Genomic DNA, 72,089 nt, shown 5'->3' with positions numbered 1-72,089 from the left:
GTGCTCTGTAGGTAACAAAAGACTGCCTCAGCTAATTTTCATACTCTCCTGGTGGAGCAAAAGGACAGCAGATCATTTATATAATTTCTAGTTGGAAAACTTCGTTTAAAAGTCTGATTTTGTGGTTGAGTGACTGGAAAACAGTCATTAATAATTTTGAAGCTACTGGAGACAAGTACCGTAAATTTGATTTTCAGATATTATGGATCTTTGGTAATAAAATTTAAAAATAAATAATAAAGCATCTCCTCCAGATTATTTAAACTGCAAAGGCAAATGTACCTGCTATATATTAACACTGTCAGCCACCTAGGCATTACAGTGGATTTTTAATGTGTTTCATCAAAACACTTAAAGGCACTTTTTAAAATATATGACCCACTAAATAAAAAAACATAGGACGTAATCTTCAAGGCACACTGATTAATGCAAAATTGACTTGAACAAATGCAGCTTATGGCCATAGTCCAGGAGGCTCTCTTGGTGCTAAAGAGTTTCATACAATAGTTTTCCATTTTCAAAATCACATCAATTTTTACTTACAACGCTTTGAAAACAGGTACAGCAACATTCAATCAACTGCCCAGCAATAATTTTAAATCCCTTACTATTAAATCGTAAAAGTTTGAGTCATGGGAAGAGGACAATGCTGTAGAGAGCTGATTTCCTGACTGTCATCACCCCCAGAGCTGTCAGCTGCTGTGCAGTATTGCCTGTGCAGAGATGAAGTGGGCCAAATTATTCATTGCGAATAAGTTATGTGATGAATTTGTCTCTTTTTTTTTTTTTTCCCCCCTGTTCATGGACCAATACTGATTTCTCTAGATATCTTCTTGACACATAGTCCCGAGATATTTATGCAAGCAAAACTCAGAGTAGCATTTGTGCATGAAATACCTATAGTGGCAACTGGTGCTAAATAAGTATATAACAGTAATCAAATCATATGAGATGCTCTTTGCCTTGCCTATGCCACACCAGTTTGAGGAAAATATCTGTAATTCTTTCCTGTTATTATTTCCTGTATTAATCTTTGAATGTCTGCAATTAGTAGCAGACACCTGACTGCCAGGTATAATGCAAACGGATATAAACACTGACTTTCTACCTACAGCAAAGATTTAAATTGCAAAGAGCTTAGCCAGCATACTAATGTTGGGAAAATATAGATAAATATTTCCTGAAAAAGCCTTCATGTAATAAGACAGTCACAATGTATGCATTCTGTGGTCAGTCCTGGGGCTTTGGCCTCAGCAGTGAAATCAGCAGCACTCCTGCAGGCTGCGGTGTGAGGCAAGGTGGAGCTCAGCCTGGAGCAACCATCGGATGCTTCTGGTTTCCACTTGGGAAGGAAAAATCAATTCAAATGGGAAACTATGGCATTTGCTCTGTGTGTTGGCTGGAGCCTGACAGAAGCACCTTGTAATGATATTGGTGCAAGTGCTTTCACAGAAGGGATGTTTCTCTTCTTGCAAAGCCAGCAAGAAGATAATTCAATGTATGCACTACTCATGATGCTCTTTCCAGAGGTCTTGAAAATGCCAGAACAATTTGAAGTGCAATTTTTCTCCCCACCCAAACTCATGTTCTTCCTCTCCTTTGGAGTAAAAAGAGGCCTTATGAAGACATCCCTCTCACAGCTTCTAAGAGGTCATGGCTGCCTGGTGACCTGCTGGTGGAAATCAGAGATAGGCAACATGGAGGTGTTGTTTGAGGCACCTCACCCACAAGTGGATCAAAAAGCATTAAAGCTCTCATGAAAGCATTCACCACATACAAAGAAAAGAAAAACAGGAAATGAAAAGAGAAGCAGAGAGAATAAAAGTTCAGACAAAGTTTTCAGGGTTCCAGCATCAATATTCTTTTTATAAGACAAAAAAGTTTGAGTTATTTTTTATGACAAGAAAAGCCTGTTTTATTGACTGATGAAAGCTTTATGATAGCTCTATGATCTGGTCTATAATTTCTAAATTGTTCCTGAACTTCTCCCTCCAGAGAGTCTCTGATGGCAGCCAGGGGAACTTGCAGTCTCAGAGTCTGACAATGTCACAGCCACCGCCACTCCTCTGAAAGAGGGAAAAAGGGGTACGAGCACAGCCATGTCTTGCTTGTTCAACCTGTACCGAACACACTAGGAAAAGACGTGGGCAGCACGATGTTCAGCAGGGCCTTTGCCAAACAGGAATGATCTTCTGCTCTTGGTAAGTGGAATTGTTGTGATGCTGCTGTAGATCTTGATCTTCCAGCAATCTGTTTCCCATGCAAGGAAACTAGCTCATGTTTTCCATATGTTACCCACGTGAGGAAAGATGGACATGCTGGAGACAGAGTGGGTGAACCCTTCTAAGATGAGGTTTGCAATGGGGCTTAGAAATGGCTAACACTTTCCATGATCAAAGCAACGTATATGCAGTTGGGGCTAATCAGAGCCATTATCTTGTGAAATACAGGCTGTGGCCATTTAAGCAATTTCCAGAATGAAACTGGCTACTTCAGAACTGATGGAAGGACATATGCAAACAGCATGTATGCTGGGAGTGTAGCAGCCTACAGGGTTCCCATGTCTGAGGACCAAGAAAGCTTTAAAACCTAAACTATAAGACTATAATGAAAGACTTGCCCTCACTGGGTCAGGCCTTTCAAAAAACATGCAGTAAGGACATTTTCTACTTCACAGTGATTCACAGCTGCCTCTGGGGGCCACTGCAATAAACTGAAAGAACCGTCTCACACATCACAGCCCAAGTAGTGGGTGGGAAACAGGGGTCATCCCATCAAAACCCCCTTCTCAGCTGTGCTGGATCACAAGAGCTGAATGCTGGAGTTGATGCAAGAGCTACAAAGCTCCTCTTTGCACAAAATGTGTGGTTTAGATCTCCCCACCACCGTGATATACGAATGGTTCCAAAGAAATGACACGGAGACTCCTACATGGCTTCAGCAAAATGTGTAGGGGGGAAGAGAAGATAGAGATGATATATCTTTCTACATTTTCCACTAATAAGTCTCCAGTCTATGGGAAATCATCAGGATGGTTTTGTGCACATGTAGTGTGAGAATGAACATATCTTTCCTCACAATGAAAAGCTATTGCTTTTTGGTGTTGGCACAGTAATAGTTAGATGAATCTTCCAATTTACCCAGTGCTGTAAGTTTTTTTTTTGTTTCTGGTGATTTCTGAGGTCTTCTGGGCTTTGCACTTGTGAAAAACTGGTAATGTTATGCATAGTCTGCCCATTATTTTATACAGGGAGGTTAATGAGTGCATGCAACATGATAACTAAGGCAGAGGACCTCTGTGGGCTTTTGCCAGCCCAAACACCAGTCAATCCAGACCAAATAAAGTTGCTCTGTAGCATCTTGAACTATATGATGCACTTATAAAAAAAAAAGACACATCTCCTTACAGAAAGGAGTTTACAAAGAGTGTGAGATTTCTGGGAGTCGTCAGGGGCCGCTGGGGCATGGCTGGTGCCAGGGTGCTGAAGCGCACGCCAGCATGGATGAGAACTGAAAACTTCAGGGTAATGAGGTGTTTGGCCCTGAGGTGTGAGGAACTGCTGAGGGATACTGCTTGTCTTGTCCATCTCCACTGAGCAGGACAGCGGCAGGTTCGTGCTGCCAAAAAAGATCAGGGCTGCCTTTTTGCCTCCCTGCTGTGCACGCACAGCACCAGCCTCTGCACACTGCTTTTGGCTCCTCCGAGCTCAGTGAAGGGAGCATTCTTCAGCTAGCCAAGGGATTGGTTTTTTCCCAAGGTCTTTATTACCTTTCACCCTATAAACCAGTTTTCATTTCAATGTAGGACTATAGGCATGGATTAAAGACTTTTTTGGTGTGGTTTGATAAGTGCACGGGATGGTTTTTAAGCTCAAGACAGCGGTCTTGAAGCTCTCTCCAAACTTGGCTTGGGCTGCTGCTGAGACACCCTTATGTTCATTATTTCAATGGGGAAAAATGAGCTGGAAGTAGCTAAACTTATATAATGTTTTTCTTTCCTTCCCCTGCCCCCATTCCCTCCAAACCTTACATTCTTTTGTGTTGTTCAAGTTCCCCAGTGCTTTATATGAGGATTCAGAAGTCTGGTTCTCTGGAAACAATTGTTATGTCAGCTGACATTAACACAGCAAGCACTTTAACTATTTTTCCAACATATCCATCAAATGCAATGGCCAAAACATTAATTCTCATTACGCTTCAACAAAGTTTCTCATTTTCCTCTAATTCTGTCACCAGACTGCCTCCATGCAAGACTGCTTTACAAATATATCAAGTCATTTAACTAAAAGGACTTTGGGAAGCTTTTTTTTTAGTGACTTTGTGCCCATATGTTTGTGAATGTTCTAGGCCATTTATGACATAAATTTGAGCCCCTCCTGTCCTAAGTTAACAAAACCCATGTATATTTTAAATCAGCCAAAAAATGTTAAATTATATATTGCCATTATTAGCTTGGAAACTAGGCATAACCCTCTAGGATCATCAGAAAATACACAGAGAAAAATAGAGACAAACTCAGTTGCTGAAACCTGGATCAAGACTTTCTTGCTGCCTACAAGCATAGAGTCATCTGGGCTATCCCTGAATATTCATCAGCCAGTTTCAGAAGTCAATTCTTAATTTTTGCTCATTGGAAAAAGCAAGACATTGTTCAAGGACATTGAACAAGGACATTGTTCAAGAAAGTACAAAGGAAAAATAGATGGAGTATTACTAATTAATAATTAGTCATTATTAAACAGCTATGTATCATTTAATACTGAAGATGAGCCTGTCTAATGTTTGAGAGCTCTGATGTTCAGAGGACTGACAGTGTTGTAACTGGGCTGGTCTAAGGCCATAATGCATATGAAAACTTATCCACTAATAAATAATGAATGTCCGCTATAAGATATCACAGTTTCACAGTGGGCAGAGGCTAAAAAAATACCAATAATATCTCAGCTATTATTATAACAATTGATAAATGTTCCCATTTTAGAACTATAATGCAGTAAGTGTGTTAAGCAGAGTCTATGCTTACTTTTTAAATGAAGCATGCAGCCCCATCCAACTCACCAAACTGTGTTTTTACCTTCAAATATCACCCAAAAAAATGTGTGTAAGGACTACAGTTGAAGGAAGTAAGATGCTGATCATTCCCCTAGAGAGAATAATCACGCCAGATTAACTCCCATGTCATTTCTGGGTGCGCTGAAGATTTATAAAATAAAATCCCACCAACATTAACAGAGGTTAGTATAGGTAATTGACCTTGTAAATCAAGAATAGAATAGACCCTATAATGTATAATATCTTGAGGTATTTATCACTTTGCTGAGGCAGACAGGATTTGAGCATGTAAATCGTTATAATGGTAACAGTAATTCTACGTCCCCGAGCCGGCGTGGTGGTGAGAGTGCCCCCGTGGCTGCAGGGAGGGTTTTTCTCTGCACCACCTCTCCCAGCCCCAGCTCAGGGCTGGGAAGCACTTTCCTGTGATCCATAGAGACCAGCACAAATAGGACAAAGCGGTATGCCAGATTGCATCGCCTTTTTAGTTACTTCTGCAAGTGCGCATCTAATTTTCTATGCCTTTTGATCTGCTCACTATTTTCTCTAGATTTCTTCCCAGCTCTGCAGGATTTTCTTTCCTAAGGAGAAGGTATATTTATGTTATTCTCAGTTCAATCCCATATCATGACAAAAAAATGACATAAACCATGGCTGAATATATATTCAGAAAATTTCAAAACATTTGAAGTGGGATAAAATAAATAATCCTGAGGCAAATGACATGTTAAAGTCTCCAATTCTGCTAATATATTCCAGAAATGCACAATGACTTTAAGAATACATTGCAACCTTCAGATAATTGTTAATGCACATAAGTGTTTTGCAGGAAAAAAGACATTTTTTGTTATCTGCAAAAAGCCCTCTTGAGTAAGAGTCTGTATCTCCAGGTATTTCTTTTAAAGGGGAACAGTTTAATAAAAATAACAAAGCTAGAAACCAAGAACATTAACTTTCACTTTGCCTAGCTACATGCTAGTACTCTTGCTGTAATTATAACACAGAGGTCATTCCAAAGGAATTACCAGCCTTCAAATGATATGAGACAATTATTCTCCAGGGAGTCAGACAAATTTGTAAGACAAATACAGTTGAAATTTCAGACATCAATCTCTTTTTTACCATAGCATGGGAACAAGGGAGCTGTGAAATGTAATTTTACCCTAAGGCCCAACAAACGATCACATTAAAATGATTTAAAAAAAAGACTTTACATCTATTATATCTTAGAAGTGAATGTAGCGTTAGATTTTTCTGAGGCTTCCTGTGAATAATACGATTTAATAGGATCTGTTAAAAACCCTTTACAGATGCAGATGTTGTTTGCTAGCCTATAGGCAGGCCAGCTGGGCAGTCACTAACGGCAGCCCCATGCATCACGGCGCGGGCGTTCTGTGCCGTGCCGGGGAGCAGCGCGGTGCTGGGAGCTGGCTCCCGCTCCCTGTGCAACCTCCCGGCTGCATGGGCTTGGGTCAGACCCTGCTGCACCACCTCCCAGCTGCCGCGTACCTCTTCTTGTGGTAGTTCTGTACAGGAGGGGGTTTCCTGAAGTGGCGGTGTTTAATGTGCCCCAGTATTCCCCACACAGGAGGAAGTAGAGCCCGTTCCACGCGCACCTGTGGCAAGAAGCTGTGCTGCACAGGAGTCTTGTTTCCCTCATCCTGACAACCGTGACTGAAAAGTTCAGGGGAAAAAATCTTCCACCCATCTCAAAAGCACCCTAAAGGGCTTTCAGTGATCACCCCTGGGCGACTGTGAACCACAAGGGCACCTGTTAATGGTGTGCCTCGCCTGAGGGTGTAGGAGAGGTAATAAAACTCCAAAAGGTGGTAGCTGTGGTTGCACTGCTTTCTACGCTTCGATCCATCAGCTTTATGTCGCCTCCCATCAGCTTGGTTTAACAACAAACCTGCACGGCTTGAGCCCATCCAGCAGAGAAATTTACCACTGGTAAGACCCATCCCAAAAATTGTTTCTCCGCTTGCATGGGACTCATGTGGCCAGGCACACCACTAACCATATTTGTGTGCGGAAAGCAGCAAACCCTCCTGCTCCTACTTGCATGGAGTGACTCAACCTATCTTCTGCATTTACACAGTGCCGGTCATGCCAGCATTGATTTGAGTGGACTACTTACATGCGCTGACCAGGATTTAGCCCAGTGTGTATGCTGTAATCAAAGTGGTGAAGAGGAAAATGGATAAAAGGAACTGCTCTTTGGCTAAGGTTTGATTTACAGAAACCTATAACAGTCTCATTCTTCAGATAAGTGCATTTCTCCAACTGCTATTACTCAAGAAAACAGGCTGCTTCTTAGAAATCTTTACAGCCGACATATTGCAATGTGACCTTGCACAACTTGGCAATGCAACTCTGCATGTTTTTATTGTATTTAAATAGTACCATTACTTTTATTCATATGTGGAAATTAAACTTTATCTTCAGCGTCATTCTTGCATTGCACATGCGTTGTGTCAATGTGTGCTCGTGTAAGTGCAGGGTTTCTACGGAGCAGAAGAGAGAAGGGGTGTGTGAGTGTGTGAGGAGGGTGTGTACGTTTGTGCATGTACTTGCATCTGTTTTTTCCACAGATGGATCCCTGTCCCTGTGACACCTACTGTCAACAGCTGCCTGAATGATCTCATTAGGTATAACCTCTGCAAATATTTAGGCTTACCTACTGACTTCCATTGATTGTACAAGAATGCTTCCCAAATGGAAGCTGACAAATTAATGAGAAATGCAAACACATCCTTGTTTAAATGAGTGCAAAGCAAAGCAGCACCTGTCTGATAGATGAGGATGATTGACTGTGGAGAGCTGTGCTGAGCTTCTTTGGTATTTTGGGTGGGGAAAGTGGTCAAAAGATCATGTTTCCATTTACCAGACCAAATAATCTCATTCTACCCCCACAGCAGTTTTCTAAGGTACAGTAACTTTCCCAAGAGATATAATGAATTGTTAGGAAAAAATAGAAAACTGGCATGATGAGTGACAGGCATCTCAAAGTTGCCATGTGATATCTCACCAGCAAACACTTTGTCCACCTTATTGTGGGAACACTTCAAGTGCCCCAGCAAGTTCCCAGAAGTATAAAAAGTTATGAGTCCCTGATGCTCCATAGTTTCCTAAGTTAGCTTTAAACTAACACGCTGTCGTATTATTAGACAGGCAAAAATTAAGGGAGTAACACAAGCCAGTAAAAAAACAGAATGCATATACATATTTTGTACATACATATATCTTTTATTTGACTTAAATTACACTTACCCCATGATACAGGTGGAAAATCTTTCATCATTTGCCTCTTGTCTGCACTTTATTTTTAGGGCACAGGAAGTCCCATTTGCAGAATTTGATGCCAGTACACTCAGCAGCCTCGAGGGCTGGGAGCAAAGTGGTGGCCTTTCAGCTGAGAGAAGGACAAAATGAAAAGCGAATGTCACTGTATGGCAATGACAAAACACATGGAGGCAACCGATGGAGGTGTCATGTGAGGTCCAGAGATGATGAAACAAAATAGTGTTAACTAGACCAAATGAAAGTCCCATCCTACCAGGTTCTCTTGCCCATGGCAAATAAATCGTAAGGAGAGGAGAGGAGAGGAGAGGAGAGGAGAGGAGAGGAGAGGAGAGGAGAGGAGAGGAGAGGAGAGGAGAGGAGAGGAGAGGAGAGGAAAGGAAAGGAAAGGAAAGGAAAGGAAAGGAAAGGAAAGGAAAGAGAAAAGAAAAGAAAAGAAAAAGAAAAGAAAAGAAAAGAAAAGAGAAAAGAAAAGAAAAGAAAAGAAAAGAAAAGAAAAGAAAAGAAAAGAAAAGAAAAGAAAAGAAAAGAAAAGAAAAGAAAAGAAAAGAAAAGAAAAGAAAAGAAAAGAAAAGAAAAGAAAAGAAAAGAAAAGAAAAGGAAAGAAAAGAAAAGGAAAGGAAAGGAAAGGAAAGGAAAGGAAAGAAAAGAAAAGAAAAGAAAAGAAAAGAAAAGAAAAGAAAAGAAAAGAAAAGAAAAGAAAAAAAAGAAAAAAGAAAAGAAAAGAAAAGAAAAGAAAAGAAAAGAAAAGAAAAGAAAAGAAAAGAAAAGAAAAGAAAAGAAAAGAAAAGAAAAGAAAAGAAAAGAAAAGAAAAGAAAAGAAAAGAAAAGAAAAGAAAAGAAAAGAAAAGAAAAGAAAAGAAAAGAAAAGAAAAGAAAAGAAAAGCAGTATGTCATGCCTCTTCACTGCCCTGATTAGGATGGCTAGCTTCCTACAAATATGGAGGAATTCTTTGATCCTTACTCTTTCCATCATTATCTGATTTAGGAGAATCTTAAAGTATGCATCTATCACTTTTGTTGCATGTAATCCTATTTATTTATGACCATTGTGCACACTCAATTTTTTCCATCACCTTTCACTTTATTCACATGAAATAGTCATTTGCCATGAGACTGATTGGGATGAGGTGTGGTGCGAGGAATTACCTAAAAGTTCTGGAAATATCCGTCTTACAAGTTGGAACCACATATGTCCATAAGGTCTCCAGAATTCAATAGAAAGTAAAGCAGTTTAAAGGAACTGATTTTATTTCTTTTTCTGATAGAAAAAGAGGAAAAACTGCAAAGAGCCATTGAAAGACTGTTTTTACTGTAAATCAGTACAAACAGATTCAAGGACTGCTGTACTTGGATCAAGAGTGTATCTAACCCATAGTCAACCCAACAGTTTAATTTTCAAAACTTGGCTTCTGGTATTGGAAGCATGAGATCAAGCCAAGATACATCACCAATAAAAGGCTGGAGCTCAAAGCCAGTGTTGAATTACAGAGCCCAGAAGGTTTACGGAAGTGTTTAGCGAAAATTGTTTGCAAATGGGTTTAGAAAAATTTTCTGCGTCTTGCTGGCTGCTTCAGGATCTGGCCCTGTCTGAAAAGCTGAAGAGCTCTCCTCCCGTCATCCTGGCAGAGATATAGAGGATTTGCATGTGGGCAGGCAGGATGCTTAATGACCACACCAATGTCCTCAAATTAAGCTTGGGAATCTTTCTGGAAGATATGCCTGAGCCAAGGCAAGTGTTCTCCAGCCAAAAGGCTACTGGGCCCCATCCAGGCATAGCTGGATGAAATGTAAAGCCCTCTGATACACAAAAATGAGGTTGCATGATCTAATGGTCCCTTCTGGACTCAGATATTCCACCCAAACTGGCGTATTTAGTGCTTTTTTTTCTGTTTATCAGATGCATTGTTAAGTGGAATGGTTCTACAAGGAATAGGAGTAAACTATGAACACAGGATTTTGCCCTTAGGAAAGCAGATTTGTATTTGATTTCTCAGCTTTGTTCTTGTATCTGATATCCATTTAAAAGAATTTCATGGGGCCTGCAGGAATTGTGCTAATCAATGGGCAGTAAATTTATTATTTTAAACAGCTCTGTTGTCCCCATACCCAGTGCAGTCATCACTTACATCAGGACTTGCACAGGAGTGGTTTTGGCACTACCTCTGTTTCAGGAAAGCCCTGGAAGTAGGTTGCTATTGTTAAATGTATAGTCCCAGTTCATTTCAGAGCAGAAAAGAAATACAGATACCCAGCAGGATAAACAGCTCCTCGAGGTCACAGGGAAGCATACTTGCATCTCACTGGGATGCACTTATTTCTCTCACTCAGGAGTACAGGCACGTGCTTTTTAGTGAAACTAATTATATTTGGCTTGTAAGAGCATCTGCTGATTCATGATTGCTGCTTTCTGGTTTGGTTTTTTGGTTGGGTGCTTTGGTTTTGTTTTGTTTTTTTTTTTTTTTTTTCTTTCCCCACTTGGAATCTTTCTGAGATTTCCTGCTTCTCTTTACACTCACTGAGCTCATGCATTCAGTTTAAAGAGGGGGAAACATACTTTTCAAAACCTACTCCTCCCCTCTAATGAAAGCCCCAAGTTTGGTGCTGTATCTAACATTTGTAAGAGCACGTTCACCATGCCTTGAAGATACAAACCCTATTAACTGTGAATGAGGTACCTTCTGCCAAAAGTCCCTAGGGAATCTCTCAGAAGTGCTGACATAGCTCAGATCAAGGGTTTTCTATGAGAATTTCTTAAAATAGCTCTGGGGAATATCTGAAATAATTCAGCTGGGTCCCTTTAGCAGTGAGAGCTGTTGTATCAGGAGGTATTACTGTGTATGGCATTTGTTCTGCTAGGCTTATTTAGACCCATTTGTTTCTCAACGTGATGTCTCTAGGACCCAGATTAATAGAGGAGGATCTTGCTGTACTGGCAACAATGCAATTAGATTTCTAGGTTTTTTCCTATTGAAAGACTGAACATTGCACTGATAAAAGGCAGCTGCTGGTCCCAGCCGTGCAAAACGAAGTCCTACATGTATCCTTGGACATATACAGGGAGATGTGCTGCAAACACCCTGCCAGTATGAGTTACTAGTGTCTTATCCCATTCTTTCCTCATTTTTTTTTCCTGAAATTCTCCTCATGGCACCAAACCAGCAAGGAGACTCTAAGGTGCAGATATTTGTACTTCTTAAACCAGACAAAGTGCTACCTAGGCTAGTAGCAGTGAAAAAACAGCCTGACATCTATCATCAGCCCGGCCTGCATTACTTTGAGGGATGTAAACCAGTGAACATTTTGTTTCATGCCCAACTTGGTGTGCAAAACAGGTTCTGTAAATGATACGGTTTTCACCCAGGGTGTCACCAAAGTATCTTCGGCTTTTTCACTGACCACAGTCTAAAGAGGCCTCCTAGAAACTCAGACAAGTATCTAGGGGGATGAGATGTCAGCACTTGAGCTATAGATTTCTGCTGCTGTCCGAGAAAAAGTCATTTAACCACTCGACCTCCACTTCTCTGTCATAAAAAGCTTACCCTCCTCTGACCCTGGGAAGGATGCAAAAATACAGCAGAGAGGAACTGTGCACTATCAGCACAAAGCAACAGTAGTGGGTTTCGAAAACCAAACATCAGCTGGAGCCGTGTTGCTAAATGCCTCCCAGTGATCGCCGTGTGGCAGCAGTGGTCTCGCCGCATCCCTCACCTCACCTGTGTGATGCTCAGCATCGCTTTGGCAGCAGGGTCAGCCCTTGCTCTGAGTTTTTAAGGAGAAGATGCAAAGAAGTCAAAACTAATCACATCCCTCCCCAGCAAATAGATCCTCACTGAAGAGGAAAAACCCAAGGCAAGAGCACCTTTCCACATGAATAATCAACGCTGAGTCATGCTGGGCAATCTCTTAAAGCCAAAACCTTTTAGCCTAACGAAGAATAAATGAGACTGTCCCAGCAACACTCCATATGTTTAAAGCCAGCTGTGCACTTAACTGCTTTCCTAAATAACGGGTCTTAAAGAAGCTGATAGTGGTTGAAAGATCCACTCGCTGATCACAACCATGTTCCGCTAATGCAGTATTTCTTCTCTCCTTGAAAAAAGGCATGCCTGATATTACATGAAAGTTAGGTTTTAACTTCAGTGATGGGCTGATCAGCTGCCCACTGTTTTATCCTGAAAAACACATTGCATGCTTACCTGCAGTACTGTTCTCTCTAATTGATTCTTTCCTAGAGGTATTTCCCACTCCTCCAACTCCTTCCTCTCCTCTGATTAATAATCGTAGCATGATCTCATCAGGCCTCGACAAGTATTGATGGGCCGCAGTATCATGAGGCTAATAAAGTGTGTTACCCAGTATTTTCTGGTGACACATAAAAACTCCCTTATGAAAGACGCAGGAGACAGAATATAATATAAATGCCTTTCTAGTAACAGCAGAGTACTGCGGGTCCCGTGGCGCCAGGCGCGAGTGCATTATTTAATGGAGCTCTGCGGGGCAGCAGCGCCCGAGCCCGTGGAGGGGGGAGGCAGGGGAGGGGGTGAGGGGGGCCCCGGGGCCGGCGACCCTGCTGTGCTGTGGCCGTGGCAGAGGGGATGGGGTCAGGCAGGACCTGGAGCACTTTGTGGGAAAACAAAAGCCACAGGCACCCTCCCCGGGTGCTGCCCCAGCACCTGAACAAAGACCTCCGAGATCAGCAGACCTCTGCGACTCGGTGCGCACTGCTTCCACTTCTGTTGCTGTTTTCTTTTCTCTGTTACCTCCACATTGCCTTGTTAATATGAGAACATTCTTGGAATACAAAATCCAACATTCGCTGTGTAAGTCCGTTCCTTTAAAAAGAATGGGTGGAAACACACATCAGGTATGTTGCTCAACTAACCTTCCTCTTATTTACAATTATTCCCTGAGTGTGTATCCAACATTAAACAATGAGGGTAAAAAAAGCTAAATTATTTTCCCCTCTCTGCCACATCACGACACAAGTGTCAAGCCCAGCAAAGCCACATGCTATGGGCACAGCCACATCAGTTCAAGGCCGAAAGCAAAGCCATGGTCCCAGCTCCCCAGTTCTCTGCTGATCGCGCTGGACCCTCCAGCTGCACCAGGGCTGGTGGATGCTGGTCCCCGCACCGGGGCAGGGTGACGGGGCAGCCCCCCCAAAGCTGGACGAGCACCCAGCTCCTCTGCAGGTGCTCTGTTTGCACCAGCCACCCTGGGGGTGATGTGATTTGGGTGATGTGCTCATGGAGCCCCGGGGAAAGATGGGCTGAGCTGCCCTCTCCGGACCCCCCTTTGGGAGGAGCTTGCAGCTCCCCCTGGCAGGTAACCCCGAGCCTCTCCCCTCCCTTCATGTGCCAGTGAACTGGTGGCTCCTTATTTTTAAAAAATGCGGATCCTGAAATTCCCGTTGCTGAGTGGAAGGCAGAGGAGTTTAACAACTCAGGGGCTTGCTGGGGCAACTCTTGTAATGGAAGAAAAGAGAGAAAAAACAAAATCAAAAAAAGAGGTGCAGCAACAAAGAAAATCCCTTTTCTATCTATCAATCCCTCTTTCCCCAGCCTCTGTGAATGCCTCACCTCCTGCACAGTCTCTGAATATAAACTTTGCTCAGCACACTCAGGGTAATCTTTTCACATCATAAAACTTATAATCCTCCTAAAGTGGTTTCCTAGGGTTTGAGGTATGATGCACTTATCAAATAACTGAAACAAATAAATCAGCTTATTTAGGCTGTGGTCAGTGTGTGTGTAGCTCTGTGTACCGAGGGAGGAAGCCAGCGCCATACCAGCATTTGTATACATTAGCAACAAAGCTGTCTGTGACAAGCTGTCCTCTGCACAACTAAATATTTAGTTGCGTATCATAAGTAACTTCTTAAGCGATTAAAGCAAGAGAGTGCTCTCTGTCCGCACTGGCGCGGGGAGCCGGGGCGTCGGGGTGAGCAGCGTGGCAGGCTGAGGAGGAGAGCCCTCAGCGTGGCGGTGAGGATGCGGGAAGGGAGGATGCCCACGGTAGCCTCCAAGCACCCGCGCTGCAGGGCCCCGGCACGCAGTGGTGCAGCTCCATCGCTTGTGGACAGCCCCGGCTCCGGGCGGGGGTGTGCAGCTTCGGGCACAGTCTGCTGTCACCCATCTCTGCCTAGAAACTGGCTCTGACCAGGGTCCACGTGGCTTTCTTGCATATTTGTACAGAGTTCAAGTTTTCAAATATTTGTTGCTGGCTTTTATTGGTGTTAGAGCAAGGTTTATTTTTAGCCGGGCCTGTATTTATGGATTGCCACGGCTGCATATTTTTTGCATGTGCAAAATTAAACTAATAAAGCAATTTCATATTTAAGACTTATAGAATATATTCTTCCCATTTACTGTAAACACATTGTTAATAAACTCAAAGCTCATTAGCTTGTAAAAATTAACTTTAAGCACCCCCAAGTAGAAAAGCTATCCTAAACTTGCTCCCTCTATGTTTTAACGTATGTACAATAAACGTTTTCTTCAGTGTTCATGCACTATCACAACAGCATTCACCTAAAATTTTGGGGTTGTTGGAATATAGATAAGTGCTTAACAGAATATCTTGAATTTGATATTTTACCTAGGGAAAACGAGAAGGAAACCAGCCTGCATTAGGGACATAGGCCCAGTTTTTGGAAGAGGGGGTCCCTCCTCCTCGTGCAGCCTCCTGTCCCTTCCCCCCCAGGCTCCTGCTGCCTGGCTTTTGCTGTTCAGAAGGTATTTCAGCTTTCCCTTTCTCTGAGGGGGAAACTCCAGAGGCAATATCTGGACTATTTTTGAGAATATTGATGTCGTTTCTGCTTCAGTATGTGCTATATGCAGCCAAAGGGCACAGCAGGACCAGGCCGTTGCCCTGTGGGGATGAACTGCACCTGGGAAAAAGGTTGGAGGGGTCTGATGGTGGCGGCAGCCAGGGAGCAGGGATGGGGCTCCCCTGCATCCCCCGGTGCCCTGTGCATCATCCTGGCTCCAAACCGCCCCCGGAGGGCAGCTCCTTCCCATCCCAGCGCTCCTTTGGGTGCCAAGGATGCTCCAGCTGAGCCTGGGGCCATCCTGGGTTCCCCGGGGTGCATTTTGCAAGGGCCGGTGTGGGGTTTGGGCAGCAGCTCCCATGGGGAGGGCAGAAACCCAGCCCTCCCTGTTCCTTATAGAGGTGCCCAGAGGCCAGACTGACAAAATGGTTTCAGATACCAAAAAAAAAAAAAAAAAAAAAAAAAAAAAAAAAAAAAAAAAAAAGCCAAGAGTTTGCTCTGGTGTCGATGGCGTGGAGAAACATTTAAGAGCTTGTTTCTATGAAATGTTTCTTGGAGATTTTGTTACTTGCCCTCAGGAGAGCAGCATGAGGAAGACAGTAGGCACCATCATCTTCTTTTCTAGAACATACTGGGCTAATAAGAAAATTAAAGCTCAAATATTCACCAGAAAGTAATTTCAGCCTGTCATGGAAATAATCTACATTTATAAGTTATCTAAAGTAAAGTGAGCTGTACTAGCCTCCAGCAGCTCTGAAACCATTATGAATTATTGAATAAGTCATCTTTTTTATTGTTATTGACATAATAAATATATTTGCTTGAAAACACTCAGAGCTGCATAGGCATAGAAGTATTTATGATCCTGTGCTCTTTACAGTACTGTTTTACAGGGCACTGTCAACTGCGGAGGGGCAACAGAAAGAGAAAGAAGGTTTCACCTCTGATGTTCTTGTCAGCAGATACAGTGCTTCGGTCAGCCCCACCTCTACAGGCCCTTGTCTTCCCAGGCCACGAAATAAAATTTAAAAAAAAAAATCAAGGTGCAAATGGTGTGGCTGGATTTACTGTTTTTTTAATGGTTAATTCTTGAACAACTAACAAATCTGCGTTCCTGCAAACTGAAATAATACTGGTTTTGGTAACACAGAGCAGCTTAGGCTTTAAGTTGCCACCAGATCAGCTCTGGAAGTTGTAAAAAACTAGAGAGTTTGGGACCTAAATGCACTGTCAAAATGATGGGAAATTTATGAGGCAGCATTGAAAAATCTTTGCATGTGGCAGCTGGGGAGAGGGATGGAGCCTGCAGCCGCAGCAGAAGCTGCCACTGCCAAAGACACTTTCCCAAGTGTTGGGTGGGATCTCCCATGTCACAGCACGCGTTCCCACCAAGGAAGATCTGTCCCAATACCTTGAAACACCAGGTAAAAATTACTGCGGTGGGAATTGCCATATGCAAGAGCGTGCCCACACACAATGAAAGCTGAATCAGTCCTGGCTGGGCACATTCACAATTGGGACTTCATGGCTAAAATGATAGGTGCTTGGACAGACATCTTCTGGGTGACTTCAGGGTCTCCTCTGGACACTCTAGGGTCCAAAGTACTTGGGGGGAAAAAACTCCTGCAGTAAAAGCTGCATTATATTTTTTGTCTGTCTCCTTATGCAATACATATATCATCAGTGGCTCTTCCATTTCCCGTAATTAAAAAAATTAGCAGTTACTAGGTACGAATTCACAGGAGTGCTTGCTCTAAGCGAGAAAAACCAGCAGCATATTTCAAAGAGCGCTTCTCCCTGGAATGCAAGCCCAGAGAAAGATTTAGCCTGTTTTTTTAATTTAAGTCTGGTGGAGCAACATGTCATACCTTGGACATTGACGACAAATCAGCCTTTATTCAAGTGTGAAAATTAAGGCATAAATTGCTGGCTGCTTAGCTCTCAAAACAATGTCATGTTACAAGAAATGTGATATTTTGAAGAGAAACAGGAAAAAATTTATCAAAGTTTTTGTTATTATTGCATTATCCTCCCGCTTGATCTACTAGCTATAGATACTTGGTGTCTGCTTAAGTGCTTTCCATTCTTCCCATAAGCAAATTCTGGTTGAAGACTATATATCATTTTACTCTTGATCACTGCTAGTCTCAGTACCTCATTACAACAGACCACTTTTTGAAACTGAGCTATAGCCCAGATAAATGATTGTATAAAGTTTTAAATAAACATACAACATTTATGTTATGTTCTTTCACAGGGATGATTTATAGTCATTTTCTTCTTCCAGTCCTGAGCTCTGGACATAAAAGACACTGAGCTCTCTGCTGTTTATCCAAGCTAAATCCTCTGTTTGTTCTGCATAAGCGTTCTTGATTCTTTAATATATTGCAGGCTTTAGCTTCAGGTTTATTCCCTCTGGGATGGTGGAATTAGATACATTAACTGACAAAGATAAGGTACGGACATTGTAGCTTAATAGCCATTAAAATAGATACTGCGATAACAAAAATGGAGCTAGAAAAGGGAGTCGAGCTTGTGATATTTTAAAAATATGTATTTATGAGACTTAGATGAATAAATGCAAGATTTCAGAAATCTCCGTAAGGAAACCCCCAAATGATGGTGGGATTTTGTTTGGTTGATTTTTGTTTCGTAAGGGTAAGAGAACCAGAAATGGAAGATATTGCAAACCAGGTTACACACTGTCTCTCGTGCCCCCAAAGACAATTTTGTTTCTTCTTATTAAAATGACATTACGTAATCTGGATGCTGAGCCACTGAAATACTGCTCTGTGCTACAGAAGAAAATTGAGAGAGTGCTAAAGCAAGTCTCTGCCTTAAGAAAACCTGGGTGGATTCCGTTAACCATGTTCCTTCTTTCATCAGCGTATTTAAATATGTTCAAACCACATAGGGGTAGTCTGTTCGCTTCATACTAGTATTCTTCATCATAGCCCTTGTTCCTCTGTTAAAAAAGCACGCAACGCTAAATGCCTGTTTTTTCTTTTGTGAGCTTAAATAGAACAAATTTTGAGCTAAGCCTACTACAAGCTGCTTTGTAGTTTGACTCAGTATTCATTCTTAAACTTTTCCATAAAAACTGCGTTAGCATTTAAAGACCAAATGCTTGACACAGAAGAATTATAGTCTTTAATGTGACATACCCTAAATCATCTCTTACCACAGTATAAAAGTTAAGCTAAGATTTTAGAGGCCCTAAATGGACTTTCATTTTTTTCTAAGTCAGGATTAACTGGTGTATAAGTAACAGACTGGGTGCTTTCACTGCCAAAAATTATCTAACTAAAAGTTTGAATCTGGCAGTATAAACCACAGCCCTGCCCGTACTCATACAGGCTTGTTATTTTGCGGTACACAAGTCGGTATGTTGTCCGTGCTCTGTAACAGATTGCATTCCATAAAACATGAAATGCGTTTTTATCTGAAACTTGAGTGGTAAAATAAGCAGCAAGCAAAATAAAGACATGGGCAGTCATTTATTTATTTTATTTTTTATTCTACAAGCATTTATTTTAGCTAAGATACTTTCCTTTTATAGTGGTGGGATATTTCCAGGAGTGATGGTACAGATGGTGGTGAATGACTTATTCAATGAGCATGAAAGAAAGGACAAAAAGAAAACTCAAAAAACCCCTCAGCTCTTTGTGGAAGACTGCTTGAGCATCCATAAAAACTATCTTTAAAAAAAAAAAAGAGAAACTTATTTTCTGTAGATGCTGCCTTTAAAAAAGAATCATCTGATCAAGATTGCTTTCAAGATTATATATATTAAATCACATGTAATTTCTCTACATATTTAATTACCAAATATTTTCTTATTTTTCACTGTAAACAAACCACCCCAATTTATTTGTTTGCTGGTGAAATCTGCTATTCTCTTCATCATGTGTAGATGTGATAACAGGAAAAAGAAAAAAAAAAAGAGGAGGGGCAAGAGTCTACTCTGACAAAAAAACTGGGAATTTGTTGCTATACAGGGAGCAGTCTGGGTTTAGGTTCTGTGAGTGGCAGCAGTAGTCTTGTCTTTTCCTTGTGATGGCAAGTGCAGTGGAGCAAAGTTGCTGCTTCCTCCTCCTCCTGCTGCTCTCTGTGGCCTGGTGGCCCCTGAGGTTTTGTGCTGAGCTCCAGAGCTGGGTGAAGAATTTGTGACCACCTCGTGGGCACAGCCATGTTTGGCATGAGGGAGCGGGCAGCCATCCTGGCATCAGCCAATTGCTTTCACAGCATTTGAGAGTTATTTTGCTAAGAGTTGGCCTCCCCCTACCTTCAAGACTCATTTCCAACAGTATCTGTCACATTTGTTAGGATAATAAGGATTTGCTTTTATTAGTATTTCAATATTAATAAGTCATTAAATGATTTTCCTATAAAAGTTTTCACTAAACCCCTTGCAATTACTTATTTGCTCAATAGATGGGATATGGCAAACAATGCTTGACCTTTTCTTTTCCAAACAGTTGTAACAACCAAGCATTAACTAGCTATTCATCAAAGCATCAGAACAATGAGTAATCACCTTCATCTTACCAACAGAGACAAAGGTAAACATTACTGCTCCACACCACATACAGTCCTGTTCTGAGCAGGCCCGAAACTCCAGATATTTTGCCTTTTTTCTGCCCTTGCCAAGTGATTTTATTTAATTCATCTCTTAACACTAAGATTAACCTAACCTTTCTTGTAAGACTGCAGTCTTGACCTCACTTAATTTCCCTAGAAATTAGAGTTATACATAAGGATTTAAGTATTTTTGCTTTTTTTCGTAAAGTTTTTGGATGAATTGGTAATTAGCCAGAAGAATGAAAGAACATCCTGATCTATCCACTAAAAAAAAAGCAAAGTAAATAGCTTGAACTCATTTGCTGAAGAAGCACCCCAGTAGAAGCCAGTAACTACCCCTTTTAGGGCACTAAGATGACCGTATGCAGCACAGATAGTCTGAGTTTAAAGCAGTTTGTGAACCACTTACACAGAAAAGCTTTTCCCACATTATTCTCATTTTGCTGATAGGAAGTGGAGGCCCAGAGCCCTGTTCAAGATCACTCAACACCCCTGTAACCAAGATGGGCAGAGAAACCACAGACTTTGTGCCCGACCCTCAGCCTACCAGTGGGACTTCCTTCACAAGTGATTCAGGAGAGATTTTGCTGTGTTGCACCAAGTCCTGCAACACAAGCTTTTGGTCAGGATGCCAAAGCATTGCTTTTCCCTTACACTGTGTTACGGAGATAATGACATCTAAGATGTCCTCTTGCTAAGCCCACCTATTTCTACTCAGGCTATTACAAGCCACCTGCATTGACGAGTATATAGGTAAATGAAATAGGAATCAGTAGCATAAAAATGTTTATTCTCAGGTAAAACTTTATTTAAAACAGTAAAGACCACTTTAATGATTTTCTGTATATATGCAATAAGAATATACAGTCATGGAGTAAAAAAAAAAAATCCATCTTTTCTGCAGGATGGGACAGTTAAAACTCACTGTAGAGGCACATAAGAATGTTGTTGAGGTGTGCAAGTTTTTTCACGAATAGCAGTGCCCTCTCATGGAGATATATATACGGAGATCTATCTACCAATTCTTTGTGGTAGTGGTGTGGTCTTGCTTTTTGACATTCTCCCTATTATTTTAATTTATTTTAGGTTATTAGCCCCACTTCTTCAGTGGAATAATTGGGTTATCAGAAAAGTCAGGATAAATCCATAAGCTAGAGTATTTAAAACATCATATGCCTCACGTTCAGGAAAAGTGCAGTAAAAACATTACTGCTATACAAGCATCAAAAATGTTACATAGTCCAAACAACATACCCTCCACATGACCTGAATGGTTCCTGAAGAAGCAGATAGGCTCTGTGGTTACACCAAACACACACTGATACTCACAAAAACATACCCACAGTATTGGCTTAAAGTGCTAGCTATAAGAACAAACCATGAAGTTGTCTTATTTATTTGGATAAGAAGCATCATGTCAACTTCGCACCTGGTATGAATGGGACTCAACCTTCAGGCCCGTGTGTCTGATTATAAAGCAAGTAACAGCTCACGGTGCCTTTCAGCCCTGATCTGGATGACCTATTGTATTACAATATAAATTTTGTTGCCAAAAATAGCCTTCTGAGACAAACATACTGATGGTCTGGTGTCCTATACACCCAACATCTCAGCACAGGATCAATAAAATTATTTTCTGTATCTCCAGAGGTGAAAAACAAAACAAACCAAACAAATCCCCCTCACTTATGCTAAGCTATTAAGCAAATAGAAAAATGTTGAAGTCTTACTATTACCACTTAATTCTACAAAACATTTATTAGCTTGATTGCCCGTTCAACTCAAAACCCAGTGATTTAATTCTGCTTCCCTATTTACATTTGTATTTGTAAAACAACACTTATGATAGTCATAGCAAATCATAGATCTCTGACAACAATTTTCACAGATTTTTTTTCATAATACAGTTAAAGCTGAGCAATGTACAATTACTGTACAAATAGTATTAGGCTGTGTACTGTTCTGCTAGACTCCATCTGCCCCACTAAACCCACTCTAAATTTTGATGCCATATTGTCAACACAGTTATGTCTCAGTAACTGCATCAAAACTTTTTTGGTCCAACACTCATTAACACTACACTTCCATAATCATCTACTTTCTATGTACATTGTTCGAACAGAACTTTTTATAGTAATACATAAATTGTTTAAAATGCTGTCAAACCATTACAAGTATTTCACTTGAAAAAAAAAAAGTACTGGACTACAAAGTAGTGGGTGTCACTTTTCCAGAAGCATTATTAATGGGGACTATTTTAGTCTTCAGTGATGGGGAACGGCAGGCTGTAGTGTTTCTTCAAGTTAAGAATAGAAAATAACTGTACTTGCAAGAATTCAATTACTTTGCATTAAAGCCACCATGGGGTTACTGTACATTTATACATCAGAAAGTCAGTAAATTATTTTTCTATAAATTAGTCTCTCAAAGTTCACTTTTTTTTTCTTTCTGTTCTGAATGCCAAACTCCTGACTGCTTCTCCACCACAGAGACTTCATATCTGGATAGCCGACATCTGTAAAAACATTTCTAATGAAAACACTACTAATACAACCCCCTGGAGAAACAAATGAAATGAGATCTAAGTATGCAGCCGCCTTTCTACAGTTGGTCTTGAACAATAGCAGGGCTAGTGCTTCCTATCCAAGACTTGACACAGGTCATGATCATTTAGGCACAGTAGTAGCAAAATAAATAATTGCATAAATATGTAATAACTGGTATAAATACTTCAGTAGCACTTAGAAGATATGATAAAGGACTTCCGTCTTTAGTTGTGCATTAAGGTTTATCTCGGTGAATGGAAGGGAGAAGCATTTAAACTGCAGTGAAGGGGAACTATGGATTGAATACTTGAAAGCTCAGTGCCAGACATAACATTGCTTCTCTTCAGCAACAGCAGTTTTGAAAGTGTATCAGCGTTAAAAGTGCTGGATAACTGCTAAAGTATTATGGTTATAGCTTCACCCCAAAAAACAATAGAGTAGAAAGATCGATAATGTAACTATATATTTAAATAATCCCAATACAAAGCAAAACAGTACTGTCTTATTTTTAAAATAGTCTTATTTTTGTCATAATGCATTCCACTGCTTACGATTTTAGAGACAATTTTTCTGATAAACAATCTAACAATTAACAGGGGAAAGAAGGTCCATTTCTTTGTAACGGTTCTCAAAATCTTAGCTAACGCTCCATGTCAAGGTGTATAAACATATTACATCCAGATTTGCTACCTTCCTAAACAATTTGAGGCAACTCTTTGGTAGTCAAGATCGCTAATAGCAAGTCCCCCACCACCGCAATAATAATTAGCACATACAGAGACAGGAGAAGATCCTGTGGCTGAAGATTATCACAAAAAAGAACAGTGTTTCTAAACACCCTCATTTTTAGATGGGCTAATGCTTTCATTTAAAAGACTGGATTGTACAAATACAGGATATAATCTAAGCTTCCTAATTCAAAGCCAAATGCAATTTCTGGGCCTGAATCATAAGGCAGATGAAAGCTGGAATTCATGTGGCCATAGAATAGCCCCCACCTCTAGTCCCTGCCACCACTTACTAATTTATATGGGCATTTGGGTTCACAGAAACATATTGGTAAGAGTACTTGTTTTTTTAAATAATTCCATCAACTTCCCTGGTGAAATCTGAGTGCACTAAAAATCAATAGCACAGCTTCGCCAGAATGGCAGGAGGGCCTAGCTGTTGCTCCTCTTCCCACCCCCTTCTCTACGGTGTACAGAACCAGGACTGAACCCCTAAACATGGGTTTAATTTCCAGCAGTCTTTTTATGCTGGGTGAGTTAAAATAAGCTTGTTATCTCATGCATCTGTTTCAAATGGCATGTCTTTTGCCATGAAGAGATATTAAGATAAAAAATTTAAGAGATTTTTGATTAAAAAAATGGTATTTGGTCTTTCCACTGAATAGCTACAACCTTTAAGATGGTTTTGAGGCAATAAAAAGGCAAATGGAACCCAACAAAAACATTTTTTAATAAGAGTAATATTGAGTTAGTATCTGCTCTTAAAAAAAAAATCTATATTTGTTGTAGATATCTAGAGTACTTCAGACTGAAGCACACAGACAAATTGTGCTGGAAAAAACTAAAATTGAAATATTAAAGTATCATTCATTTTCTCATTCTAATACAATGAACACAAAGGGTTATGACTATATAACAAAACAAAAATGCTAAATAAGTTTTTTTAATAATCATGAAATTCATGCTTCTCACCTTGTAAAGTAGTGATCAAATAATAAAATGGACCTGATTAGCTTATCATGCTTATTTTTTTTTTTTAAAAAGTGTTCTACTTGTTTTACTCAATACTTTGATTTACTAGAAAGACGACTCACCCAAGTAGGTTTTTTTTTAAACCCCACAGTAACATGACTGTCACTTTCTTTAGAAGCCATGGAAGAGATTCAATTAGAAATTAAAAAGTGAAATTAACTTTCAAAGTGAACTTGTCAATTTTATGCATTCAAGTACTAAAGACTGCCATATTACCAGAAATAGTAAACAACTTTTTTTGTTAAAATATATAGTCAAAAAGTAAACACAAAATCCTTAATATTTACTTAAAATTTTATTTATTAAAGTAACATATCTGAAAAGTCATAGAATACCAGTTCAAAAAAAATCCATCAGTTCACTAAATTTTTGTACCACATTCTTTATGATCTTTAAGTCTAAGGCACCCTCCAGTGTTTGAAGAAGAAACTACTCTTCTAGCAAGTGAGCACGCATGTGAAGAAAAACTGCATGAGCAAGTCTTCCTGTCAAGACAGAAGCTCCCTGATTCACTTACAATAATTGTATATGATCATGCATCAATGACATGACAAAGCCATGATGTTAAAAAAATTGTAAAATTACTTTTAATGGATTTTTATTGGATTTATGAAGGTGTTATCTGCTTTGCTAATGAAGAGGGATCTCTTTAAGCACACTAATTTGAAAAATATAGTAGAGCGTGCAAAGTATTATGAAAGCATTTCTTACAAAGTCTGGTATTGATAAGTGACAATTCCTCACAGAATATGATCTCTGTTTATACAGCTTGTTTAAAACTTTTCTAAGCAGCCTAAACTAATAGTAGGAAAAACAATGCACTTAGAGGCAAAGCCAGATACAATATAATATAAAAAAATTATAATTAATACCATACAAAACAGGAAGGCCACATGTATACAGCCATATCCATGGCAACTCACTGATTTTATTAAAAAAAAGGAAACATTTGTGCCTACAGGACAGTCAAAAATGCCTAAAGGCCTATTGAAAGGACAGCGATGTACATTGATGTTAGCAGCTAGATCCAGACATGAATGATTTTAAGATTACTGAAATAGAATGAAGGCTGGAAACCAAAACTTTTTCAGCTGTCATTATGCATAAACTGACATTTGTTGTGGATTTGTCTTCTGGCATTTAACACCTTGAGACTTGCACCTTGTTCATACCTCCACCAACAAAACCTTACATACAATTTAAGTGGTAATGAGATAACATGCTTTGAAATATATGTTAAGTAACTGCAAAATGTTTAGGTCTTGATTAAGGAAAAGATCTTTACTTAGCAAAGCTCTTGTTTTATGTATACATTCAGAATTTAAAGTGTGTAATTTCACTGAATTAGTGCTTCAAGTATCTTTCCTATTTGGGGATGGATGTATGAATGCATGTATATTTCTGAACTATGTCTCTGCCCTCCTGTGTTCACCCTTAGAGGCCTTATGTGCAAAACTGCTACAGGAACAACGGGATTTTCATCCTGTACAGTCAGGCTAATTACTTAATTGATTCAGTTTCATAAGGTTTGAGAGTTCTCCAACGCCCACTCAAAATCTTGTCTCTTATTTACTACAGAACTTAGTTAACTCCAGTTTGAAAAGCAAAAATTGATTACCTTGTGATTTAGTAAAAGAGTGACATTTGGTCAGTGCTGACCTTCAGAATTAGAGTTCTGTCAGGGAAAATTGCTGATGTCACTTTTCCCTACCATAACTAAAGACATCTTTTTTAAAAATAGAAATTATGGTAATAATGACCAAAGAATCTTAGAATGAATATTAAAAATATTACAAATAAACCTAGCCAGAGTGATGCAAAAAGAGGTAGTAAACATTTCAGAAGATAAATATATTTACATATATATACATGAGTATAAAAACATTAAAAATGGCTATCACATCCATAAAACTTAGAACTGTGCTTAACCTCACATTCCAAATATTTACACTGATTTCAAGAGCTAACAATAGGGTGCGAAATTAAGCATGACCTTAACATATTTTGCAAAGTAGTACAGGTTTATAAAAATCACTCACTGTTCAAATTTTGGCTCTTTTAAACAAGTGTTTTCATTTAGTGATGTTCCTTTTTGCAATAGCTTCTCTGATTTGACGATCAAGTTCACTTACAATATGGTCTTCATGATTATATACACCTGTTCTCAACAGGGTATCCCTCTCTTCTATCAGACGAGAGAGATAATCATCCATGTTCTCATTTAATTTTCTAGAATGAAGACTATCCACTCTACCAGAAGAATTATCTCTAACATCTTGCAACTGCTTTCTTTCTTCTTCTTGTTGCTTTAGCCTGATGTTGATAAAATGGAAAGAATCAGAGGATAAGCCATATTAAAAACTGGTCTGATTATTTTCATATTAAGTCTTTAAGTTATTTATCTACTGAAGTAGTTAGCAAAATAAAGAAATCTATAAAAGGCAGCAAATTATCCTCTCTCTATGGAAAATAACTATAAGTAAAAGAAATGTTAATATAATACTTAAATTCTAACAATACCTTTTCTATATGCAAATGTAACTATAACACTTGCTACCAAGGCTCCTATTTTGATAATGCAAACAGCACTCAAATTAAAAGGGTTCAACATACAGAACTACTGCAGTTAGTTTTTGGAGGACATTAGATAGATTTAAAATTTTAATGTATTCAAAATATGAACAGAACATGCCTCTATTTTCTTAATGTAGCAGTTATCCTTGAAACTGAAGGTTTAAAACAGAAAAAAGCCTGGTGCTGTACAACTATGACCATAGTAGGTACCCAACAGGGTACAGTGGCCTTAAACATAGATTTTATATATGGCAGTACTGTTGTATTTTATAAATGTGCAATTTTTACCTAAAGTTCTTTCACTGGACTGAGAGCCAATTATAATCTTGATTTAAATGAACCTTCTATTTTGAGGCAGATGGCAAGAAAAGAGAGGGGAGGGAAAAAGTAAGAGGAATCTTATGAATGCTTTTATACCTGTTAAGTTCATTTCTGATATCCTCCAGCTCCTGTCGGTCTGTTTTCCCCAGCTCTTTTTCTTCTGCTGCCAAATAGCGCAACCTCATGTGCTCCAACTCTTGTTGCTGCTTTTTAAGGTGAGCCATTGCATTTTCTTGTTCACGCTGATGTGGGAAGGGGTAAAGACATAACTCAGCTGACTACGTGATTACATGTAAAAGTGCTAATTATAGTGACATGAGCAAAACTTCAGGAATGAAGTCATGACAATTAAGTCTCCAGAACTATTAGAAATGCAGGAGTTAAACAGAACATATTAGCTTGTTGGTATCTGTAATGCACGAAGACGAGTGACCATCACAATTGCAATAAACCTGTCCAAGTTGCATCAGCTGAAGTCCAGTCACAGATATCCTCCCATTAACAAAATAGCAAAAATGTTACAAACCCTTGTACCAACTCTGGCTTCAGCTGGTAAACATCAGACTTGCACTTGTGGAACCGCTCAAGACACTGAGATTTATTGCTTCACTACATGGTATTTTAAATTATAACTTTTTCTGAGAAATAAAAACCAGAAAAATGCTAAATAGCTGCAGGATGCTTCCATCATCAGCCCCATAGTGCCTAGTGTCAAAGCTTCAAGAACTACTTTTTGAAATTGCAATTTATGGTTAAAAAGTAATTATTGAAAACAAAACTCTGGTGAGGTTTCCTTTTATGTTTGCCAAGCTGTATGCAGAGCCTTAGACAACCTCCTCTATGGATTTAATCCAATTAATCTATCCATTCTAAAAGTCTACTTGGCTCTTTTTTTTTTTTTTTAAGCTCTATATAGACACTGTAACTAGAGTTTGAGTCCACTACCACTCTTGTGACATTAAAGTGTCTTAATGAGAAGTGTGGCCCTTTCTCCACTTGTTTTCCTCCCAGTCATTTTCCATTTGACCTTGTGCGCTAACAGTCAGTCTCACACTCTGAATGAGACAGAAGATGTAAGGTAAAATGGTAGGCAGGAGGTCACACAAACATCCTGGATCTAGATGCATTGTGAAGTGCAAGGTTACCTTTGTAATTTTGACATTACTTTCATTTGAAATATTTGAATGTTAATACAATCAGGTTTATATTTATGATGGGGTAAAAAAAGAATTTGATGTGTGAACTTATTCATTATACAGTAAACCTAATAATATTTGAAAAAGTCCAGTCAGGCAGTTTCCTGAACCTCCGTTCCCAGTATCTTAAGCACTCCTTATGATGATCAGTAAGTGATAAGAAAATCTGAATTTCACAAGGAATTGACATAAACAAAGACTCTAATTGTATTGTGAACAGGCAATACAATAGAGAAGTCCTTGACAATAAATTATAGCATGTATGTAAACCCCAAATAGTTTATTTTTGTACTAAACCCAATACACCAGCCAGGCAAATTACATGTTAGAACTGCAGTGAGACTGGCCAAAAAGCCTGAAGAACAACTTGTTAAAGGGATACATACTAATAATAAAACCAGAAGCAGGAATCCTGCCAAAGAGTCTACAGGTGATAGATGATTGAAGTATAAAAAAGAACTCAGGGAAGATAAGGTCATAGTCTGTCCTTCCCCAACAAGAGTTCATTGCAGAAGAACATTTCCACGTGAGAAGCACCTTTTTTATGCAGGACAGGTTTGAAGAACAGTCTCAGACTGAAGTAGAATAGGTTTTAGAAGAGGAATCTGCAAATACATATAGCAAATATTAACAAGTCACTACAGCCAGCTGATATTTATCCAAGTTTTCAAGAGTTCTAAGGAAATTCAAACACAAAGTCATAAGACTAACTGGAGGTGTAATTTGTCACTAAAATTGGTGTTGACACCATAGGAATAAATATTTTCCCATTTTTTATTTTATTCTTTCTTTAAACAGAGGCCTTAGGAATATCCAGGAACTACTAGCAGGACTTAAGTCCACAGTGGCCAAATTGGTTGAAACCATAACAAAACCCAAAACTAACAGGATGTATGGGTACACCAGGAAGAATGAATCCAGCTTTTGTAGAAAAGTCACACTTCCAACTAGTCTTAAAAAACCCAGAACCAACCAAACAACAAGAACACCACACCAAAGAAACCACTTACAACTAAACACAAAACTAAGCTGTCATAGAGAAAGCCCTCTCAGGGTTTAGAAGACCAGAGAAACAATAGCAACTGATTGTTTCCACAATAGCAATAAAGTAACACTGGACTCCACAACAATCTACTCTGGTTTCCTCATTTTTCAGTGTATCAGTCTGGAACAAACAGTTTGCTGCCGATACAAAATTATTCAGTGGGGAAAAAGTGGATGTGAAAGAGTGGGATATTATGGGGACAAAAAATATGAATTAGTTTGAAAAGGAAACAGATAAATTAAGAATACATTCACTGATGTCTGTTAAACATGACAGCCTGAATGAAACCTCTGGCTCATGATGTGCTTTACTAAATCACTGGGGGCAGCTGGCAGATATTCAAAGACATCCAAGCTGGGTTTCCAGATCTTGTGCATCTACTGCTGGCCTCTGTATGGAAGAGGTAGATATTTCACATCAACTGGCCAGTTTGGTTTTTTCCACTCAATGAAAAGCACTGGCTGAAAGTCGAAACTAGGTACGTTCCAACTAGAGACATGATTCAAGTTATTAAAACAGTGGAAATTAATCACTTAAGCAATACATTAAACATGTTAGGAGCTTCTTAATCACCAAATGTTTTGAATTGAGATAGATATTTGTATTTTAAAAAAAATATTACAGATCAAGTATTACTGTTGAAGTATTTAAAAAAAAGAAGAAACAGAAGGTGGATTCGGTTGTTGGTTTTTTTAAATAAAGTCCCAGCAAATATCACAATGGTATTATCTGGTTTCCAGATATCTGGACATTCAACAGCATCCAGACAGTAAAATCGAATTTCAAGTATACAATGGGCTACAAGGAGGAGTGGAATTATCTGAACTATTTTGATAGTTGGAGTTATCTTGAGTTGTTTGCTTTGCTAAATGCAGGTAGTAAGATGAAATGCTGAGCATAATCTAGTCTCAAATAGGTTGGTATAAAACCAGTACAACTTAAGTTATAGTAAAAGTAAATAAGTGGACAGCAAATCTCATTATCTTAATTACCCAAAATCTAGACGTATGAGGACAGGCTAATATTTACTTCTTTTTGAGACCATCACTATTCTTGGTGGTCTCATTAGATCTCCTAAGTTAAATCCTTTTCAAAATGAAGCAAGTTAAAATATTGCTGTGTTTCAGAAAAAAAAACAAACCACAGTTGAGATGAATACCTTAAGGCAAAACATGAGACCTAAAATTTTTAGTATGTTAAATCTCCTTTGTAAAGTTCTATTTAGCCTCAGGAGAGGAGTGGTTGCCCTGTACATGTAGAACAAGTCTAGAAATTTCTGCTTATCTTGACAGGTAAAGGATCCAGTAAAACAGTCTGCTGACTAGCTACTTTTCTTGATTAGACAAGCCTACAGAAACTTGCTATACATATCCCTGTAGCAGATACAGTACAGCCTGCATATCCAAGTTCTGGTTTTCGAATTAGTCTACTACAACCTGGTTTTCCTTTGACATTATTGAACAGTGGTAAGAGTCTCAGAGGCTATACAATAAATTATATATGAATGCATTTACAAGCAAACTGCTTCATCTGTAGGGAAAAAAACCCCTCATTACTGTGGAGGATGAGGCTGACATCTTCCTCTTAGATGACATCAAAAATCTGAATCTTTTACAGAAAAGAGAACTTCCAACTACCATTATCTCCTTCTCTAACCTTTTTACCTATGCTGATTTGTAAATATGATTAGCTTCAGTCCAATGCATTGCTGCAGATGGCAAGGAAAGGATTAACTCTGGAATAAAAAGATTCTCCATGCTCTGGAGTACTGTTTATTCATGCTCCAATTGTCCCATTCTAAACTAGGACTATGGTCATGGGAAGCTGGGGTATTAATGTAAGTCTGTCAAATTTGTGTATCTCAGTAATTCTATGAGAGATTTTTTTTGAAGGTATGTTGGGTAAACACCATCTGAAAACTAAATACTGGAAAACTAATGCAAAACAAAGGAGCACTTATTACAAGCACAGCAAGACTTTAACACGCCTGCAGAAAATGATATCCCTGCCTACTAATGAAACAGGTTATGAGTCACATAATACACACAAATCATCAAGTAGCTGTGACTACACTGAATAGAACTCTCCTAATCGAGTCCTTCAGTTTGTGGAGTATATTACTCAGATCTATAAGGAAAAGATTTTGAAAGTGTTCTTACAGCTGCAGCTTCAGACAAAACGTAACTGTGTGCTTGCTGTAAGAAGCATGTGGAAGTCTAAGTTTCATGACAAGTTGATATGTTACTCTTTGAGGCAGTAAAGTTCAATGATCCAGAGGTTTCTGCTATTCAGCAACAAGCTAACAATGGCAAACTGATAGCAAAAAAGGCATTTAAAAAAAAACCTCAAAGAAAAAGTACACATTAGAAGTACATATACCAAAAGTTAATAGAACAAAGTCTGAAGCTCAATTGAGCTAAGACGACAACAGAATATTCCTAATGCTTTCCTATTGATCAGAAGGGATCTCATTTAATACCTTGGTCCTTTATGCCCTCACTGAACTAGTTAGTTTCAGAACAGTAAGTTTTTTTTTCATCAAGAAAAATCTTTAGTGACATTTAATAAAACCAAGAAAAGGACAGAAGAGAGAATGATGCAAAAGCCAAGGAGAGATGTAGGAAAAGCAAGGCTTTCCTGAAGAATCCTTCACTCAGTTTCTGTTCCTTTTGATGTTTTTCTCTGGGAAAAATGTCTACTAAAAATAAAAAAAATAAAATAAATCAGTGTCACTGCTCAGCATGCTTGTTGCTCAGGGTAATATGCTTAGATTCATAGAGAAGTAAGTTTGAATATAGAGTGTGCTAAATTCTCCTTTTCTCTATAAAGGAGAAAAACTCTTATCAGTACATTTTGTCTCCAAGTTGATTTTGGGTAGGACTTCTTTTCAGATAAATGTGATTAGAAATTTAATTTGATTACTAATATGATTGTGATGTAAACATAACTAATATTTGGCATTTCCTTGTTTGGGAGGGGTGAGGGAAAAGATAAGATTAATCTTAGTGCTGTAACAGTGAAAGTCAAGAATTTCTGTAGCATGCCATGACCCTGAATGGTGACATTTAAGCACAGTAATATTAAATTAAAAAAAATTAAAATCAGTATTTTCTGTGGCAAGATTTTGCTAGCATTCAGGGTAAGACAGTCCGACTTGGAAAAAAAAGACATGAAAATAAGCGAGAAGGGATTTTGCAGATTTATGATGGATCCTGTGTGTAATTTAAGTTACAAACTTTGTACTCTGTGATTTTCAAATGTCTTTCCCAACATCAGTCTTTGACTCCTTTAAAAGTCTGTCATAACAATTTGTAGAGTGCATAAAAGCAAACTTGCTCTATGTATACCATTCATAGTAAAGCAACAGAAACCTATTTCCCAATAATCCATCAATACAAGAAGATGGCAAAGGACTTATCAAACAACTGTTGTAAAAAGTGAGGCAAGCTGATTTTGAATTAATTTACATATAATTTTGTTACGATATGTTGACGGACTTTAAAAAGACTGTCTTTTGTTACAATGAGAAAGAAGGAAGGATTTCTTATTTGTCAGTGATGAAATTGGTGCCACTTTATCAGAGATATTCAGGTATTAAATCCACTTTTTCCATCACAGTTTAAGAATCTACTGGGCAACAAGCACGCTCTTTTTTTTCTCTAAACCACAGAAGGAACCGAACTCTACTGTATAGTAGTGCTTGCAAAGTAGCTGAGTTTACTGTAAGATCTTCCAAAATCAAAAAAACAATATTAATAAAACACTTCTGCACACAGTACTAATAAAGCAAAGCCCAGCATTTCTAAACCCACTTGTAACAGCTTCATTTCACTCCACATATATTTAAAAGCTAAGTTATAATTGAATACAAAGTATTTTAAGTGTACCTCAGCGCACACAAGTTTATACATATATACTCATATGCTTAAAATTCTCAGTCAAGGCTTTCTGACATACTTTGCATTTCCAGAGACAATATGCTCCTATAATATATCCTGAAATAAGGAACATATCCGATTTATTCCCAACTGCTTATTGCAGCCAGTCAGGCTGTTTTAAGCCTTAGTAAGAACTATCAGAATTTCAAATTTTAAGCTTTTAGAATTTTGCATTTTTAAATTTCAGGTAAGGGAACACTCTGGAATCATCAGCTGCTGGACTAAAGGCAGCTTTGTGGATAGAAGATAAGACCCACTAGAAACTCAGAACACTTGGAAACTTTACTCTTCCATCACATAATCATCATCAGCTGCTATCCCACAGCAAGATAGACACAGATGAACCAAGAGTATAATGTGCAAATTACTCTTAATGTTTTGTAATACACTCTTAGTTGGCCCAGGTACCTTCTCCTCTACTACTTTCTCAGCACTGCTATTCCTTTGCTCATTTTCTTTCCTTTTCCCCTCCTTGGTAAAACTTATTACCAATATTCCTTTCTCTTATTAATTTGGTATTTTGTCATCTTCCTCTTACATCTCCATAAACAAAACAAACCCAATCCAAACAAAGACACATACTAGTTATCAGATTGTTTACTTTATGTTTTACTACTTTTCTTCACTAGTTTGCATCTCTAATGTAGTGCTTGAGACATGGAATATTGTTTTAGGAGCTTGCATGGTAGGAACTTCAATAATTTTTTGAAACTGCTGGCACTACAGGAATATCAGCATTAAATAAAAATTAACCAGTAATAAAAACACCTCAAAATTTCAATTATAATCAGACCATAAAAGAATCCCTGTATGCTGCCAGGTGCTCTAGTTAAGAGGCTCTTCAATCAAGGAAGCACAATCTTTATTTTGCCATAGCTGCCTATAAATCCAAAAGGGAGATGTAAACATACATACACTAGACTAAACAATGGCTAAATAGCAGCCACTATTCACTCTCCCACTCACACATACCATGCAAGTCTGTGGGAAAAACTTACGATTGAAGCTAAGGAACTCAAGTAAAGTTTTCTGAAAATAACCCAGAGCTGACAAGTCAGTAGGAGGGCCTGGATGGTTTCAAGACACAGTTTTTAACCAAGACTTGGACCTCCAACCGGGGTTTTTTTGTGCCTTTTTTTTTTTTTAAACAAAGATTTACATCCCATCCTTGGCTAAATTGCTTATAAATTAATCAAATTCATTACTGAGTGGATAAGCAAGACACTGGACAAGATAGAGTGAATGTCAGCCAGCCAACACAGACTACGTTGTTTTAAACAAACACATCCGTGCTGCTTTTAATGTGTTTATGCCCGATAGAGCTGTTAAAAGATTTTAATATTATTTCTCCCAGAACACTGAATAATGTATCCATGCACATTTTGAGATTTTGGATTTCTAGATTATAAAAGAGATTATCAACTGCTGAAAACAGTATTTCTGCGAGTTTTTTGTTCTGATACATTGTTTCTTGCACTCTGGTACTGAATTTAGAATCTAAGATCACTTTGTGCATGAATACAATTTTGTGTAAATAGTTTGATTGCTCTCAGAAATAATGCTGACATGCATAAAAACTATGGAAATCTCATTTGTGTAGCACTGAGATCTCCCAATCAGCAAACTTTGAAAGACAGTTTTTGAAACCTCTGGAAATGATGAAATCAACCTGGGTGCAGAGATACATAGCGAACTTGTTGACATTTTTGTCTTCCTAAAGCTGAACAGGGGTATAATAAATGAAATATTAATAGCGACTTGCAGTGAGTAACAAAAAGGGAAGAAAAGTAAGCTGGGTGAAGTCCATTTTTATGCAGTTTTACAAACTGTGTTTAAATTCAACTAACTTCTGTGTTTTATTAAGAACAGGTAAGCATGATGTATGTGTCCTCACATACTTTTTTTGTTACCACTGTCACTGTGTTTAGCATTCAAAATCCTAGACATTGAGAAATTTAGAGCATTTTCTATTAACAGTCCCATACCTTTTTAAGTTGTATAGTGCATATCTCATTCTGCAAAATATAAAACCATCACAGAAGTGTGCTAAGAACTAGTTCCAAAGTAAAAGGAAACTTTTTAATTAAGGAAACATTGACTTTTATGGTTGCAAATCAGAAGAGCATTTTACTAAATGCTTAGCCTGTAGATTATGCTTCTTTAATTCACAAATTGACTGTACTAGGTCACCTTTGAGTAATGGAAATCTCTGTTTAAACATTTTTTTGGCAATGGGCACAAAGCATTAGATCTCATTTCCAAGACTTACCAGCTGGGTTTTGTCATTAACATTTATTAACAATCTAAGATATGGCTTTCAGCATCTAATCCTCACTACACAAATGTTTTGTATAGTCCTCTAGAGAGCTTTGGTGTGACAAATTACTGGCACAGATTACAGCCCTGTGGCTATTCACCAGAGGCAATGCAAAATTAACATGGTACTAATCCAATTTAAACAAGAAATTGGTCAAACTATGCACAATTGCACAAATCATCTGAACTAAAGCAAATCTAGAATTCCTGGAGTGACAGTTTCCACATTTATATTTAAAACACAGTAAATGATTTTTGATCAGCTCTGCTTCAACTTTTATTTGGCTCTTTAAAGTCACTTAAATCCTTTATCAGTAGACTGTAAGATGAAGCACAGGAGTATAAAAACCACAAGAAACTACTTTGAAAGGGTTTGTTCTGTAGTATAAAAGTTTTAGGTATTCACTGTACATGCCAATTTATTTTATGGTTCAGACTTTCAGCAAGAGGGTCACCTGAAACCATCTACACATTACTAAATTCAGATCATCAGGTCTACAGTGATGAAATTTAATAATAAAAACCTGATAGTGATAGACACTAGTGTTAATCTGGCAAGCAACAATCTTCTCTTTTATTCTACAGGAATTTTTAAATATGGCAGTAAGAAAAAATAGCCTGGACATTTCATGGCTGCTGAAGTAATCTTAATCAGAGAGATAAGATTTATATTCTTCCTTCTATCATCTTGTCAAACATACCTGTTTCAGAAATTAGAGATGAGAACTCACGATTCCTTTTACTATTAGGCAAAAAAAGGACCAACTTGAAGACAACAAATAGAGATGAATTTTTAATTATTGATAGTGATTATATAGCACATTCACTCTCTTCAAAGAGAAATATAGATTAAAAAAGGTGATTATCAATCAGGAGAGGGTGGTCTTAGCTTCTTACTCACCAAAAACTGAATACTGTAGCAGGAGGAATGAAGTAGGTTGGACAGATAATTAGTTGTTTAACATAAATAAGTAGGTTTTAATTAGAATAAATTACTTAGGAATGTAATAGAGTATGATTTGTGCTGTTTACTTAGATTTACTTAGCATGAGTGGCTACATTTGCTGAAGCCTTTAGGCTGCAATTGAGGTATTTTTCTCAGTAATTTTCCTAGCAGCTAGTGCAGTGCTTTGTTTAGTTTTTTAGTATCAGAAAGTATTTTGGTATCACACTAATGTCTCAGTAGTGTTTTTCCAAGTCTGGGACTCTTCAGTTCTCTGCGTTCCACCAGTGAGAGCAGGTACGCAAGGAGTGTAAACCAGAAGATAAGGAGGCTCCAACCTTTGGGGAAAACTGCGGAAACTGGAAGTCAACAAGACAAAAGCCTGCCTGCCTGGACACAGAAGAATAATCCCATTAGATGTTAGAAGACCCCAGATCAAAAACCACCATTGGACTAAAGGACGCGTGGACAGCACGTGAAGGGCGGGTGTATGGGTCCCAAGGGTGTAATTGCGCAGGGATTTCTTTGTTCAGGTTCCCTTTCTTTGGAGGCACCCAGCCCAGGCTGATCCTGCTGCTCCACCGTTCAGTTGCATTAATTCTTTTATAAAATCTGGCACCTGAAATTCTACTGCGGGAAACCTAGGGTTGAGCCTGAAGAAGGAGGAAGCATGCCCAAGAGTGTGTGTGTTTTGTGCATGTGTGCGACACCATGAATGGTGTGTGAATGCTCGGGCAGCAGCTACTCCTTTAACAGTAGGAACTATAATCCTTCAAAAAAACCAAACCACCACCATTTTTCCTCAAGCAGGAAGTAGGTGTGAACACAGGTAATAAAAACCTTTTACTAAACTTGAATTCTGAAGCTTTATGTCTGTGTCAGGGTTTGTTCAACAACAGAGATTAATGATTTACTAATCTGTTTGTCAAGGCCAATGGAAATGCTTGCCACTCTTAAGCATACTGTTTAGCTAATGTTTACTGTAATTCATGAAAGACAGGCAATGAAAAAAAAAAAGGCCTATGGATTCAGCGAGGTTGAAGCTGCTACTCCTGTAAGTTTGAACAGAGTTTTTTCAAGTCATATATGTGTCTATGTATACATATACATACACACATGCACTCTGTTAAAACACAGCAGTAAAAAAGCATGCAACATTAGCATGAGATTAGGATTTTCAAAAGCAGCAGAAAAAGATTTCACTTCCAGTTTAACTTTGCTGTAAGTTTACTTAATTTCACAGCATTCAGCAAACTTTAAATTATTGTTTCTAAAAGCTAAGATTTGTTTCTTATCTTTAGTCTTCATTCATTTTACAATTAAAATACAGAACAGTTAGGCCTGTTACTGGCCAAGATGGTTAAGATGGGAACAAAATATTTTCTCTGGAAGTGCTAACTAAGCATTACTGGGAATGAGATTAATGAAACTTTCATTTTTTGAATCATGTCGTCTTTTAGCTACGTCAACCTTCTTTGAACTCAGGAAAGACAAAGGCTCAAGTCTGCAATGTCAAACTCGAATCAGGTTTGCTCTTCTCATTTTTGGAAAAGAGTGTAGCTCAGAACTTTAATTTTTTAAAGACAAACACTAATAAAATGAAAGCTGCCAGTAGTTAACAGATAATTATAAGCAGCTTCCAACGCTACATTAACTTGTTTGTCTCATATGACAAAAGAAAACCTGCATACCTGTTTTAACCTTGCAAGTTCTTTCAAAGCCCTTGTCCATTGTTGTTTGTAGTGGAGCTTTGACTTGGTAGCTGATTCCAACTTTCTTTCAAGTTCAACCTAAAAGCAATTAAAATCATATCAGCTGAAGCAATAACAGCAGTAACAATCACTGAAAGATGTATATATACAAAGGGTCTGGTTTAAGAAAAGTGTTTATGTAGTGTAACATACAACATCATCTAAAGCTGTTACATAATATAACATAAATATTATGGCACATGAACATTTTCTTGTTTAAAATATAGCCTTATTTTTATTGGATAGCCGTCTATACAAAAAGGAAAAGATTAGTTTTTAGCACTAAATCTGCTGACGTAAGCTTTAAATTTAAGATTCTCAAATTAGCAAACAGCCCCCCTTTTTTTTTCCTCCAAGATTATAAACACTATAACAGAAACATTGATGGATAAATCTTTCCTTTAAAAGGTGTGTAGATTTTCTTCTTTCCTGCAGCTGATGGAAGATATGTGCTACATTCTTTTCACTGAAATAGGTATCTGTTCAAACTATTCTCTAAAATCTATTTATCTAGTGTGAATCTTTAGTCTTACTATCTAAATAAATCTAAAAAAATGTTACATACAAAAAAATTCACTGTATTCTGTGCAAAAACTTTAGTATTAAAAGGCAAATGAAAACAGTTTGAAGCACACAGCAATGTGAAAATTAAGCATTTTTAATTAACTGTGAGACAGTGATATTTTCATTTATTCAGATAAAAATTATTTACCATTAAATTTGTGAAGATCTTAAAGCGCTGATTTTAAATCTAAAATAATAAGTCTAACAAAATATTTAAGCTAAGTGTTTAAAAACTCTGTAGAGACAGAACCATTTTAATCATTTGCTTGCATTTTTAGAAGTTGACTCAAACCACACAATAATTCTAAGCAAAAAATGCCCATATCTGTAGTTTTAATTAAGCAAGATATCCTCTACTGAAGGCACATATGGTTTCTAAGAAATCAACTTATGACAGTGATTCCATTCTACTGATAAGTAACACAATCTCTTTTCAGAAATACTTAATAAAAAACCATGTACATAATGGAATACCACACTAAGTTAATCCTCACGAGAAAGTCTTCATCTTTATTTATTTTGACAAATAGAATGCTCAGAGTCCCCAGCATAAATCATGATGGTAACAATTTAAATATACAATTTAGTTTTTTCCTGCCTTAGTCTCTAACACTACTGTTTTCTCTATAGAAATAAAGCCACTCTTGACATTATTTGTGTCTTAATATTTAAAGTCTGAAAAAAATGTTGGAAAAAGTAAAACAAAATGGACAAATTAACCAGTTTATCATGCAAGATTATGCTATATCTCCCTTACCAGCAAATGGACCATTGTGACAATTTTTGAAGACTAGAAAAATCCAAGATACCTTTTCTAAAGTCACAAGATTTATTTCTGATTGTAGCTGGATTTCTGGTTTTCTGCTTTGCTGTTCTTTGTATTGCTGGAACTCCTTCTCCAAAATTTTATGCTTATTTTCTGCTTCATAAAGCTACATTAAAGATACCAAGATATAATGCAAGTTAACAGAAAAAAAAACATTCACAGACAAAGAATTAGGTTACAGAACTTAAGTTACTCCTTGGTCCCTGGAACAAACATCTTACTATCAATTATGTGATTTAAAACAGGCACTGAAAGCTACACATTCATAATTAATGATTTCTTGATGATGGTATACAGCAATGTTTTAATAGGAAGAATTTTAAAGAGGATCTTTGCTCAGTACTGGAAAGTAAAAACAACACTGTCCCTGTATACAGAAGATGAAGATTTATAAACAATGCTGTTCATATTTCTAAAACAACTTGCAGAAGAAACACAGAAAACAAAACTATTTAGATTTACACACATCTTTTAAAGAAAGCCGACAGTGTTATCTACTATATGAAGTTTTATTACTTACTCAATTTCACTAGCATAACTTGTTTAGAAATGTCTGGAAGAGGAAACAACTAATACTTTGCACAGCCAAATAATGATTTAGAAGCAAGGTTGAAGTAGAAAGTCTTCAGTGACTAATGACTTAATGCTATGTACCTCTGCCCTCACTGTGTACTTCCACAGTTTCGTGAAGATATTATAAAAAGAGAGCTTTGCTTTTCATCTTAAAATGGGTAGTTTGAAAAACAATGCCAATACAGAATTACTCTGCTACAAGAAACCAAGTCAAATGCTTAACAGCTTTTTTAATTATACCATATTAAAAATATTAAGAATTTTTTAAGGTATTTTAAATGAGTAGCTTACATTCTTCTTCTGTTAAATATTATTCAACTATAAATACCTTAATACAACTGATGGAACTGATGCATTCCATCACAGAATATGATCCCAAACGCTGCACTTGTATTTATGTCCAACTAGTTAATGCAAGTATTTCTATGAATTGTATCCAACAATTCAGAATACTGGGTGAAAATGCTTTAGAGAATTAATTTCTGTTTCAAAGCCTACAACTTCTTCTATTAGAACATCAATATTTTAATTCTTTGGATCCCCTAATTGAGTCACCCCTGTTTTCTTCCAAAATTTTGGGTTTTGCATCTATTATTTTTACAGAATTGATGTAAGAAAGCGAAGATGCTTCTAAGGAGCCATACAAAAATGTAGTTCACTGCAGTTACTTTTCACATATAACTGCAATAGCCAACTTTGACAAAAGATATTACTGCTCATCACCTTTCCCTTTTTACCTATTTCTTTTTAAAGCAGACATACAGGCATGATGCCTATGACAAAAAATAGTAACTAATTTCTTTAGTCATGAAAAATGCCAGCTTTCCCTAGAACTTCTACAACACTGTTTAATTTCTTGTTTGGTTCTGAAAACACTTCCAAAAATTGAATTTCTCATGAGACCTCTGGTTGTGGACTGTTAGAGAACTGCAAAAATCAGAGAAATAAAGCACAACTTCCTTATTCAGGAAGAGTGATGTTCTTCAAGGCGGATGCTTCAAGAATCTCCTCTAGTGAATAGTGGGGCTTATCTCCAAATAAGTTAGATATTTAGAGAACTTTACAACTCAGGTGTGAAAATTATGTATTGACGCATCTCCTTAAAAGTTAAGGAATAAGTCAAAGCATATGGTTTAGAACTATTATAATTTTCTTCAGCCATGCTGCCTCTGGCTGAGGGTGCATGTAACTCTTGATGGTATTGCTGGATATACCAAAATTGTGTTTTCTCATTGTCCCATTTCTTATTTTCTTGCCCTCTAAATCCAACCATTGCTACAACAGAATGCTGAGCTAATGGGATCTTTGGTATGATACAGTTTGTCTGTTTTGAATAGGAAAAATAAAGTGATTGAGATAGTATTGCAACTTAGCTAAAAAAACTCAGTGGGAATCAAAAGAATTAATTTTGAAAATGACTGCTAGTTGGTGGCATTTGGCCGCTTAAGCCTGAAGACTACTGTCTATCTTGTCTGGCCTGGTACACTACTGGTAGTGGCCAACAACACATCTATGATACAGAAGTGATCCACTTATCACTTTGAAGTAGATTGTATTCTGCAGTTTGAAACTGCTCATCTCAATTCAATGATTGTTCAGTAGAATTGCCAAGACTAGCATCTTCTAGATCACCAGCATTTTTTGTATGAGCTGTATGTAAAAAGTTCTGCGGTTAACATATGCTGATGTAAAAAGTAGGAGGTTAGTATCAGTATTTAATATTAAACTAAAAACCCAGCAAAGCTTTTCCTAATACAAAAATATGCCTTTGGTTGACAGTTCTTCAATTAGTCAAAGCTATTGTGGGATTATCACTATCACATATCAGAAATGAAAAGCACCAAAGCAAGTAATTCATCTACGTAAAGTACTTTGAAAAACACGTATTACTAAGATTCAATCTACTCAAATTGTCTAATTTTGTAACTGCTCAAAAAAGCTAGCACTAACTTTTAAAATTTTACAGTATTCTTTAACAGTCAAGAAAAAGAGCAAGACTAGCCTTCTCATTAGTGCAAAAGCTAGTTTATAGGACAAAAGAATGTGGTCTAAATTTTCTTGGTTTAATGAAACTGTTACTTTCAGAATAGAAGATCATAGTATCAAGATAATTCCCTCCCCACCCTCACCCAAATAAGGATAATTGAAATAATCTTTTGCAATGGAAGAATAAAGCTAATTGCATAGTCAAGGTACCTAGATATTTTGCTAGATGTTAACTGCTAACAATTTATTAAAGTGCTGAAAGGTATACTGCTGTTCAGGTTCTACATGTAACGTATGCTCGTAATTGCAGTTTGATTTTCAGTGTTGAAAAAAAAATTATAACCGCTGCATTGCAAACTGGCCCTACTACTGAGCAAGTCTGACAGAGATGGATCCCAGCATGTAGCGCACTGAACAGAGATAAAATGTTTATTACAAAGTTGCCAGAAAGCGCTTCCCTCAAAATCATTGCTCAACTTAGTATGCTTATTTTAAAAAATGCTTACTTAAATAAGTAAATGGTTGACACGGAAAATTTAAGTGTACTTACCTGCTGTTGTAAGCGAAGCTTGTCTTCTTCCAGCTGTTTGATTTTTGACCTTTCTAGCTCAACCTGGTGTGCACATTCTTCTCTGGCTCGCCGCACAGAATCCTGTAGCTCCTGCAGATTTCGTTCATGCTCTGCTTGCAACTCCTTCTTTACTCTTTGAAGCTTAAAAGTGAGACATATTTATATTAATCCACAGGTGCAAGATCTTTATTTTAAGAGTCTCTTACAACTGTTACTACTATTCATGACAGAAAAAACCTGTTATCCATTTTAGAAATTAAACAATTGAAAATCCATTGTTATCTATGTGTTTACTATATACTCTTTTATTGGCTTTCAGTTTAACTAATGACCTGCAAATTACTATATTTGGGCTACAAATATACTCTTGCTTGATTATTGTTAAAAAGTAGCTATCTGTATCTCCACTGTGCTTTCTACGTGGGATTGCTAAAGGCAAATTTTCTATCCACCTTTCTACTACAAACTAAAAAGCTAAATATACCCCTTCACTGCAGAAACAGTGAAGTCACAGCTACAGCCAACATGCCTTTAGATCAATAAGACTGCAGTCTTCAAACCGAGCATATTGGGAGAATTTCTCATTGAGCTAAACAGGAAAACAGTCCTTGACATGTTTGAACTTTCTAGAAAGATGTTACTGGCTCAGATAATTGCTAGCTGAATAGAAACCTCTCCAAATGGCCCATTTCTCAAACTGTGCAATTGCTAAATGAACCCTACATAATTTTGTCTAGACGCTTTTGGAATCCACTGATTGTTGTTATCTCTAAACCCTCAGGTCAGAATCTCACTAAGTTTAGAGCAAGTTTTGAGACAAACATGTATGAGATTCAGAATACTTTTACTCGGACTGAAATGCATTTGGCCAAAACTAATCACCAGATATTTTGCAAAGATGACAAAGTCAGATAATATTTACAGCACAAACTGCATCTTCAGGGATATAGAGAGCCTGAGTACAGAACAGGACACAGGCTGAACCTGCCAGTCCCTGTGTTGGGAGCTTTCTTAACTTTGCTCACAAGCACATGAGGGATTGATATGATAAAAAGATTAATCTGAGCAACAGGAGGAAAAAGAGAGTTTGTTGGACTGCTAAAGCACCACAGCAGTTTACCTATATAATTGTGAGTGTGTTCTGAAGTACAAAAATAGGCAGTTTATTTTCTTTCTCTTTTCATATGACTAGCTTCCCTAAGTACTCGCACCCCATTTCCTCATCTTGTGGGTATTCAATGAGATCTAGAAACAGTGGTAGCTACTGGTTTCTCCTGCATCCTATTTGACCCTGTCACTACAAAAAAAATATGAAACAGGAACTCTGTCAAATTGCTGGATAACAAGACCTGGATAATAGCACTTTCTTCCAGCTCTGTCACCTTCTCCTATTTCAATGGTTAATTGAGCAATTACTGTTTGAAGTAAGGCACTCTTGTACATATGTACAATGTTCACCCGACACTACTAAACTTAAAATTGAGATATGCTAATGTTATAGAAACATCTCCACTGGCACTCTAATTCTGTTAATAACAGAAAATTTACAGTTCTATAATTCTAGGAACCTAATCAAAAGTTCATTGGATTTCCATTTCAGTAAAAAAGTGTAGTTGTAACAAAATTTGGCTTAAATTGTTAGTGTTCCTCTATGTATCAGTATGAATGCAGCTATTTCAGTTCTTATACACGGGTCACAATTGTCTATATGAACAGTCAACAAGCCTTACAGAAATAGCTCATGGAATTGCATTGTTTAAAATGATCACTTTTTACCTCTGATTCAGCACTAAAAAGCTGTCGTTCTCGTTTATCTAGATCTCTCAGGGTTTTCTGAAGTTGTTCTTCCAAAACAGTATATTCTGCTACCTAAAAGAACAAGAAAAGGCTTTTTTTTCCCCTGCAATAATCTTAGACAGGCAAAGAATTTACTCTTGCTATGATACAAAATATTGACAATTTCTGCTTGGAAATTTACATATAAAACAAATCAGCTCTCAGTGACAAAATCACAATGGAAAGCCTTTCTTTCTAATACAATGACAGCTAGCAGGTTACCATACATAGCTGTAGAAGTGGTTTTTGACCATGCAAGTGAAAGGCAATTAAAGCTAAAAAGCCCCCAGAGAAAGTAAACTAACCTAAAGGATTTCTAACAAGTATTCTACGATTAAGGGCTACTTTTAATTTTTCCACTGTTGCAGACTAGATGCATGCATATGAGTAGGTGTGAAGACTAATAACAGATCCTTTGATCTACATTATAGTTACAAAATACCTTGTCAAATTTATAGTGATATGAAACTTATAATGAGACTTTCAGCAAGTATGAGTTTCCTTACCTTTTTCTTCACTAATGATTCTCTCTCTCTATCTCTTTTCTTCCATTCTTCTGCAAGTGCTTGCATATGGGCCATTTCCTTCTTTTTAAGCTGTTAAAAGCCAAAAAAAGGAACAAAAACCCCACACCAGAGAACCAAATCAAAGTTGTTGGAAGTGCAATTTTAAAGGACAGAGTAATAGCAGAACTAAGCCCTGAAGCAAAATAATTAAAACCTAAGTTTAGTACACTGACTTATATAATTCATGGTATGATTCTGATAGTGAAAAGTATCTCTTACCCTTAAGTACAAAAAGTAAAGCATGTCCAAGTTTGATAAAAATATCCTAACAAATAGAAACTACATTTCAAAAGCAGCATGCGACTAAGAACACCTAGAATGACTTCAAGAGTAGAAACACAGCAATGGAGTTTGACTGAGAATAAAGAAATACATTGTTAACATTTAACACAAATAATTTGTCTTGAGTATCTACTGTATTTCATAAACAGAACAGAAAAAATTGTGAAGCGAGTATTCTGTATTTCACTACCTAGCAGCTAATTCAGTCACTTAACAGAAAAGAATTAACCTTATTTAAAAGTATGGAAGATAGTTGCGTACATTCGATGTTTTAATATTCCATATAAGCAAAATGTAGTTTCTCTTTGAAACAGTTGCAAAGTTTAAGGAAAATGCAGTTAATATTCTTCTCACCAATTCTGCTAAAGCTTCTCTGGCAGTCATGCAGTTTAGAAAATAAAGAGTAAAAACCTGATTTTCAAAAATGTCCTCTTGCATTTCCTTCCACATTTCTAACTCCAGTGCTGCTTTGTATTCAAGAGTTTCTCGAGGTTCTGGATGACTTTCTGGGGCGCAATGAGGCTGAATGGGAGGGACATGCCGCTGTGGACCAGCGCCTACACACTGATATAATAACAATAGATTTTTAAGTGGAAACCCAACTTTTCACAGAAATGTTCAAGGAAAAAGGGTAAGATTTATATAAAATTTACTTGAGAAGAATCTGACACCAGAACTTCCTGCATTTTCACAAGCCCGTAGTCTTCCAAAGTGATAGCATATGAAAGCTCTGCTATTCTGTTGCCTGACCTATAAATAGCATTAGAATATTATTTTAATGAAAACTGACTTAGAAACACAGAAAGTGAATTGTAAGACAACACAAAACAGCAAAGTTTAAGTGCTAAAATGTTCCATGTAAGCTCAGAGACTCTAAACAGTTGCCTAAGTGACAGTCCAAATGTGCTCTCCCATGTATACTGTTTTAACCTAGGGACTGATTTATATGTATAGAGTAAGCTTTCTGACTTTAACAGACAACTTGTCATTGGGAACCTCTTTACCTAACACTGTACTGTAATCAACACATCCGTGTAATGAGAGAGTGATCCAAAATTGTACCTGCCGTCTTAAATCTTTCTAAAAAAAATATACTTCTTGAATAAGGTATTGCTGCTGATTTTGTTCTAAGATGCTCAATGAATTTCATTAGTCTTGCTTTTTTAAATGTTAACAGTAACTTTCTGGTTATCCACAGTACAGTAAGTCACTTTGCATACCATGTGTGGTATAGCCATCCTTGGATTACTAAAAAACACATTTCTGGAAGCTTCAGCACAGAGAACTGACAACTTTAAATCAACTTACAGGTTAAGCACCTACCTGCTCTTGCAGTGAAAAAAAGTCTAGATAACAGATATTTTAATAAACTAATCTGAAATTAGTTGCAGTTTCTGCTTAAGTAGAACAGTTTGTCTCTGGCTGTCTCATCTCTAATTATAGACTAACTGTAGTAAAAGTAGTTTTCTGCACAGAAAGATATTAAAAGAAGGGACACACTCAAATCATCTAACAAAGTTATCACTAGTCTAACATGAAAATGCACTGCAGTGTAAATCTGTACTTGGTCAGAAACAAAAATATAATTTCAGTTATAACTACTCAATGATGCAAAGGCAATTACACAATCACTTGAAGCCTGGAAGCTGCAGAATTCGATATAAAGTGATTTGCAACAAAAGGCTGCAGGAATTAAGCATGGCTGTAGTTTTCAAAGAAATTGTCTTCCAGCAAATAGAAAGAGACAACACTAAAATATTTTTTACAAAGGTGCAATGTTCTACACAGTTATTCACAAGGGGAAAAAAACCCCACCACCAAACATCTGTACTTCACATAAGTTAACATAAATGAGTGCATTAAATTCTTACAACATTCTATCAAAGAAGATTCAAGGTAGTGAAATCTCAGAAATCTGAGTAATTAAGTCAGTTTAACACATCAGCGTAAAAAGAACATCACATCAATAACAGCAAAGCTAGAAGGCTATCAGCACAGCAAAATGCAGACACTCTTTGAGAATGCCATCTAGTGGTTATTAAGTTTTGTGCAAGACCAGGTTTCTTTTTAACAAACTTACTGATGAAAGTGTAAACCTTAATGTATGGTGAAATCATAAAGTAACTCTCAACAGAATCAGGCTATGCTGGCCTTCACACAAAAAAGTGTGTTTAAACAAAGTCAAAGATCGATTTTCTATCAATTTGGGAGGAGTTACTGTGTCAGTAACTTGAAGTTTCCTGTGTGTCAAACATAGAATGTTTTAATTATCTATAGGATTAGAGGTTTAAAACCAACCTCAGTCTTAATAGCAATTATATTTCTAAAGGCATAATCAAGTTTCATTATCACACAGAAAAAGATGAGGGTCTAGACAGTGATTGCTAGCACAGTTCACATCTTCAACAAGGACAGAAGACAGCAGTAACTATAAATTAAGTTTCTTCATATACAAAAAGAATGTCACTATTTAAACAAATCTTTATCTTCAGACAGAATATTAACTAATAACACTGCTCCTTTTGATGTACACAAGCTCAAATCATTGCTACTATCACAGGGTATAATCCTGAAATAGAAAACCTCTTCACTCTACATATCTATCTGGCCTCCTAATTTCCACTGAAGTCAGCTGCATCTAAAACCACACTATGGACAAACAGTCTTAATTATTTTCTGGAATATCAACAGCTTTTTGTAATTGTTAAGTAACTTAGTGCCTCAAAAACATTTTTCCCAATTATTAGTTTTCTTAATGGATCTGTGAAGCTTACCCAAGATCATGATTTATATAAAGGTTTACATTACAATGACTCTGGTAGTGGTGTGGCGTTGCACAATATGCCTGTGTCAATATAACTTTTCATCTCTCAGATGCCTATTTCCACTCCCATATGGCAGTACTCTGCAGCCTGTTTACTTATCCAAAAAGGTACACAGGAAGAGCTTGCCCTTTTTCAGGGAAATACTAACCAAACTATTCTTCAAAACTTGTTAGTAATTTTTTTAAATAGTTTTACCCTTGTGCTTCTGTGACACTGACTGTTTCATTACAAGTCTGACGCCAGCATTGTTCACCATTACCCAAGAATCGTGTTTTTTCTGAAGCAAAAACATTTGAAAGTTGAAGTCTTGCCATCCCTAGAAGTAAGTCTTTAGCTGTTTTATCCTTGTGCCACAATTCAACCAGAAGAGGTAATCTAAAACAAAGAAATGATTTTACTGTCAGGCATCAACACAAAAGAGGAAGCATTCCTATTCATTTGGGAAAAGGACTTCATGTTCTAAAAATAACTTCCCAAATGGTGGCAACTGTAAACATGAGATGGGTGTACTGCCTCTCACAGAGGAATGAGACTGACTGTATCTTCTCCATCACTTCCTTTGGTCAGATTATCATTCCCTTCTTCAATTATTAGCAAGAATAATGCTGAAATGAAAGTGATTGACTGAATAATCTTAACAGACCTAGATCATCTTCATTTACAAATACTTATAAATAAATTTTACTCAACTGCTACTCAGAATACATCTCCTCCACCTCTTCTTACAAAACACCACTATTTCGATGATACTTTATTCCACATCTTAATTAATGAAAGCTGGTGGTACAACTGGGAAAATTGTGCCACAGCCCTCAACACTCAGCTGCCTAGGTACTTCTGTATTTTCAAATGTATTGGATAGTTATTGTGTATTAAAAAGAAAAATAAAAAAACTTATCTATTTCATTTGAAGTAATACTTTGTTAAGACTATGCTATCAAACTTTAATTTATCAACTTACAGCAACAGCACTTGTTTCTGTAAGCGATAATCCCTGCATAAGTAGTCAAGAGATAAAAGCAAGAATTTTAGAGTCCCTGTCTTTAAATTAAGTAATAGAGAAACTGGAAGAGCAATGTATTAAGTATTCATTGGCATTAGCACTTGGATTCTTTACTAAATTCTCAAACTGATGATCTTAAGTAAAAAATTTGAACTTATGACTGCATTTACAACAAAAAATAGAAAAAGTGTAATTAAAATAAAAAGAATACAAATTACGACCTGAAGAACGTATCTTGAAGCTGATGAGGTATAGTTGCAAAGTCAAATGCACAGTAGGACTGTGGAAGAAAGACTTCCATGTTCTTTCTGACTTCTACAGGAGGGCTTGTCATAATAGGTGCTGCACTGCCAAAAAATGGATATGAGTACCTAATAAAAACATTAACAAAAATAATAAAATAATTTAGTAAATAGATACTTTTTTCTTATAAGTTCTGCAACAAAAAAAAACAATTTAGACATCTTCTACTGAAGCATGACTTGTATTAAAGTTAGCAAAATTTGCACAAATGCATCCAACAATAGAATTTAGTTCTCAAATATTCATGCTTTCGTTTGCTACAGCACTGATCCAGCTTCACTTGTGTTTGCTATTATTTTGACAAAAAAGCTTTAATAACCTGTATGTTCAGCACCATATGAATTAATTTTTTATTAAAATTCTGCAATCATTATATAAAGTAAGCAGAGAAATAGAAGAAAGGAATATTATATTCAGCTGTAGATTGCTACTTGAGAGCATTTATAACTATATTTACAGCTAAGACTGGTCTAACATGCAGTAATTGATAACTAAGTTATATGTATACGCAGTGTCAGAACCATTTGAAAATTTTAGTCACATTTGAAGAATTTAGTTTTTAATTCCCATGGTTTAATTCCCTAAAAGTCAAACCATTTTACCAATATGATTTACAATGTGGCCTGAAGCTACTATACTAGCACAATTCAGTGTATGATAAACTCCAACAAAGGGGAGGCCAAAAGCCTCTTGAACTTTGCTTTGCTCAAACTGATGATGCCAGCTGTCAGCTAAATTACTAATAAAATAAATGCTGCATCAGATGCTGCTACTTATAAAATTCCCTACTGCAACTGCTTGCGCAAAACTGTTTAAAGACCTTGTTTAGACCTTAATGAAATAATGCTACCAATATACAGTGAAAATGCAATTTTTTACCCTGCAATTTTTCTTAGCACTTGTGTGTGGATGTTTCTTCTCTTCAGTTTCTTGCCATATTCATCACTAACTGTAAAAATTGAAGTTCATGAAACAGAAATCTATTTGTTGTCACTGTTCTGAAGCAAATTAATTTTTAGATTGTTATGTGAAAAAGCTTTTATGTGACAAAATTCCACCCATTGTATATTGTTTTCCACATACTATTTAATAATATAGCCTATAGAGAAAGTCATTAATGATGCAATCTGTATTAGTTTCTCTTTTGTAACTTCACAAATTAATGTAACAAAAGAATGTTACTTCTCCCTACCAAGGCTTGCTTCCTGCATGCAAAGACTGTCAGAAAACTCTGATACTACATCTCAGAATGATAATGCATTTGCTACACTGGTTCTTCACTTTAAGACTAGAATACTTTTCCGTTAGATGCACTGTCACACACAAACCAGGTGATCTGTCTCTTACTAAAATACCACAAGGAGTTCCTGGTGGAGACATGGAAAGCTACAGAAGTCACTTCAATCATCTGGAAAGGTAGCCAGAAGGTAATGAGGCAAATAATCCTCCTTTTCCCCTAAGGACTGAATGATGATCCATATTGTGTGAGCTCAGATATTCAAGTGAGATTTAATACAAACTACAGTGCAGGTGAGGTGTTACATACTATCTTTAATGCTGTAATGCTCAGAAGTTTAGTGATGAGCCAGATGAACATTCCTAAGTATTTCATTACTGAAAATTAGCTATGTAAAGATAAAAGGCATCAGGCAGCATATTGTCAGCAATCATTCAGATTCTGAAGGCTTTATCTTGAAAAGAAAGATATTGTTGTTACCAAGAATAAGACCAACAAAAATAAAGTGTACCTTAAAATGCAGTTTATTGGAAAACCAACTTCCAGACCACGTAGACTTCGTAAGTCTATTGAAAAGCAAAAATGGTGAGAGGCTGCTGGAATGACAATTTTCTGTGCTGACACAGGCTCAGAAGAACTGGATGCACCCACAAGGTTGTGTTGAGATGCAGCTACTGGACCATTATTGGCTAAAAACACAGAAGAGAATGTGTGCACATTTTTAATGATTTGTTCTGTCCAAAATAACAAAATATATTAAAGTCTCACATTTTAAATACAAGTGTAGATAGCTTGCTTCCTCAAGAGATTTTAATTCCTTGTAATATAACCCAATACTACCAAAAATAGCTGCTCTAAGTTACTGCTTCCAAAGAAAAAAGCAACAAAAACTCACTACACTTAAATCTTTTTAAAAGACTCTTTAATATTTTTCCTTTTTTCATTAATCTTCACAGCTATGTAAGTTTATCTCACGGAAGAAAAGTTTAGACTAAGATCCAAGATATGAGAGCACTTCAGTTTCAACAGTTTACATAATTGTTCCTAGCCAACTTGAGGGCATGCAGAAGAGGTGGGCTTACAAAAAAATCATTTGTAGTAGCTTAGTTTGCTTTGAATTAACTAACATCTTTAGTTTGGACTGAAAAAGACAGAGCATCAGATCAATTACAGTGCTCATATAAAGAAGCATCAACTATTGGTCCCAGGCTGAGGTTGAACTATATAAACAAACTAAAATGCTCTAGCTAGGTCTGTAAATCACATCTGCTTATGCCCTTTGATCAGAACCCACCTACTGTGGCATCCATTTTATAATCTAGGAAGGAGAAGCTACAGTAAGTGCCTGTCCAATTGCATCCAGGCTTCCCAAGACCTTACACTGGGACCCAATACTGCCTTCAAAGAGTAACAGGTCAAACTACAAGTTCTCCAAGAGGCATTCTCCAAAAACGTTTAAGATAGTAAAGCAGAGAAAGAAGCAAAGAAACTGTCAGAGAAGAACCCAACTGCCTTTTGTAAGTGCTAGTTGCTCTGATCCTCTTTCTTCAGTTATCTAAAATGTTTCAATTTTTGTCATTTTTACAGAAATACATCATTGTTAGCATTTACTTTATTTTTTCCCCTGCTTGTTTGAGTGTTTCATTTGCATTAACAGTAACAACACAAAATGAAAAATTCAGTATTACTTCTACATCAGCTGGTCAGCACAACATAGAAATGAAATAGTTTGCAGTCACTCAGGTAACATGTCACTAGATTGCTTGGTGCAATGAAATGGCTGAGTGGAAGTTTAAGGCTGTCACACACAAGAGAACAAAAATTGCATACAGCCTATTGTTAAAATTCATTTAAGTTGCTACATACTCAAGTTTCATTTAATGTACTAAATGCAATAAATTTTGTATTACTGGAATTTTGCAGATCTGACAGTACAGGTGACTTTGCTCTGCTCTCTGATTTGAAAATTTGAAGCTCTTCAGTATGCTGCTTGTTAACCTCTTGGCAAGACTCAGCCACCAGCCCTGAAAGATAAGTGTGACGTGACATGTTTTACATCTTACTGAAAGAAAGTTATAAAATCACTATTACCATTAATAAGAAGGCACAATCCTGCATTTCTTAACTACAGATTCAAACTAGTTGCTGGGTTCACGAAACTTTTTCTTGATACATTCCACAGAAAGGACTTAATCCTTGCTTAGATAAGATCAGTTGAGATTAAAAGAAAATTTGGCTGAATTAGCAGACAAATCCTGAGAGCATGTTCTAGGAGACAGACTTCCCTCTACAGAACTGGGCATCTTTAAGACCAATCTCAGAACAGTAATACAAGTATCATTAGAAAAATAATCATTCAGCTTTACTCATAAATCATCTCTTAAGAAGATGCATGTTCACTAACGTTTGGCAAGCTAACATTCACTCTTCTGAGCTTTACTATACCATTACAGTATTTCTTCCTCTCCCATCTCTGTTCCACTTTGACTTCTTCCCCAATCCAGATCTCAAATCAAAAACAAAACAAGGGAAGTCTTAGTAGGCTATGTGGGCTACCAAGTCCCTACAAAAGGGTAATGTAAAACCAAACAACCCAGTTGCTTGGTTTTGTCCAGGAATCTGTACATTATGAACATTTGTTCTCACAATTTATTATCCACATAGTAAATTCCTTGGAAATCTTAAAAATCCCACATTTCCCCTGGCTTCATTTTATTAAATGTGAACATTGGACCACTTCATCTCCTCATTGAGCAAGTCAGTTTCGTAATGGGTTTTGTACTGAACCTTTCTATTGTGAAATTCAGGGAATTCCAAACACTTCAAGTATTATTTTTCAGGCTGATGACTATCCACATCACTTGTAACCAGCACACCACCAAGTCCCCAGTCTGGCTCATCCAAGTGTTTTCAACAACCACCATGTTCAAATTACAAGATCTATTCTCCTCCTGTTATTTGTTTTATGTGAATAAATCTTACTTGCCTGAACATGATCAAGACCACATTTCACAACTGGGGAAAAAAAATTATGTATCACATACCCTTTTTCTTTAGTTTTGTGCCTTTTTCAAGTTTAAGGCTTTGCACTTCACTTGCTGTTGCTTCATCTTCTGTTGGAGAACAGTGTTCAGCTTGATATGGGACTTTCTGGAATCTCTGCTGCAGGCTCTCCGTTTTCCCACTAGTAGGTGAAAGAACTTTCTCCTGTGGCTCTTTACATTCAGTTGGAGCATTTAAGGGAATCAAAGGCTGAATGAAGTGATATAGTTTTCTTATTGATCATTGGCTTGCACTGAAAAATTCTGTCTACAATATTTTTATAGCTTGAGATTATTTTTCTGACATAGAAGAATGAAGCAATGAAAGGATTATTCATACAAAGCAACTTATTCTTTCAGGTTTTCTTTTACATACTTAACTGTCAAATATGACTTAGAAATACCAATTTTTTTTTTTTTTTAACATGAAACTGTGCAACAGTCTCTAAACCAACAATAAACAAGCAAGCTATACCTGGGCACTCAAGCTCTCCTTTTGCAGAATTACAGATACCCCAACAGTAGGAGCCATATCCAAAGGCAACTGTGGCAGTTTCTGTTTAGCTCTATTTGGTGGAACAAGAACAAACGCTCCTTCTATTGCCACAGGGTGTTGATCAATCTCCACATTTCCTTTCTTCAGTAGTCCAGACAGGGGTATTTCAGTGCTTCCGAGAGATTGGTCCCCACAGCAAAGATGGATCTGTATGCATATAAAAATGCTAGAAAGTAACTGGCATGCGCATTTCCACTTGAACTGTCTGTTCACCCTCTACTAAAGGTAGCATAAATACAACAAATCAAAATGATCACCCCTAGGCTAGTCCCTGTATGCTGAGAACAAGTGTTTTAAGGAGTATAAGAATAGCTATGAAATTTCAGTATTGAGCAGGTAGGATTTGCCCAGTGCCAGCACAGTAGCAGATCACTGCACTGTCCTTTTGAGGACCTGTCATATCATCCCTTTTGGAGGACAAATTCAATAGTCTGTGGCTTCTAAACACAGCACAGATTCCTGCCTTTAATGAATAGACATATAACACATGACTGCAAGGTAATAGAAAAACGGTATTTGAAAGCTCAGCCTTTGTGCATATATTTAGACAGCAATAGCAAGGATTTTTGGAACTAAGTAACTGTGCTCTTAATTCTTGGTAAGAATAATTTCTGTTGACAACTCTTCCTTCGACAGCTTAGTATTTATACACCTAAATAAAAGACAGATCTTAAAAAACTCAGTCTAAGGCAATTTGTCTTCCACAGTGAAAGCTACTCTTTGAAACTTACATACCAACTTGCTCTTTCCCAAATAAGTCACTTCAGTTCTGTTTCAGTAGATTAAAAAACTGTGTTCTGATCCTTAATATTTATTACACTTAACGAAGACTTTAATGCTAAAAGGTATCAGCTGCCAATATACACACCTAGGTATGTGTATATATATGTACATACACACACACAAATACAATCACACAATATACATACACACTCCCTTAGTCTGACAGCTAGCACTTTTTACAACTAAAGACTTAATTTTCAGAAAAAATATATTAAGGATCAGAATACAGTGCTCTGATCCTAAATTTTAAGAAGTCGAGTGAGAAGTCAAAGAAAGAACATTGTAAATCAAGACGTGGATCTGACCTCACAACAACTCTTGTTCAAAAGGTCATTCTTTAACACAATGAAAAACAATTCTCTGTGTGTCTCCATATATACATATGTTACGTTAAATGCTTTGTTTCAAGACTATAGACCAAGATTAAATTCCAAACACATCAATACACATGCTTCTCCAAAAACTGTCATTAGAAAAATATTTAAAGTTGAGACAAAAAAATCTCAAACAATGCAAGATTTAAACATTCTTAAACTAACCTGAATAACAAAACTAGAATGGTCCGTACAAGTTTAAAGGAAAATAAATTTAAAAGGGTCCAGATCCAGAGACTTAGTTTGTATGACTAACCCTGTATTTCTTACCAGCTGTGTTATTAGAAACCCTATATTAGCCTCAACCAAATAGTCTCTTGTTTTGTAATGAGTTAAGTGTAAGCCAGACACAGATTGCCATAAACACTTTCAGTACTACCAATATTTTGAATCACAGAATCATTTAGGTTAGAATAGACCCTTAAGATTACTGAATCCAACTGTAAACCTAACACTGCAAACTCCACCACTAAACCACGTCCCCCATTTAAAGGCATAGCTAAAGATAAGCTATATCGTGTAACAGCCCAAATATGGCTGTAATGTATTTAAAAATAGCATTTGGCTAAGGAGTGGGGAAAAAAGCCAGACCTCCCTTATTATTCACAAAGAGTGCTGAGGACACTGATTTTAGAACTTGGGCAAGCGTGACCTGAGCAGCTGGTGTGGGTGAGGTTATCACCAGCAGCACAAAGCAGGACTGTGGGTTGCAGACAATCTGTTTGCAGAGGAGGTACCAGAGCTCAGAGCTCCTGAAAATGCCACATTGGCTCTTTGGTAATATCATGTTTCAGTAAAACATTTTGCCATGACACGTAACCCAGTTTTCTATAGCAACTAAACTAAAAGGTTGTACTCCATCTGAGCTAGAAAACTTGCTGCTAGGGTTTCTCTTGTATCATCAATACAATCAACATATATGAGCCAAAATACTGTAATACAATCTAGTTTTGGAAGAAGAAATGCTTTTTAGTTTCAGCCTGAAACATTCTTTTATTTTCAGTATTTGTTTTCATTCACGTTTGAGAAGAAACAGCTTACCTGCAATTTTGACTGTGAACAAAGATAAACTTGAAGGACATCAGCTGTACTACGTATTCGAACTGAAGCTCTTTCTGGCTCAAAGTTTGAATTAATTAAATCAGTGAAAGGTTCATTTGTGACATCATTTCCCAGTAAGGAGTAGTAGAAGAAAAACTCAGGCTGTCGTTCAGGAAGCCTCATTGTACTAGGAACTAACTAAAAAAGATGCAGAAAAGTATCTCTTTCATCAATGTCCAGTTACAGTAATCCTTAAGCATTATCTTGGTGATTAAAGAGCTTAAAATGATCTCAAACTACTAAGCAGCTGACCTAAATCCTAGCTTGCACCACACATATAAAATAAAATGAAAACTTTTACATTAATACTCATATTGGAGAAAAAAAATATTGCTTTATCAGCATACCGATGACTTGCAAAATGACCCATTTTGAATTACCTTTAAGATTTATCCACACCAGGAGCTGTAACTGACTTGATATAATAGTGTCCAGCACTGCACAAATATTCAGAAATAAGCAGTGCCTCCACAAAATATAGTGTAAATAAACAATGCAAATTAGAAACTGACTTATATAATAACTTATGTGATTGAATAAGAGACTGGAACAGCCAGAAACAGCTACTTCATCCTGTAGCCACTGCAACTGTGAGTTCAATGCCTAAAAAGGCACAAGCTACCCCAGAGTGATCACAGTAAATTTACTTCACAAGGTCCTGTAATTCTGACATGGAAAATGATTTTCTCTGGAAAAAGATGGCAAGACTAAGGAGAGTTATAGATCAATTAAAATCACGCTGGCTTGGAGTCATGACTTTCACAGTAAGTTGGGCAAACCTGTATTTTCAAATCACACTACATCTATCAGTGTAGTACAGTACAGCATAAACACAGCAGCTGAGGTCTAAAGCTGAAATAATCACATTAGCATGGTACTTCATCCAAGCTAATAAGTGTTCCCTGAGGCAACATATAAATTCTACTGTTTCATATATCTTACAGATCTGAAAGGTATTTTGTTTCATTTGAACTTCAGCACATGGACACCACATTGAAGACTGATACTATCCATACACATACTTTTTATACTCTATTGTAATATAAATGTATGTATGCATTTCATGAAAGTGCATAGTTTAAAGTAAATGCAATTTTAGTGCTCTAAAAGAATTCTGATCTTTCATCTGTAATTTGAATTTTAAAACTTTATGTAATGCTTACATGTCAAATTAATACATATTAATTCTATATGGGACAAGGCTATTTATTCCAAGAAACTTACAAGACAATAAAAAAATCCAAACTAGAAGCAAGGCATGGTGGGGTGAAAATACAAATATAGGATAGTACTTAAAAACTACACATAGCAAGGAAACAAACCTGTTCCAACTGTGCGGCAAACACAATGGTTACAGACAAGACAAAGTATTCTCTGCAATATTCTGCTGGTCCAATTTGATGATAGCCCTCTTCTTCATTCAAGACTGGTACAATACTTTTAGGGTCTAGTCCAGAAAGAAGGGCAGATGCTAAGAGAGAAGAAAAAAACATAAGTAACATGTGACCTTATTAATTCCTGCAGGAATCTTATATATGATTTCATCAGGTTAGAGTCTACCATGCTGTTTGGTGTTTTTACTCATTAAAGGAAATACACGACAGTAACTGCACGTGACAAACTGTTCAATTGTTTAAAGTAGTACAATGTCTCATTCTACAGACCTTTGGAACGTTTCATGTGAAGATTTTTCATCTGAAGTCTCCAGTGCATAAAGAACTGTTTGTATTCTAGTTTACTGGTTTCTACTCTATAGTGCTGGTGATTCAATACCTTTCAAAGGACCTCAGGTTACCCCACATAGTCATAATTACACAGCACTTTTGCTTGTGAGCCAAAAGGCTCTGTTTCAAATACTGAAACCTTTAGATCACTTAGGTCAGTGAAGCAAAAAAAAAAAAAAAAAAAAATCAGAGTATGAATCCTAAAAGGAAAACATGTCCTTAACTATTTGACTACACTAGAACTGGGTAGTCTAGCACTGTCATACCCAATGCTTGGAACATTAATTTTAAACCTCTGAAAATGTACGTGTTTTCCTCCACTGCCTAAATATGGTATTGACTAATCTTGAGATGACAGAAGAAAGGGAAAGTTGGCAAGCTTGCAGGCAGAAAGATCACAAGGAAAGCACAGATTAACAAATTGCGTACAGTAGTTCCTTGCCTCCTTTACAAACTTTACAGCATGCAAAATTCCCTGTGCTTTGTTGTGGACCTGAAAGGATGGAGTAAGTTAAGTGATCACACTGGAACTCCAATACTGCCTTAATCACTCTTGCAATGCAGCCAAGTCCTGTAAGTCTGGGCCAGAAACCTCATACAATGCTTACTGCCACTGACCATTGTGTTTTTACAAAACCACAGCCACAGATCATAAGCAGATGATGAATTTAGAATTAGGAAAAAGTTACCTTCGGGGCAAGAAGGTGAAGTATTGTAAGGTAAGTAGGACAAAATCCACTAGTTGTAACAGAGTTTTTAGAAATTAAGTAGACAGGCTTTTGCATGGGGGATGAAGGGAGAGGTAAATCTATTTTTGTTTTGGGGTCTTCTTTTTTTTTAAAATCAAGTTTTGAAGGTTTTGGTTTTTTGAATTACTAACTTGCATTAAAAATCCCAGATTCTTAATGAAAAGCTCAGCACATATATTAACACTAGTAGGTGTCTTTTTGAGCTCCAATACATTTTTGACACATTTCACTAATTACTTTTGAGAGGAACATACAAGGCAATCCAGAAGTGGAATGAGTCCCAACAATTAAAGTAGGTGTTACTATAAAAACTTATCAATAGAACATGATTTAAGTTAGATGAAAAACATGTCAGAAGAGAAGCAGCCTGCCCAACAAATGAAATATTGCACTTCTTTAATTTCAAGCCCAAACTACTTAAACTGCATTCTGTAAAGAAGCTCCTTTCTTACTTCTTTCATTACAGAACTTTCCAAAGCTCCAAAATGAGTAAAATGCCCATAGGAGTAAACCATGAGTCCCCAATTCTGATTTTAAAGATCAGCTGGTTTGCAACTCTGTCCACCTGAAAGTCACACAACTACCACAGTAAAGCATCCTTGTAAAGTTATTACCACAAGGTCCATTAATCAGCTGTAAAGGATATGCACTGAAAAGGCTATCAAATAAAATTCTCTTGAGACTTAATGCATTTGCAACAAGTGATGTGTTCATCTGGCACAAGAACGTTTTTAATTCAAAGTGAGTGATATTTGTATTATGTTACTTACCCTTCCCTTCTCTAGGGGGTGCCTCCTTTGCTTTAAACCCATCAACCAGTGCTTTTGAATCAATCTCCAAAACAACACCTACTTGTATTTCAGATTTAAATTTAGTGTACTTGTTACTAAGCAGAGGATACCATTTTGGTGCCTACATAATGAAAAACAAAAATAAAACCAAAAGGAAAATATAATGCTGTTACAGAAAAATTAAAATTGCTCTAGCATTTCTACTTCACCTACAGAAATATACTTTGGTTTTTATCTCAAAATAGATCAAATTTTTTGAATACGCTATTATACTAGAAGATTTTACAGAATAATTCCTGGAAGACTAGCTGAACATACTCTTTTCCACTGATTTGTACAGTAAACAAGTTAGCAAGAAAAATATGCCAAAAATATTTAATTGGAGAGAAAATCTTCAAGATCTCAACTGAGAGTGCATAGTAAGTTACATGGATCACAAATCCTTAAAAAGTGTGATGCCAAATAAGACATACAGGTCATAACAGGACCCCAGTCAGAGTTATGTTTTGATCAAGCACAACATGAAATTTTCATTAAGTTTATATAAACAGTTATATTCTGTTTACTCTATGCTGTGTTAAGGGGCTGGAACTTCTGATCGCCCAACACGTCTTCCACAGAGGCCAATTAAAAAAAAACTTAAGACTTGATTTCATGATGGAGACTCAATTCAATTGCTCAATATCAACTGTTTTGATAAGTTTTTCCATGTGATAAAATCACAGAATTGCTTAAAAGTATTGCTTGCAAGTGTTCTAATTCTCAAATTCAGAAGTGCAAAATTAGTGCAAAAGTATTTTCATTTGCCCATGTTCTTATATAGGGTCAATATGTCTCTTCTCTTAAAAAAAAGTACACAATCAACTAGGAGTCATACTCCAAAACAAGACTCGACAGTTATTCAAATTCTACTATCTGTAACAATACCATAATCAAAACATAAGTTTTTAAAGCTTTATACCCCATACATACCTGTTTCTTTTCCTGTACAGCCCTTAAATCAAGTACAATATAGCCTATATTCTCTTTAGCTGAAGATACAGTATCGAGTGCAAAACATTGGAGTTTGATAGGTGTACGCTGCAGCCTGAAAGAACAACTCAGTTGAAATCCAAAATGTCAAAGTTATCTCTGCAATTAGTTCACAAAAGTAACTTGCAAGTGTCAAGCATATCAGTGATATAAAATTTATTTGTTACATAACTAATTTTAGTAAGTCAGAAACTGAGTTTATATTGAATGTCTAAAAATTCATTATTATGTGAGAGAACAAACAAGAGGATTAAATTTGTAGGAGGATTGCATTGGAATCTCAGTCTCAAGTGCTGTTAAAATGATGTTAGTGACAAACACCTTCAATCTCATCCACATACAAGAAATAAGCACTGCACCTCACACGAAACTGGAATTTCACTTGTGAGGGTAACTTAAAAATAGGACTTATGCATTTGTGCAAAGCATACTTAGAGGCATAGAGAAGGTGTCTAGTATAAGGTACATTATGTGTTCTTTTTCTCGTCAAACATCAAAGATAATATGGCCTTTTTAACTTATTTGAAAATATGGAGGCAATATCTGTCAGTCAAAATTAAATAACAGTTATGGAAACCTTATTCAATTTCTCAGCTCTTTCATTTGACATTTAAAAAAATATTTTGCATAGGCTTTTCAGGCTTGAAGTTCAGTTAATTCTGTGTCACAGTATACATAAGAAAACTTCCATCCAATGCTTGAACTATAGCATTACTAATTTGCTGTAAGCTCTTGGGTTTTTTTCAGTAGTGTAAAAACATACCCTTCAGAATTTTTAAACATCACTCATTTTACCACATACAACTTTTGGGTTTTTTTGGTAACATTATGATAGATCCATGTACAGCTAAAAGAAAGTTTCTAAAAAAATTCAAATGACAGTAACACAAAAGAAATGTATTTCAATAGCTGTAAAGACAGGAAAATTAAATTTTATCTCCAAATTAGATTTAACTTTCTAATGTTACCTGTGCTGATGAAGTGCTTTCCTATCAAGTTCCCACGCCAACTCTGTAGCAAATTCTGGCTGATCTGTATGCTCTACAGGATCAGTAGCCAACTGCTCACCATCAAACTTCGCTTCAACTATAAGTACGTGCTTGGGTCGTTTCGGAAAATAGCGCCCTGTAAAAGAGTGTAATTGCCATGCGCCATCACTAAAAAAAGAAATGGGAGCTCAGATTTTTGCCATAAAACAATTACATAAAAAATATTTCCCATATCACCTTCCCTGTTTACTCTAAAGCTATGCTCCTCATTAAAAAAAAATTCTTCTACTACACAGAATTAAGAAAGAAGATCACATGAAACAGCCTATTTGTGAAGCATCCAGAAATAGCAAGACATTAAGTAAAAAAGAAAGAAAGAAAGAGGGCAACCAGTATGATCTAATTTTGAGAAATCTATGATTAGGAATAGATCAAGTGAACAGGTGAGAGACACAGATTGAATATTTTGCCTCTACTGCAGATTTTACCCCTGTCCCACTATAAAGCAGCAAAACGTCATCTAATGAAAGCAGTGAAAGGTGGTTTTCCAACTACTTGTTGAAAAAATATTACTAGATAAGAGTGCCTGAAGTTGTACTGGACTTGTCCTGGGCTCAGCATCATCCTGTATTCTGATTAATAATTTATATGACAAAATAAAGTGAACATATAAGATTTACACATATCAGTGTGGAGAAGGGCTACATGCATGTTGGAGGACAGGATCTTATTTTAAAGCTACCTTGGCAAACTACATAAATAGACTGAGTGATAATAAGATTTACTTGACAAAGAGAAAGCATTCAGCCAAAAAAAGCCAAACAATACAAAGCAGACCCCCCCAAACAAACAAAACCCCCACTTGTACACTAATTATACATCAGTATGTATAATCTGTAGAAATACAAAATTAAAAATTACTAGTTAGATATTTGAGTTACTACTAAAAAAAAAGTTACAGTAGATTGCTAATAAGGGATAGAAACACCAGAATACTACTTAAAAAATAGAAAGGAGGGCCATATAAGTGAAGCGATCCTGATAACCCTAAGACCTCGGCTGGACTCTCAGTGTTTTAGTCCAAAGCTTCCGTGCAGCGTGGCCCAGCTGAACAGACTGCACAGCCCGCCGGCGAGAGCCGAGCCCCCACAACGCGTACGGAAGGGCTAGCGATGCTGCGTCTGCAGCCACAGAAAGCGCGGACGGGCGGGATGCAGAGCTGCCTTTGCCTACATACAGGCTCGATTCAGAGGGGAGCAAACGATTCTCTGCACCCGCTGGGGACGGCAACGACGGGGCTTAAGCGACAGCACTGGCTAGGCAAGTTTTGTAATGCAAAGAGAATTTTTTTTTTTTACAGAAAAGGAAGGATGCTTTCATCATGTATTTTAAATAATATTTGAGGTAAATACGTCCAGAAACAAATTGGGGGTAGTCTATCCCGGCTTTAAGATATGTACGTAGCTCTAGTAACATAACCAGCGTATTAAATACAGCTTGCCTTATCCCGCTCACTCCACAGAGAAAACACTTCCAGAGACAGCGACCGCCCCCCATTTTCCGCCCAGGAGGCCTGGACCCCTGCCGATCCCCCCCTCTGTTTACCTTCCAGGACGGAGACGACGATCAGCAGTCGATCGGCAGCTCTGGAGACCATCTCCCCGCTCCACCCTGGGGCTGCCGGGGCAGGAGCCGAGAAGCACGGCCGCTCCCGGAGTTCAGCGGAGAAGACAACAGAAACCCCACCAACCCTCCCGCCCCGCCGCCACTCGCCGCTCTTTTACCGCCTCGAAGCCTTTAAACGCCAACCGCCGTCCGCCGCCCCACATCCGCCTAGCAACAGCTCCCCGCCTGCCGCACAGCGCGCCACTTCCGGCTCGGCACTCCGCAGCCCCGCCGCGCTGGCCCCGCCCCGCCGCCCTGGCCCCGCCCCGCCGCCCTGGCCCCGCCCCGCCGCCCTGGCCCCGCCCCGCCGCCCTGGCCCCGCCCCGCCGCCCTGGCCCCGCCCCGCCGCCCTGGCCCCGCCCCGCCGCCCTGGCCCCGCCCTGACGCACTGGCCCCGCCCCGGTGGGCGCCGCTGATTGGCGTCGGGAGTCGTCACTTGCCAGCGGTGCAGCTGGTTGAGGCGCGCGGCTGTCGGCAAGGCTACGTCTGCCTGCGTTGCGTCATCTTTCTGTTCTCTGGCTTGGAAATCAGGAGTTTCGGGAAAGGCCGGCGGTTCCGTCGAGCAGCTGAGGTGTTTGCTCTGACTCTTATGGGGTCCGCTAACTTGGTGTCGGCAGTGTCATGGCACGGGCCGTGTAAAACGCGCATTGTGCACAGTATTGTCTCGAGGAAAAGTAGTCAAAAACTTCATATACACAAATATAAATATGGCATTGCAGTTTTCACAGGCATTTCACGTTGCCAGTCAACAAATACCAGCTACTTTGAAGACATCCTGTCCATTAAAAGAGCAAAGTTTCATTTTATTTTTCTCAGGGCAGGACAACCTGAATCTAGTTGTAGCAAAATGCAGCTTTGTCATGCTTACATCATTTTTTAAGGTATTCTATCTTCCATATGAAGTAATAATCAGTTAAGCAATAATACCAGGAATTAGCATCCCCTGGCATGCCAAATTACATGTACACCTTGACTGTGAAGCAAAACCCCCTGGTTTTATGTTTACAATCTTTTGTTTATTAGATAGCTTAGCAAAAACTTTGCACTGACATAAAATCCCTGTGTTTTAGTAACACACATATTTTGGAAAGATACTGAGTCACAATTTTCAAACATCAGGAGAGGGAGAACCTCTTTCCTTTTGCAGGAGTTTACTCTGGTTCTGAATCACTGTTAAATGCATTTTCTTTTTTCTGAGTTTAATCTGCCCAAGTTCGGTTCTGGCTGGTGCTTTTTGTTGTGGCATCTTTTGTTGTATAGCACTGCATTTGGTATGACAACAGTGTGTTTACAGTCCAAGTTCTTAAATTTCCATCACTGTCAGCTTCTGCAAAGCAGGTTGTAGGTACTTTTAAAAGAAGACCTGAAGGCAGACCTCTGAAAAGTGAGTAATTTTGACTAGGGACAGAACATGATCACAGAAGATGACAAAAATGTACAATTTACCTGGCAGCTTTTTTTTATTTGAAAACTGATTTCTCTTGGTGTTCTTCCTGGAAACCTGTGTTCTGATGACTTACATGAGTTTATTCCGTATCAGAGTGCTGCAGTTTGTAATGGGAATAAACCGTTGTATCAGTAAGTAAAGATGTAAAAAAATTAAATTGTTTATTCTAGAAATTAAAGCCAGTAGTGCTTTCTGGCTGAAAAAATAATTAAAAATTATCCCTCAGTGGGCCTCTCCTTTTCCTCACAACAGTCAGCTATATTTCATCACTTTTTGTTCCCTTCTATTTTTGGCCTTTCTTCACTTCATATTTTCCCATATTTTTTCTCTCTAACCTTCCTAATGCCATGAAAGACTTTTCCACTTTTATTCTTACCTTCTCTGCAGACCAGTGCCCCAGACTGTTATTTTCCTCTAGAGACAGTCTTCATAGTCAGCTTCTTTCCTTTTTAATTTCTTTTGCTTTATTATGTACTGCTTACCTGAATAAAGACTGTTGTCATCTTTCTCATCGGTCTTTTTTGGAATAAATAACCTCAAGTCCCAGAGTTCTCTCTGTTATTCATGTTTTTTGTGATTTCATTAATTCCTGTTGCCCTTCTCTGAACTCTTAATTAGCCCTCATCCTTCTTCATTGACAGTGTCTATAGGTGGATAGACTACATTAGGAAGGGTCTTAGTGTTTTCTACAACAGAATTACTGTGTGTTTTCCTGCATGTTCTCCACTTTCTTCCTGTGAACTACTGATGGAAAAAACAATTGCTTCTTCTTGTAACTGTTCCTACATTTGCTTTTTGCCCGTTTAGCAAGCTGAACTGATCAGACAGGGTCAGACAAATGGCAGAGCCAGCACAAAAGAATGAGAGCATGTGGCTAACTGTGCTGGTTTCGGCTGGGGTAGAGTTAATTTTCACAAGAAGCTGGGAGGGGACACAGCCGGGACAGCTGACCCAAACTAGCCAAAGCGGTATTCCATATCGTATGAGCATGTGTCATTCTCACCATATAAAGGGGGCTGGCCGGGGAGGAGCAGTAGCTGGGGACAGGCTGAATGTCTGGTCGGGTGAGCAAATTCCATATCACTCACTTTGTATATTCTAAGTACTGTTGTTGCTATTTCCCTCTCCCTTTGCTGTCCCAGTAAACTGTCCTTATACCAACCCACAAGATTTACCTTTGTCTTCCCATTCTTCTCCCCGTCCAACCACGGGTGGAGAGGTGAGCAAGCAGCCACGTGGTGCTCAGCTGCCGGCTGGGGCTAAACTCTGACAGTCCTGTTTGGTGCCCAATGTGGGGCTTGAAGGGCTGAGATGACAACAGATCTGACCAGAGCATGTTAAAACAAAGTTTTCATATGCATGACAGTTGCTGGTCACAATGGTGTTTTGTTTGGTCACGTGGCTGTGGAATGTAAACCCATACTTGCTGTATGTGTTCCCTGTGGCACTGTTTGTCACCTCTGGGAGAGGGATTGGGATTCTCATTTTGCTCTACTGTGTAATATCGACTTATGATATGATAACCTCACTGGTCATGAGGTTATGCTGGTATTTGTAAGTGGCATTGCTGTCATGCTTGTACCTGAGACAACATCTCTCGGAATTGACTCATAATCAGTCCCAATCTATGAGGAAAATGGGCGGTGGGGGGACGACTTTCCGTAGCTCTTTCACTTCCCCTTTTTCCTTCAGGCTAGGTACAACAGCTTTTGAGAATTTTTAATATCCTCGGGATGTTAAGCCAGCATGCTCTGATTGCTCTGTCTTCTGAATGTGTTCTTTAGGGTTACGAACAATTGTTTTAAGAATACCACGAGAGATCTGCCCTGAGTCTGAATAGTCATGGGTGGCATGGCATGTGGAGAATATGGGCAGGTATCTAGAGAACTTCTCACCTTCAATGGTTTGGAACGTCACTCCCAAACAACTGCAGGACCCTGATGATAGAATATTTGAAAGGAAAATGCTGTGGCTCTTCCAAAGAGGCACAACTTACCGCACTGTGCTGGGCCCTGGCTGGTATCTACCAAACAGTAAATGTACAAGATGAGGTACAACTAGGCAAGGCTATGAAAGCTTAATAAGAAAACAGTCTTTGGTGGTGATAGGAAGATTATAGAAAGACTTGGTGTACTGCAAAACAAATGAAGCTGAGAAGACCCAGGAGGTCCTAATGCCTTCTTAATGTGTCTGGGTACCAGGATGCAGCATGCACCATGCTCTTAGGCCAGCGTGGGACTGCAGCAGTGAGCACACCTGTGAGTGGTGTGCCCAGGTAGAAGAAGTCCTCAGCCTAGTGGCAGAGCTCCGGGAGCAGGCGAGGAGAATGAAGAGTATCAGGGAGTCTGTGAGAAAGACTACTGGAACCCCACCTTCCCTGGGACATCCCTGTCAGGCAGACAGGATGCATGATATGGAGGATTCCCTATCCTCTCTCCAACCAGCAGAACACTATGACTTAAGGGATAGGGGCAATGGCAACAAGTTCCTGTTCAGCACAGCAGGCGCATCTCCTCTGTTACTACCTCACTTTCCCATGTACCCTTGCATAATAGGTACAAAGCTCTGCAAGTGGAACCACATAATGACAAGGTCGATGGTTCATCTAGGTTGGAGGTGTCACCAAGGTTAAGTTGGCCTACACCCTGCATCAAAACCACTTCCATAAAGAAAAAAAGATGGGTCATTGTCATAGGAGACTCTTCTGAGGGGAACAGAAGGTCCAATATGCCAACCCGACCCACTTAGGAGATGTCTGCTGCCTCCCTAGGGCTTGGGTTAAAGATGTGATGGGAAAACTTCCTACCCTGGTGCAGCCCTCAGATTATTATCCATTATTGCTTTTTCATCTAAGCAGTGGTAAAGTAGCACTAAGAAGTCCAAGGGCAATCAAGAGAGACTTCAGCGCCTTGGGATGACTAGTTAAGGTATCAGGAGCACAACTAGTGTTCTCCTCTATCCTTCCACCTCCTCTTTATCATAGAATCATAGAATCTTTAACATTGGAAAAGATGTCTAGGATCATCAAGTCCAACTGTCAGCCCAACACCACCGTGCCTACTAGACCATGTCCTGAAGTGCCATGTATACATGCTTTTTGAACACCTCCAGGGATGGTGACTCTACCACCTCTCTGGGGAGCCTGTTCCAATGTCTGACCACCCTTTAAGTGAAGAAATTTTTCCTAATATGCAACCCAAACCTCCCCTGGAGCAATTTGAGGCTGTTTCCTCTTGTCCTATCACTTGTTGCTTGGGAGAAGAGACCAACACCCACCTCACCACAACCTCCTTTCAGGTAGTTGTACAGAGTGATCAGGTCTCCCCTCAGCCTCCTTTTCTCCAGGCTAAATAACCCCAGTTCCCTCAGCCGCTTTTCACAGGATGTGCGCTCCAGACTCTTCACCAGCTTTGTTGCCCTTCTCTGGACGCGCTCCAGCACCTCAATGTCTTTCTTGTAGTGAGGGGCCCAAAACTGAACACAGTACTTGAGGTGCGGCCTCACCAGTGCCGAGCACAGGGGGACGGTCACTTCCCTTGTCCTGCTGGCCCCACTATTCCTGATAGAAGTCAGGATGCTGTTGGCCTTCTTGGCCACCTGGGCACACTACTGGCTCATATTCGGCTGGCTGTCAAACAGCACACCCAGGTCCTTTTCTACCAGGCAGCTTTCCAGCCACTCTTCCCCAAGCCTGTAGCGTTGCCTGGGGTTGTTGTGACCCAAGTGCAGGACCTGGCTCTGAGCCTTGTTAAACCTCATACAGTTGGCCTTGGTCCATTGATCCAGCCTGTCCAGATCCCTCTGCAGAGCCTTCCTACCCTCAAGCACATTGACACTCCCACCTAACTTGGTGTCATCTGCAAACTTACTGAGGGTGCACTCAATCCCCTTGTCTAGATCATTGATAAAGATATTAAACAAGACCAGCCCCAAGACTGAGCCCTGGGGAACACCGCTTGTGACCGGCCACCAACTGGATTTAAATCCATTCAGCGCAACTCTCTGGGCTCGACCTTCCAGCCAGTTTTTTACCCAGTGAAGAGTGCACCCATCTAACCCATGAGCCACCAGCTTCTCTAGGAGAATGCTGTGGGAGACTGTGTCGAAGGCTTTAATAAAGTCCAGGTAGACAACATCCACAACCTTTCCTTCATCCACTAGGCAGGTCACCAGGTCATAGAAGGAGATCAGGTTGGTCAGGCAGGACCTCCCTTTCATGAACCCGTGCTGGCTGGGCCTGATCCCCTGGTGGTCTTGCACACGCTTGGTGAGCGCACCCAAGATGAACTGTTCCATAACCTTCCTCAGCATCGAAGTCAGGCTGACAGGCCTGTGGTTTCCCGGATCCTCTTTCAGGCCCTTCTTCTAGATGGGCATCATGTTGGCAAGCCTCCAGTTGTCTGGGACCTCCCCTGTTAACCATGACTGTTGATAAATGATGGAGAGTGGCGTGGCAAGCTCCTCTGCCAGCTGCCTCAGCACTCTTGGGTGGATTCCATCTGGCCCCATAGACTTGTGTGTGTGATAGGAAGGCATAGCAGGTCATGAACTGCTTCCTCCAGGATCATGGGGGGTTTATTCTGCCCTCCATCCCTGTCTTCCAGTTCAGGGGGCTGAATGCCCCAGGGGCAGCTGGTCTGACTATTAAAGACTGAGACAAAGAAGGCATTAAGTACCTCAGGCTTTTCTTCATCCTTGGTGGCCATGTTCCCCTCCGCATCCAGTAAAGGATGGGGATTCCCCTTGGCCCTCTTTTCATTGTTGATGTATTTGTAAAAACATTTCTTGTTATCCCTTACAACAGTGGCCAGATTGAGCTCTAGCTGGGCGTTTGACTTTCTAATTTTCCCTCTGCATGACTTAGCAAGATGCCTGTACTCTTCTTGAGTTGCATGCCCCTTCTTCCAAGAGTGGTAGACTCTCCTTTTTCCCCTGAGTCCCAGCAGAAGCTCTGTCCCAGGCTGGTCATCTTCCCTGCAGGTTCATCTTACTGCACATAGGGACAGCCTGCTCCTGTGCCTTTAAGACTTCCTTCTTGTAGAATGCCTAGCCTTCCTGGATGCCTTTGCCCTTTGGCACTTTCTCCCAAGGGACTCTCTCAACCAGTGTCCTGAGCAGGCCAAAGTCTGCCCTCCGGAAGTCCATGGTAGCGGTTTTGCTGACCCCCTTCCTTACTTCGCCAAGGATTGAAAACTCTATCATTTTATGGTCGCTAAGCTCAAGATAGCTTCCGACCACCACATCTCCCACCAGTCCTTCTCTGTTGGTAAACAGCAGGGCAAGTGAGGCACCTCCCCTGGTAGGCTTGCTTACCAGCTCTCTCAGGAAGTTATCTTCCACACACTCTAGGAACCTCCTAGACTGTTTCCTCTCTGCTGTGCTGTATTCCCAGCAGACATCTGGCAAGTTGAAGTCTCCCATGAGAACAAGGGCTAGTGATTATGAGACTTCTGCCAGCCGCTTGTAGAATACTTCATCTACCTCTTCATCCTGGTTGGGTGGTCTGTAACAGACTCCTAGCAGGGCCTTGTGGGCCCTCCCCCTCATCCTTACCCATAAGCACTCGACTTTATCATCCCAATCACTGAGCTCTATACAATCAAAACAGTCCCTAACATACAGAGCCACCCCACCACCTCTTCTTCCCTGCCTGTCTCTTCTGAAGAGCTTGTAGCCATCCGTTGCAGCACTCCAGTCATGAGAGTTGTCCCACCATGTTTCTGTGATGGTGACTAAGTCATAACTACCCTGCTGCACAATGGCTTCCAGCTCCTCTTGTTTGTTGCCCATGCTGTGTGCATTGGTGTGGTGTATGATAGGCATGGACTCCGTAGGGTTCAAGTACACAATCAACTTTATTACAGAATTTTCTGATTATATAGTATGTATTTCTTGTTAAAAGAGGAGGCTCTTTTATTCCCCAATCATCACCCGATTTGTGTTCCCCGCAAGATCTGTTATTCTGTTTTTCTCTTGCACCTGGCAGGCGCCTGGCTGTCTGTTTTCAGCTCCTTATCTCCTGGATTCGGCCAGTCACATGTTATTTACGAGCTACTGAAGAATGCAAGGCCTGTTTTGTGCATATCTTTTCTTTGAACCGCTGTTTTTCGCTGCTTTAGTGCACAGGTCAAAATCGCACATTTCCCACGCCGTCTTTATTCGCTAAAGGGTTGTTCTCCACACATTGGTGTAGATGCACTTGAGCTGGGCTTTTGATTTCACCCCCAACATTGGCATGCCACCCCTAGGCTCCTCTCTGGTGAGCCTGGTTGTGTCCCCTTCCCCCTTCAATCCTAGTTTAAAGCCCTCTCAATGAGCCCTGCCAACTCATGAGCGAGAATCCTTTTCCCCCTTTGACACAGCTGAACTTCATCAGTCACCAGCAGGCCCGGTGCTGTGTAAGCCTCCCCGTGATCAAAAAAAACTAAATTCCCCCGATGGCACCAGCCTCTCAGCCACATGTTGATCATCTGGGTTTTCCTGCTCCTTTCTGTATTCGTCCCTGCCACTGACAGGATAGACGAAAACACTACCTGTGCTCCTGATCCTTCAACCAGTCGCCCCAGTGTCCCAAAGTCCCTTTTGATGGCTTTTGGACTTCTCTCCGCAAGCTCATCACTACTGACCTGCATAAGCAATAGCGGGTAATAATCAGAGGGCCGCACCAGACCAGGGAGTTTCCTGGTAATGTCTTTAACCCAGGCCCCAGGGAGGCAGCAGACTTCCCTGTGGGATAGGTCTGGTCGGCATAATATCTAGTGAGGATATATCAAGCTATAGCCCTATATGTAGCACCCACTTGTCGGGGAATGACAAGGGGATAAACAGGAAGACCCAACAGATCAATACCTGGCTCTAAGACTGGTGTCATTGGCAAAATCTTGGGATATTGTTTACCTGGACTTCAGTAAAGCCTTTGACACCATTTCACACAGCATTCTCCTGGAGCAACTGGCTGCTCATGGCTTGGATGGGTGTACGCTTTGTTGGGTAAAAAACTGGCTGGATTGCCTGGCCCAAAGAATTGTGGTGAATGGAGTTAAATCCAGTTGGGGTCTGGTCACAAGTAGTGTTCCCCAGGGCTTAGTATTGGGGCAGTTCTGTTTAATGTCTTTATCAATGATCTGGACAAGGGGATTGAGTGCACCCTCAGTAAGTTTGCAGATGACA

At 38.5% G+C, this 72,089-nt stretch overlaps 1 protein-coding gene across 3 annotated transcripts; it reads right to left on the bottom strand.

Annotated features, from left to right (window-relative positions):
* Nucleotides 1-24,341: 24,341 nt before the first annotated feature.
* On the bottom strand, nt 24,342-63,542 carry CEP120 (centrosomal protein 120). 3 transcript variants are annotated; one of them, XM_054810229.1, is made up of 21 exons: nt 63,413-63,542; nt 61,787-61,943; nt 60,759-60,873; nt 59,766-59,907; nt 57,845-57,993; nt 56,463-56,660; nt 54,184-54,411; nt 53,712-53,919; nt 52,578-52,691; nt 51,179-51,356; nt 49,349-49,498; nt 48,320-48,499; nt 45,953-46,049; nt 45,711-45,863; nt 44,958-45,047; nt 44,392-44,484; nt 42,595-42,756; nt 39,469-39,591; nt 38,036-38,134; nt 27,003-27,148; nt 24,342-26,324 (listed from the first exon to the last, which is right to left on the bottom strand). In XM_054810229.1, exons 1-21 carry the CDS (start codon nt 63,462-63,464, stop codon nt 26,084-26,086), a joined length of 3,075 nt encoding a protein of 1,024 aa, XP_054666204.1. In that variant the 5' UTR covers nt 63,465-63,542; the 3' UTR covers nt 24,342-26,083. The 3 variants fall into 3 exon arrangements, with proteins under 3 accessions (XP_054666204.1, XP_054666205.1, XP_054666206.1); XM_054810230.1 differs by having other exon boundaries at nt 49,349-49,474; XM_054810231.1 differs by lacking the exons at nt 24,342-26,324; nt 27,003-27,148 and adding an exon at nt 27,166-28,707.
* Nucleotides 63,543-72,089: the final 8,547 nt, after the last annotated feature.

Source organism: Grus americana, chromosome Z, assembly GCF_028858705.1.
Source record: "Grus americana isolate bGruAme1 chromosome Z, bGruAme1.mat, whole genome shotgun sequence".
Taxonomy (NCBI): Eukaryota; Metazoa; Chordata; class Aves; order Gruiformes; family Gruidae; genus Grus; species Grus americana.
Note: the sequence above shows the minus strand (reverse complement) of the source record. Positions and strands in the feature narration are given on the sequence as shown.

What these genes read in the sequence shown, in the direction of transcription:
- CEP120 (XM_054810229.1), bottom strand. Translation starts at nt 63,464, where the DNA reads ATGGTCTCCAGAGCTGCCGATCGACTGCTGATCGTCGTCTCCGTCCTG. An exon ending in CACAAAACTAAAGAAAAAGG is followed by an intron (nt 52,692 to 53,711) that starts GTATGTGATACA and finishes CTTATCTTTCAG; the next exon opens with GGCTGGTGGCTGAGTCTTGC. An exon ending in AATCATTAGTGAAGAAAAAG is followed by an intron (nt 44,485 to 44,957) that starts GTAAGGAAACTC and finishes TTGTTCTTTTAG; the next exon opens with GTAGCAGAATATACTGTTTT.